The sequence below is a fragment of the Emydura macquarii genome, unplaced genomic scaffold, assembly GCF_026122565.2.
Source record: "Emydura macquarii macquarii isolate MOO-44397 ecotype Brisbane River unplaced genomic scaffold, CSIRO-AGI_Emac_v2 contig_2734, whole genome shotgun sequence".
NCBI lineage: Eukaryota > Metazoa > Chordata > Testudines > Chelidae > Emydura > Emydura macquarii.
Window position 1 is genome coordinate 3,649,406 of NW_027132871.1, and position 59,739 is coordinate 3,709,144.

General features: G+C 42.0%; 2 protein-coding genes across 5 annotated transcripts; both read right to left on the reverse strand.

Annotated features, from left to right (window-relative positions):
- Window positions 1–1,619: 1,619 nt before the first annotated feature.
- Window positions 1,620–17,163, reverse strand: RAB9A (RAB9A, member RAS oncogene family). Of its 2 annotated transcripts, none has more exons than XM_067566131.1 (3): window positions 17,037–17,163; window positions 8,086–8,118; window positions 1,620–2,856 (listed from the first exon to the last, which is right to left on the reverse strand). In XM_067566131.1, the coding sequence occupies exon 3, from the start codon at window positions 2,820–2,822 to the stop codon at window positions 2,217–2,219; it is 606 nt and encodes a 201-aa protein (XP_067422232.1). In that variant the 5' UTR covers window positions 2,823–2,856; window positions 8,086–8,118; window positions 17,037–17,163; the 3' UTR covers window positions 1,620–2,216. The 2 variants fall into 2 exon arrangements, with proteins under 2 accessions (XP_067422232.1, XP_067422233.1); XM_067566132.1 differs by lacking the exon at window positions 17,037–17,163 and adding an exon at window positions 16,441–16,634.
- Window positions 17,164–25,549: 8,386 nt separating this feature from the next.
- Window positions 25,550–56,934, reverse strand: TCEANC (transcription elongation factor A N-terminal and central domain containing). Of its 3 annotated transcripts, none has more exons than XM_067566164.1 (3): window positions 56,804–56,934; window positions 38,559–38,675; window positions 25,550–28,076 (listed from the first exon to the last, which is right to left on the reverse strand). In XM_067566164.1, the coding sequence occupies exon 3, from the start codon at window positions 28,066–28,068 to the stop codon at window positions 26,980–26,982; it is 1,089 nt and encodes a 362-aa protein (XP_067422265.1). In that variant the 5' UTR covers window positions 28,069–28,076; window positions 38,559–38,675; window positions 56,804–56,934; the 3' UTR covers window positions 25,550–26,979. The 3 variants fall into 3 exon arrangements, with proteins under 3 accessions (XP_067422265.1, XP_067422266.1, XP_067422267.1); XM_067566165.1 differs by lacking the exon at window positions 56,804–56,934 and adding an exon at window positions 55,522–55,538; XM_067566166.1 differs by lacking the exon at window positions 56,804–56,934 and adding an exon at window positions 55,091–55,109.
- Window positions 56,935–59,739: the final 2,805 nt, after the last annotated feature.

Here is a 59,739-nt window from a genome sequence, read left to right on the forward strand (position 1 = left end):
TGGTTCCTAATGCTGCTGCTGCTGAGTTCTCCACATCATCTGATGGTTCGTGTTATGAAGCTCCTGGGCTTACTACTGTGGGTGTTACAAACAGTCAGACTGTTTTTAAATCAGCCTATCATATAGCTGTGTTACCATTGGCCCCTGACAGGAGTAAATCAGGGGTCTGAATTTTTAGTGTAGATGCAGCTTGAGTATTAGGACTGGATCAGAGGATGGGTCGAAGTAGAAGACCTTTGCTAGCAGCATTCCCCTACAAATATCCAGAATTAAGTAGTAAATACTAGAATTTTTGTAAGGAATATAAAGTCTCATGTTTCAGGATTTAAAACAATTTCTAACTATATGGGATTAGAAAGGTTTCCCTGTGGTGCAGATTACCGGTCTCTAACCACAATGGGATTTCTTGCTTCTTCCTGAAGCAGCTGATGCTGGGCACAGACATTACTGAACTAGACCACAGGTTTGCAATATGACAATTTCTATGCACAACTGAAGTCTCACCCCCTTTAACATAAACACCACTTTTAGTGTCCAATTAGATACTTTGTACTGCAGTAGTTTTTAGTAATACCTAGCGACCCAATTGTGCTAGATCCTATATCAGTGAACAGTAAGCATCTCCTACCTTCAAGGGTTCACAGTATGGATTCTCATAATATAGAGCATCAAACAGGGTGTTTCACAAACATGGGACGGGGACACAACACGACGACAATGCCTTAACATCATAGATAAACATGGGCACAAATCACTGCAAACAGCATATAGTCTCAGACAAACTAAAAATTGTTTAGATTTTCCTCTGGGAAAAAACCTCATGTTTAAGTTACGTATATCTTATTACCTCACCATTTGGGTGGTGCTCAATCTTGTCCCTTTGGGATTTGCTATGATGATACCACCTCATGGTTAGAAAACAGGCTTTAGCAAAACTATAGCAGCAGTAAAGATGGGAAGTCACCCCATCTATCTCACTGAGATGAACTTCCCAGCCTAAGTCAGACCACTTACATGCCAACATATTTCTTCTACATCACTGCCCCAGAAAATTAACAAGGCATATATTTAATAGTAAGAAAAGGTACAATTCTTTTTAGAAAGTCACTTACTGACAGCATGAGGTTCTATTTTACTGTATTGAACTAACATCTATAACAAGTGGACTCAGGATTTAAGTAAAGAAGATTGTGTAACTGCCACTGCAAGAAATTTACCCTGGGACTTAGCAGTTAAGCAGGGTCACCAGTAATAAAAGGTTCCATACTGCAAGTATGCCCTTATGAACAGCTGTACCTGTGTTTGGGGATGTAACTGACTGAAATTTAAATAAGTTCTGTTATTGCCCATATCAATCTAAAAGAACTGTATAAGGATATCAGGAGTAAACGTATCTACTGCTTATTTAAGCAGATGAAGCCCTACTTCTGCACAAGGAACCATTCTGTGAACTTAGGAGATGCTTCAGTTGCATACAAGTCACAGTTTTCAGCCATACATCAAGTCCCTAGCATGAGATGTCTCCCATTAGCTCTATGGAGCAAATGCAGCTTTGAGTAACTTGTTGGCAAAATTCAGCAAGGCTTTAGAAGAGGAGATGAAGGGAAAACACACAGACATTAAATGTGCAGGAGATTTATTTCCTACCTTAAAATCTACAGTAGTTCTAGTGACATTAAGTACTTAGTAGCAGAAAATTTAAAGATTTATATTAACTTAGAATTTTAAAAAGACACATTAGAGATGAAGTATCACTCAGATCAAAAGGAATGAGACTAAAGTCTTTAATATTTAGCATTATGTTATGAAACAGGTTTTAGTGAACCAAAAATGGAATGCTAATTTCATAAAAATATACACCTAAAATCTGTTCCTTGCATTTGAATTACAGAGAAAACCCAAAAGTAGTGCTTCTAGAACTTTCAAGTTTCTTTGAATTACATTTAAAGTATTTATAATTTGATTTGTTAACTTTAATATAAATGTGTAATTTGCAAATGAACATTTTTAGCTGACCCTTTCTAAACAGAAGATGCCACTAATTTAGTAACAGGTCACTCACTGAATGGAAGCTTTCCCCTACCCCCCAGTAAAGCAGCAGGATATTACATTTTTTAATATTATTAGAGTGGAACCCACTTAGATTTGATCTATTACACCTTTTCTTATTTTTAGAGTAAGTTTGTCAGAACTTTATTGGCAAAAAAATCTAACAGTCAACAGCAAGATGAATTGGGTTTGGGCTTCCGGTGAAGATTTACTGTATCTGTCTGAATTAAGTGATCTGATCTATCTTCAGTAGCAAGAACTCTTCGAACAGCTTCCTCAAAAGCTGCTGCAACATTAGTGGCATCTTTTGCACTGGTCTCGAAATAGGGATGGTTGCCGTTGTTCCTGCACCAGGCCTGGGCTTCTTCTGTAGACACTTGCCTTTCATTTATGTCAACTTTGTTACCCAATATCACAAAAGGAAAACTTTCAGGCTCTTTGACATCTGCATAGTAAATGAATTCTTTTTTCCAGTTACTCAAATTTTGGAAGCTTTGAGAGTCATCTACACTGAAAGTTAGAAGGCAACAGTCAGAACCTCTATAGAAAGGAGTCCGTAAGCTCCTGAACCGTTCTTGACCTGCCGTGTCCCATATCTGCATTGTAACAAAGTGTCCATCCACTTCCAAATCTTTATTTAAGAACTCCACGCCTATTGTGTGGAATAATTGCGTATCAAACTTGTTAGTGACATATCTGTTCATAAGTGAACTCTTCCCGACTCCTCCATCACCTAGAAGTATTACTTTAAGGAGTGATGATTTTGTTGCCATTGTTACGAAAATGGATCCTCGTGGTTTCCGAGCCCTGTAACATAAGAAAGACTGTTCAGAACTAACAATTTTTCCTTGTGATATATACAACTTATAATTTTGATAAATATTGAATTGTTTACATACTCATGCACTACCCATAAAGTGTTTGGGCCCAAGTCACTGAGGATTTCAGTTGCTCACTAAACTTTACAAGCAAAAAAGAAAAGGAATTTACTAAATGTCTGTAATTTTTTAAAAGCGTCTACTAACAGTACACTTCCCAGTGGATCTCAAATGGAGTTTGTGACAGGGAGGGCAATTTCCTGTAATATCCTGGATAAACTTAATTCAATGAAGTTATACCTTACTGAATTAAGTTTAAATATTTTAGGAGCTCATTATATTAGAAATGCAAATATTGTGTGTTACATACAATACCATAACAACTTGTCTAGGAAGCATGACTAATGTGAACCTTAGGAAGTGTTATGAGCTTCAAAGGACTCTTTTAAACAATGGGGTGAGAATAAACTGTTGAGTAGGTTTCCTAGGAAATATTTGGGAGGAGGAAGAGGCAAACTCCCACCCACCTCTGGACCTGATCTTTTGAAGGTCTGCCCTAAGGAGGGGACTTTTGTCTGCAAATTACCTATTCCCAGGATCAAAAAGCCCAAACAGCATAAAGAAGTAACTCACAAATTCATCGGTGTTCTTATTCTGAGCAAAAGGAGTTATGAACTGGAAACCACAGGAAATACATGTGGGGTTTGAAGGGCAGTTCACCTGCCTGAGTCCTTGCTGGAGTTGGGGTAATCTCCTGTAAGCTTATTAGCACATGCAGGTTCTTTTATTGTTTTAATATGTTTTCTCTGTAATGCTTTTACCTTAAGAATAAATGGGCATGGGCTTGCCACAGGTAACTTCTTTGTGGCAGTTACAGTTTACCATCGCTGAGGAGAAAAAAAGGCAGGCCTACTTACACATTCTGACTTTGCTGAGGAATTTAGAGTGTAGACAGGGAGCTGTGAGGCTGGAAATACCTCCGTTAGGAGACAGAGAGCTGCATGTCTCCAACCAAGAGAGGTGATGGCTAGGGAGCCAGAGGCCTAAGAGTGGGCACCCTCACTGGACTGTAGAGAGGGAATATAGGTGCCGTTGCTCTTGAACTTTGACAAGGTTATAAAAAGTGTTTCTTCTTCAAACTATAGTCTGCATGGTTGTATGAATTGGCACACTGACCAGTCACTTCTATAGACAGGAGTACAAACCCATCTTGTTTCACTTGATATTTTTGAAGGTCTTTTCCCAGGAACTAGTAGAAGCCTGTCCACAATCCAAAACCACCAGTTACTTAGGGCAACTTGATACCTGTCTTTGCAGACTAAGTTCAATAAGTTATAATTGACACGCATTGAAAAGCCTAAGGGGATAGGTAGGGATAAAGGGGCCTTTGGAGAATGCCGGCCTTCATCATCATCTTGCCACTTTTAATCCCTCATTCCAATTAGCACCAAAATTCATTTATCTTACATTTATTTGCCAAGAACAATGAAGCTTCCTTGTAGAAGCAACATAATATACATACCAAACGTCTGTTCTGCTCCTTTTTATTATTTTAAACTGCAGCAAAATGTGAACCACCAGAAGAGCAGATTTCTTAGATCATTCTCATTCCATACTTTACCCTCTGTTTTCACATTTTGTGTATAGACTGAAGTTACATTAAGAAAGTAATTGTTCTATCTCTCTCTGTTGTAGACAGCACTCTCTGTGTAAGCCAATTCACCCGGCTTGCAGAAACACCTTCAGCTACAATAGCTGCAAATGCGTTTGTAGATGTGGCCTCAGTACTTTGAGTCCCATTATATATATTGAATATGAGAATTGTAAGAAAAACATTTGAAATGGTCCCATCAAGGTTTTATGATGTGTGGAATAAGGTCTAAGGCCACATCTACATTTAGGATTTTAGCAAGCTCCCATGCTGTTGGTTCAGAACTGGTGTTAGCAAGAATGGAAGTGCTAGTATAGTTGGGCTGCCAGCATGTTTCCCTCAGTGTCATCTGGACTTGTAAAAAATTTCCAGAACTGTTATAATTGTCAGTTTAAACACAAAAGAAGTCTTAGAAAGATTTCTATCAGCAACCTAAACTACCTAACCCTAAGGCCTGGTCTACACTTAAAATTTAAGTTGACATAGCTATGGAACTTTGGTCTGAAAAATTCCCACCTCTGAGCACCACAGGTGTGCCGATTTAAGCCCCAGCATAGATTCAGCTAAGTTGTTGGAAGAATGCACCCATCAACAGAGATACCAGCAGAGATAATGCTTGGGAAGGTGATAATCCTACACCAACAGAAAAGCCATTTCCATTGCTGTATGCTATATCTACACTACGAGGTTATGCCGGCATACCTACTGCACCATAGTTATGCCGCTTTAGTCCCCATAGCGTATATGTGGCCTACGGTTCCTATAACAATTTATCCACTATCTCCTAAATCAGGGGTTCTCAAACTGGGGATCATGACTCCTCAAGATCGTAAGGTTATTATTGGGGGAGGGGGGTGTTGTGAGCTGTCAGCCCTTGAGCATGCTAGTAAGGGTGGCATGGCCTGGGGGGAGTCATCACTTTTTGGGAAGGATTGTCACAGCCTAGAATAGTTTCAAAGGGAATCATAGCCAAAAAAAAAAAAAAAAAAATTATGAGAACCCCTGCCATAAATTTTTAACAATCAGGAAAGGTCAAACTAGTTCAGCAAAATAACCACCTGTCTAGAAGGTCAGAGTTGGAAAGGCATTAGGATATTCTCAATCGTTGGAGGTTTTTCCCTTTATATTTATGGCCCACTTGGTGTTTCTTCCTTCCTCCCCAAAAATTACAAACATGATGCAGTATGCAGTGCAGTCGTAGCAATGTCAGTCTCAGGATATGAGAGAGACAAGGGGGGTGAAGTAATTGACCTGAAGAGCAGCTCTGAGTGGCTTGAAAGCTTGTGTCTCTCTCACCAACAGAAGCTGGTCCAATAAAAGATATTACACCTCACCCACCTTGTCTCTCTCATGAAGAACAGTGTCCCACTTGTTTTAATTACTATTAATTGACATACCTATCACCTGAAAACAGAGCTGCTACAGAATTGAGAGCTGGTACAAGCTGGCATATACATCACATGACAATATGCTGATGTAGAATCAAGGCCTGCCCCAGACTCCTGGAATTTCAGGAGTGCTGTTGTTCCTTCCATCTACAGTCCCCACTTCTTTATAAAGCTCAGTCTTAGGCCCTATCTGCAGTAAGGAAAATTTTTTAAAATCCCCCAAATTTGGTAACTACTGGGAACCTTAATGCAGAAAGGATTTCACACAGGAGAAAAGGTAGCCACTGTCTGTCAAGTTTTGTCCACTTGAAGGTGCATAAGTTGATTCATTCTTGGACTACACTATTAGAAGGTAAGCAACACTGAAGCAGTATCCTCCTGGATATACAAGGTTAGAGTATATTAATGTTTTTCAAATGTCATTAAACAAAAAATTAGTAGTAGACTGAACAATTTTCTTTCACAAAGTTTTACAGCCCTGGTAAATACGTAACCACAGCTATGATCTTGCAAAGATGTTAAGCAATGCATAACTACACAAGAAACCCTATTGAAATTTATGAAATTACTTACACATGACTTCATGCATGTCTTTGCAGGATCATGCCTATGTTTGTAGTTATAAATCAACTTAGCTACAGCTTGTGCCATAGTTAAAGTTCTCCCTTCCACCTCCTTTCCCCCCCATTAATTACAAGTTACTTTATTAGTTAACTAGGCTTTTCTATTATACAATAACAGCACATTAGACTAACAAATGCAGTGAAAAACCTAATTTTCAGGTCACTTCACAACAGTTTGCTAGTGCCCATATTTATTGTATCTGTATGAAAGAGGGAATCAAACACTCTCCAATAATTGTTTTTAAGCACAGCAGCTAAAAATCATGATTTTTTTTCAAGTCATGTCTTTCTTCCCATTTTATAGCCTTGAATTGCTTTGTATTTTTTCTTTAGTTTCCCAGATTTAACAGAGATTTCTCTCTATTAAGAGGTTTCATATCTTAAAACATCTAAGATTCTTACTGTGAGAACACACTCAAAACCATAAAACTGATAAGCCAATAGCCCTTGCCATACTGACAACCAATGCCACTTTCTGATATACTGAGCTTCCACAAGTCAACTGAAACATTTCAGCTTTAACCAGGCAATACTCCTCCATCAGTGTTTGTAGTTGGAGGTAAATGGTACTTCTATTCCTAAATCACTCAGGCATCTGAGGATTTGTCTACCTTTAATCTGAATTAATTTTCAAAGTAGGGTGTGAACTTGAAGAGCAACACTTTTGGATAAAGCTAAACCAGAAGGCACTCAATTCCATAATAAGAGTGTCTACATGTGGAATTATTCCAGAATAATCTCATGTGCAGACAATCCCTAGATATGGTTCCAGAAGCTTTAGTTTAGGGGCTCCTATTTTTGAAATGTATAAAACCCATTCACAATAATTTTGTTAAATGTATTGAAAGCGTAAATTAACTTTTCTTTGTTAACACTGACAAGTTTGTTTTGAAATGACTAAGATTTTATGACACTAAAAAGTTTCATAAAGACACAATTTTAGGACCTGATACTCCAGACACTTCTCCCATTGACTATTATGTGATTAAAGTTACATAGTTGCATAAGTGGTTTTGCAGGATCAAGACTATAATTTTCAATATTGTGGGTTGGTTTCCCACCCCCCACAGAAGTTCTATAAAATTCAAATAAGATCCTTCTAATAGAGGCATTTTTAAAAACCCAGATTCTTAGTTTGTTATATATTTTAATCTAAAATCACAACAGCACAAATTTTCAAATTTCAATTTTAAAAACCCAAGTGATTAAAGTAATGGGTCTAAATTACTCTCACTCTCTAACAGTTTAGTATTTTGATTAGCCAGATTTAGATTACTTTTTGGAAGCCTACACAATTAATATTTTGTTTTCAAACAGTTAACATCTATGATATATAACTGCATACCAAAGAAATCAACATATTACCTCACCCCCTACTCTCTTTTGATGTAATATCTTTTATTGGACAACCTTCTCTTGGTGAAAGGCAAGCTTTTGAGCTAAACAGAGATCTTCAGGTCTGTGTATCTTGAAAGCTTGTCTCTTTAACCCACATTGTCTCTGTAATATCCTGGGACCAATACAGCAACAACAACATTACATCAAAAAGCGTTTACCTTGATTGTTCAGTTTAAATCATCATTCAGCATCTGTAAATAGAGACATATGCAACAAGTATAACCAATTTGTTTTAGCCAACGTTATTTTAAGAGTAGCTAAGCTACTAATAGTAACTCGTAATATATCAAGAGATTGTAGGTACACATCTACTGTGATAGTTCATATACCATCACCAACATACTGTGTATCAATTGGTTTAATACACATATACACATGCACACATCAGTGTGAGAGACTTCATTTACAATAATTTTGTAAATATATAAGATTCCTTGTTATTCCCCTCCCAAAAAGGCAACCCACCATCAAAAACCACACATGCAAGAACAGCAACCTCACTAACTATGTTTTCATATTCTCCCTCAAGTCTCTTTTCCCAAGTCTCCTCTCTACCTTTAAAATTAATCTAGGGTAAATAACAGACATGAAGTTGGAAAAGATTAGATCACTGAATTCTACACCCCTGTAAGTGCAGGACAGTTCCCAGAAAAAGGTCAGATCAAATACTAAATTTATACCACATTTGATTTTGACTACAAGACCAAAAAAAGTAATTTAAAATACCTCCCCCCCTCCCCCCCATTTTGCAACTCAGAAACCATTTCTCTAGGTTTGTCCTCAACAATCACTCTAATCCTGGGGGAAATCTTGTCTGTATTTTTAATAAAATGCAATATCTATTAACACTGCACCTTTAGATTGCAATACATTTGCATCTTTATGCTGTTAAGTGGATGCGTTATAATATATACAATATGTATAGTACCTTAGGAACTTTTCATTTAGTTTGACATGAACATTTAAATTCACAGTCTTGACACTGAATTAAGGATTTTGTATTTAATGTGATTTATTTACAAATTAGTCAAACATTGTCATTTGATGGCAAACTGGAGAAAGCAACATCACAGCAAAGACACTCTAGAAAATACACAGTATGTGCTAAATCCTGTAGTTCCCAGCCCCTTCTCTAGTCTGGCTATAGCACCACTGAAGATAGCTGGGCTTCTCTAAAGTTTATTAAAAAGAGAAAGAGAGAAAGAAAGAAATAGGGATCCAGGAAAAAAAGTAAAGCTAATTGGTGGTTAAGTGCACATGAACTTGAGAAGCAGCCCAGGTGCTTCATGGATACTGAGGTCAGGCTGACAGATACCTAATAAGATTCACTGCTTGAGAAATTCTAGTAGTTGAATATATAAAGCCTAATCCACGCTACAAGTAAAGGTGTTTTTGTGACCAGTTTATGACCTTCCTCTACTCTTGGTACAAAAATCAGTTGGTACCCACTTTTCATCAGAAATGATGGCTGACCAGTATGTATTTTTGTACAGCATCTAACACAGTGGTTCCCAACCTGTGGTCCACGGGGCCTTCAAAGTGGCCTGCGGCTTCTCTCCTGCTGGCTGCAGAAGGGAGCCGCAGGCTAAGAACCCAGGGAGAGTGCGTGTCCGCAGGGCTAAAAGACCAGTGCAGGCTCCTTGCTGCAGCCAAGGGGATGGGAGAGCAGCGCTCCGCTCCCTCCCCACCCCCCCGCCACACATTCTGTAGCAGGGAGCATGGCAAAGTGCTCCACCTAAATCCATAGGTGCTGGGTTCCCTGCTGGAGGCAGAGGGAGTGGAGCACTAATCTCTCATCCCCCTGGCTGCAAAAGGGAGTCACTGCCTAGAGTCCAGGTGGAGTGCATGGGGCTACAGGATGTGTGCGGTTTCCCTGCTGCAGCCAGGGAGATGGAAGATCAGAGAGCAGGCAGCCTCCTCACTCAACTCCTTCCATCTAGTTGCAGTGGTGGTGGTGTGAGGGGCTGGCAGAGACTAGTGGCCCTGCAGGGTTGTAAAAATGACATCTGTGGCCCTCAAGCCAAAAAGGTTGGTTAGAATAACAGTTCACCAAATCTTGTTTGGGGACTATAGACATGGCTACAAAACAGATAATATTTGCATCCACATCTACCATGCTGCTTAATCATGTTTATATCAGTGCATTCCAGGAAAATGAGAGCAGCTATCCCATATTGCCCCTGCAGAGGATAGAATGCCAGGAGGATGTGCATGCAAGTACCATCAACACATGAAACAAAGCACTATGGGATGTCCAACCACACAGAAGTGGGGATGGGAGAAGAGAGAAGCTTCCAAACAGATTACACAGGCCCTCCTAACCACATGGGCAGAAAATAAGGCTGCAGAAAGACAGGGTGGATCAATTTAAATAACTGATTTTAATCATGCTTTAAAAATAGGCAAGCAGAAAAGATTATTTAAATGGATTTTAATCTTGTTTTCAGTTGTACTTTTTAGGGTTTTCCTTAAGGAAAGGTTGATAACCATTAAAACATGTTGATTTGCAACTAAATATAGCCTTTTCACTGAAATGGGTACTTTTTGATAACCAGAACAATACCGTATGTACACACAGTTAAGTAATTATATAGCTTAACGTACAATTATTTAGATTTTTAATTTTTATATTTCTACGTTAGAAAATGGTGAACGATTGATTTCTTATTTACTAGATTAATTTTTTTGCCAATGACTTGTGTCAAGCTCTATGTGGATGGAAATGGGAGTACAATTAAAAATGTGCAAAAACAGGATTTTAATTTTTGTATTAAATAAAAACTACCTTACATGTGCTGAATACTCAAGAAAAACATTTATCAAAATATGCTTTGCATTTAAAGCTAACTGATTTATTAAACAAAGGAAGCGTTATCTGTAGGTAGTGAACTGAACGGATTGTTTCTGGTCATCATGTAGTTCTTATCCTCACACCTAATTTTTATTCATAGACTGGAAGAAAGACTTTCCAGCTTTTTCAACTCACTCAATTTCTTAATTTTGAATTAACTGATCAGTTTATTCAACTAGTTCAGTTCAATGAAGCGGAGAAAAAAATTCTCTCTGCACCTGCAGAAGATGTTACTGCTGTCAAAAGCTGGTTTAGCACATCAACAAACCTTGGTTCCAGGTGCTTAGTCAGTGACTTCCACTAGTTCAGTGGTTTAAGGTCTTTAAAATTTAGCAGTTTGTGGCCTCAGTTTTTCATTTAATTTAATTCTTTTAATAGCTTGTAGTAAGTTTAGCCTTTACCCAGCTTGTCATAGTTTTAAATAGATTTAAAAAATATTTAAATAAAAAATTCATGTAATTGTATTTGTTTAAATTATCAATTTTTATCCTGCAGGAAGACAACTGTGTGCCTGCCTGAGCCTTTGGCTGGACCAAAACACTATTAGCTGACACATTTACTAACAGTAATAACCATGTGGTATGTAAATACAACTGTGTTTATAGTCAACTATGTCAATAATTGATTAAATTAAATTAAAAGTTTATAATGTGAGTAGAGCCAAAGAAACCACCACTTGCAACCACCAAACTCTACAAGTGGCTGGATTAATTTAAACTTGCACTTTCAGAGTAAAAGGGGTAGCAGGAGATGGGGCTCCAGGGAAAACAACATGGCAGCTTGTGGCCCCCAATTTATTTATTTATTTTTTGCAACAGACTAGTTTATGGCCCTGAACTAGAGTAAGAGTTATAATTGGACCTCACTATCACTGACCAGAGGGAAACTGGCCCACAATCTGACTCTAGTATATAACTCAGCTGTGGCTCCTGGGGCTTCCAGGCTCCCTCCTGTCAGACCTGGGAGCCTGGCTCAAGCCATGGCTCTCAGGATCTAAGCTCCCAGCACTGCAGAAGCCCTGAGAGCCCAAACTTATGCTGCCGCTCTCAGGGCTTCATAACTCCCTGCCATTGAGCTGGACTCCCATGCCCAAGGGCTCCTCAAGCTGCAGGATCAGACTGTCCTGGGAGCCAGTTAGCCTGGGAGTTTGGAAGCTCTGAGGTCCCAGGACCTGAGGCAACATAGTATCTTCTAAATGAAAATTTTTCAGAATCTCCAGGTCTCAAGAAATTTAAGAATTTTGAAGTTTCCCAAGAAACAGAAATTCCAAATTCTGGCCAGTTCTAATTACTATAACCCATTCCCCTACTATACTCTCTAACCCTTCCACTATGAACTTTTTCAAATTGGAAATATTAGCCTTTCCAGCCCCCTTTATTTTGATCAAAACAATTATACTTATAACCATAAGCCATGATGCTTATGGCCATAGCCTAACAGCAATAAGTTATGCCAGGAATGCATTCTTGTACAGTATACTATATTGTACACTAAGAGTATCATCAGCTTCATGTCTCTCAACCAAGACTTGAAAATTTCTTCCTGTATATTAGTGATGAGTGAAGTTGGAAAACTTGGACACAGCTTCCCCAAACTCCACCTTTCATATCATGATCTGGATATGTACGTTTTTCAAGCCTTCCTGCAGAATATATTAGAGACTGCAATGACTCAATGCTATATGAAGAATAGAATTTTCTTATAAACAGAAAAACAGTATGATTTAATATGTCTGCGTGCAACTCCATGATGCTAATATACTGGGCCCAATGCAATTCAAAATTTCAGTAAGACAGATTTTAATGTCGTCAGTGAAAGAGCATCAATCCATTTCCAAATGTGCTCAGTCCCCAAGTCCCTCTATTTCCCAAGCCACTATGGCAGGTAAAGTAGAATGCTTTTTTAAAGTGCTTTAAAAGTGAAGCAGTACTACAGTAATATTTTTTTAAGCAGTCATGATCTTCCTGTAGAAATAGGTAATGAAAAACAGTATTATCGAAAGAATCTGTATACAGAGCAACAAGAACATATTTAAATTACTGATTAAATGAAACCTTTGCCTGCTCCTTTTTGGAAGTCAGCTATATGAAAACATGAACAGGAAAAATTAAAGCCACAAGCTCCCCTTAAGATATGCATGGAAGTTACGCTACAGAAAAATAAAGATGGTATGCAAGTGTTGAAGAGTTAAAGGCTTGGGTGGCTAAAGCAGCTTTTGTGAGAAGTGTTTGTTTTGGCTTTTCATTTATAACAAGTTGGACACCAAATGTGTTCCAACCATGGATACTGGTTTTGTATCCAGGTTAAGTCAAAGTTATTTAGAGCCTTCAATTTCAAGTCTTCAGACTGCATCAGATAATTGTCTTTACCAAGCCCCATTAAACATTTAAGAAAGATATAGTTTATTTTCAAAGTTATAAAACCTTTTCCAATTCCTGAAGTGTTCATGTTTTTTCTGCCACATGGAATTTAAATGGAACCTCTGAATTCATACATACATAAATTTTGAATATATCCATACATGTTATTACAATATTAGTTTTGAAACATGTTACTCATGGTCTTCAGTTGTTGACAATCAACACCAGTCAAGCTACTGTGTAAAGCTTCACACATGGTATGATAGTCAATAGTTTAAAGAAACACTGACAACTTAAAATAATTTTTCCTGAAAAACATTACCTACTATTGTTACACCACATAAATTATACCTTAGATTTAAAGGGGGGGGGGAAGGGAGTGCCTTTGACAAAATTTTGTCTAGTCTCTTTCTACATTAAATCAAAGTCTGTTTCCTGTGTTTGTGGGAGGAGGTGCCATTCGGACAGCAACAGAAGAGAGAAGACATTTTAAAAAGATACAAAAGTAACTCAAAAACACAAAAATTGCCTGAGACCTGCCCCACTCCACTCCTCAGTAGCCATAGGTATCTAGAACTCCTTTCAGGTTTTTGTTTTGGTGTAAGCTCAAAAGCTTGTTTCTCTCACCAACAGAAGTTGGTCTAATAAAAGATATTACCTCACCCACCTTGTCTCTCTCTCTCTCTCTCTCTCTCTCTCTGTGTTAAATTAGCAATGATCCTTTAACACTGAACACTTAGCATTTAATTTTATTGGCATAGCTCTTGAAGTACTACTGCACTTATATGTCATTAATGTGGCAGATCTGCATGTTCCCATCAGATGGGAGGGAGGTGAAGGAATCATTTGCCCCACCAAGCTCAATCTAAGTTTTATGCTTTTAGGCCTTATCTAGACTCATGCTTATGCTGGCAAAACATTTGCTCAGCGGGGTGCTTTCATACCCAAGTGACAAAAGTTTTGCCGTCATAAGCACAAGTGTAGACAAGTCCTTAGAAGTAACTGGCTTACCCTTCAGCCAATTACCTGCTTATATTTTAAGCAAAGTAAGTACTTCACTATTTAAGTGGCTGCACTAAAAGTCAGTTTACATTTCAAAGCAAAAGATTGTAAGGAGCCCATTAGAGGTAAAGGGGCACACCTAGAAAAATCTGCAAGGGAAAGATAAAATGTTACATTTTACATAGAAACTTTTTACATGCATTTATAAAAATGACTCAGCTAAAAGCCATTTCCTGTTATTTTCAAGTATGTTTTGATGAAACTGAAGCACAGAAAGGTTCAGCAACTTGTTTGATGTTCAATATGAAGGCCACATCACAAATGCCAGAAGAAACTACCTCTCTTCACTCTTAATGTTGTGTTTTAACCTCAAGACTGTCCTTTCCCTCAATAACTGATCCTCATTGAAGAACTGTAGTGTGGCATAATATAATGGATTCTACTGCAGTTTATCTCAGAGTTGTGGTACATCAAATCCTTTTTGGTATTTTGCAGTGTTCTCTGCATACCACAAGCCTGAAGGTTCTCCAACCACTAGGTTCTATGGATTCTAGGTACTGGTAGGTTCCAAACACACACACACACACACAATTCTGATAAGTAAAGGAGGATTCCTTACAGGCAGGCAGTAAGAAAGTCCTGCAAATAGGCTCAACCCGTAGGCTACACTTAAAATTTATGTCAACATAAGTACGTGGGGCAGAAGTGCGAAAAATCCACACCCCAACCAACATAGCTATGTCATCCTAACACCTAATGTAGAATGCTTCCATCAACCTAGTTACTGTCAGTCAGGGAGGTGGTGTTCCAAGAGCAATGGAAAAATCACTAGTCGATTTGAGCTGTGTCTACACCATGGGGTTGTGTCAGCATAACTACAGAGCTATAGTTATACCTGTAAAGTCCCCACTGTGTAGGCATACCCTGAAAGGTTAGTTTCAAAAGAAAATGTCCAAACAATGCTTCTTATCACAATGGTGACAGCCACTCTACCTGATCCTCCTCCAGCACAACTCTATTCAGGTTTAAAACAATGAGGGTCCTGTTTCTTTTTCATCTTGTTCCCTGCTCTCAGCTGATTATGACTCAGCTACCCAGCCCCCTCTTTCCTGTTAGTTACCTGGACATCTCCCATTCCACGTGGATGCACAGCTACCTCCCTACTGGGCTGTTTTACCTTCCTCAGCCCTAGTCTAAAACAATCTTTCTTCTAGGACTGCTCCACCTAGCCCCAGACCTCTCAGGCTTTACATACAACCATCCATGAAAGCCTGCTACCTGGCATTCCCTTTGCAGTCCACTTCTCAGCAGCTGCCTCCCCCTGCTGCTGCCATCCACACATCACCTGTTTCTCTCTATGCCTGACAGGGCTGTTACTTCCTTTTGCTAGTAACTCTGGCTAACACAGTGCTCTCTATCAGCTAAATGCTGCTCTGGATCTTCACTCCTTCCACTGTGACCTGTGGAGCAGTCCTCATCCTATCTGAGTGAATGGTTTATTACACTGCTTAGTTAATGAAACACTTGAGCAGACTGAGCTAGTAGAAACTGAAGCATCATATAGCAACTTTTGTTGCTAAACATCCTGTCTCTCTAATGGCAACAAATAGCATTTATGGGATCATCCTGATAGATCTGTATTACAGTAAGTGCAGAGTTTGCACTGATCATGACTACATTCTGCACACCAGTTGTGAAGACCAGGGCTCACAATTAAAGGTGAACAAGACATAACTTTCACCTGTGGTATCTGCTCAACCATACATGTATCAACCACTTTTAGAACATATGAGACTTATTAGCTAAAGCTTTTCCATTATAAAAGTGTATTTTAAAAAGCAAACAGAGCTGAGAAAAGTGAAGACCAAATTCTCCATGAAGCCAACTTAATTAAATGTTGATTAATTTAGTTACTCTATTATTAGATAGTACAATGACAGGTGCTATATATGAATCCTGTGAGCTACTCCCTCTCCACTGCTTGCCTCTACAGCTACTCACATGTTTATGTTTTGAAGCCACATAGTATGAAAATGACAATTTTAGCATGAAACCAAGGTGGATGAGGCAGTGTTAGTACTCCACAGAGCATTCTGCGCAGCAGTTACATTGTTATTGAGGCTTTAACTGTATGCAGAGTCAGGAAGATGACACTGCATTGTCTTACATTTGGAAAATGGATTTTTTTTTTAAATGAAACCTTAAAATTCAGCAAAAATTGATGCTGGCCAGCCAGGCAGCTTTCCAATTGTCTGTGGCATGTAAACCACTGGAGTTTTCCAATCTCTGTAATTACTTACTTCCGCATAGTCTTATTAGAACTGCCCTACAGGTCCTCGAGAAAGAGTTGTTTTCCAAAGCACATTGTTTAGGGACCAAAGGCTGCCTTTTCTTCTTTAGTCAGACGACAGGAATAGCCCTTTGAAAGGCGCCCAGAGCCAAGGAACACAGGCCACAGAAACCGAGTTAGCCTCTGCCAGGCTGGTGATTTCAATCAGGGCCGGGAAAGCGCCCCGAGTCCCAGAGTCACGGGATCTCTAATCACGCCACATTTCATTACAGCGCAAGAGAAGTTTGAAGATCAGCAGCGTGACTCTCGCTCCCCACCTTGAATGTCGGGTTCGCCCGGCTGGGCGCTCACCCCGCGCCTCTCACCCCGGCCGGGACACGGCGAAACGAGGCGCGGGCGGCCCCGGGGGCCACTACCTCGGCCGCAAGCCAGACCCGGACACAGCCATGGACTGGAGATGGGAAACCCCAGCCCAGCCCAGCCCAGCCGCCCAAGCGGGCTACCCCGCAGCGCAGGAGCGACCTCCGCGAGGGGGGAGGCGCCGGCGCCTGCCAGGCCGCCCCCAGGTCCCGCCCGACCCGAGACGCGGCCCCCCCCCGTTGTTACCTGCCGCTGGTGTCGGAGCCGGGGCTGCGGCAGCCGCCACCTGCCCCAGGTTAGGGAGCTACTGTTCGGAGTAGGGGAGGGGGAGAAACAACATGGCGGCGGGGGCGGAGTCACTGGGTCACGAGAGCCGGACCGACCGCAGAGCCCCGCCTATTTGCTGCTGGCGCCTCTCGCCTCGGTTTCGCCAGGGCGCCGCTGTGGGAGGGGCCTGCGCGCCCGCCGCAAGAGGCTCCGCCCCCAACCTGGGCTAATTAGTCCGTTCCTCCTCCTGTCCGGACAGCGCCCAGGCGCCAGCCGGGTCCTAGAGTCACTCCCTAGGGCTGCCCGTGCTCAGCTCCCCCTCCCCCCAGTATTTAGGTTCACCTCCGTGCCCAGGAGGTTGCCAGCCCTGTCCCCTGTGACACGCCAGAGAAACAAAGCCTCATGTTCTCCCCCACCCACCCCAACTCCACACCTCGCCCCCTCCTTCCACCCCAACCCGTTCCTCCAATACACCCTACAGTCCCCATTCCCCCCTCACACCCACCCCTCCCATAACCCATTCCCTCCCTGCACATCTCCCACTAGCCCGTTCTCCCCATACGCACGGCACTACTAGCTTGTTGTCCCCATGCACACCCACCAGCCCATTCACCCCTGCCCCCCCCTCCCCCCATACACACTCCCTCCCTAGCAAGTGTGAAAAATCAACACAGGGGCGAGAGGAGAGAGAATAGGCACCTCTATAAGAAAAATCTATGACTAGCAGGACTGTCCCTATAAAATCAGGACATCTCATCACCCCAGTCCTTTTTAACCAATCCCCCCTCCCCCCACAAAACACACACACCACTTCTACTCCACCTGCTTTACTGGCACAACTTCCCCCCATCCACTCACTCAAATTCAGTCTTTCATGGGAGGGTGCCAGAACTGCTCCATTTTATGGCAATCTCCCACTATGTTCCCTGCTCTTGGAGTCTGCAACAGCTGGGGCGTGACGCTGTCTGGATTAGGGGGACCATTTATGACATTTAACATCAATATTTCAAAATTACAATATTCATATGACATAGGCCATGTCAGATACCCTTAGAAAGGTTATAATTTACTAACTATGCTCATACTGTTTGTGTATGTCATATTTGTACTGAAAGTTATGGATATATTTAATGTATTTGTATTTCAACTTGTGCTGTTTCTGGGCGACACCCCAGGCAGGATGGCAACAGCAATAAACTGCTTAATGACCCATTAAGGGAACTCAAAGGTACAATAAACCCAGGGAAAGAATCCAGGGGCTACACCTTATCTATCATCAGGACTTGCCCAGGTGACCTGGACTCAACCATGTTTCTGTAAATTTCCACAAGCCCCATGGCAATGGAACATAAAAGGCAGCTGCACCACATCCAAGATCCATATTGTCTTCAGATCTGCTTCCTATCTCTGGACCAACTCATCTATAACTGAAGCTGTGAAACAAAGGAATAGCTGAGACCGATCCCTGTACTGAATGTAAACCAAAGGGACTACACAAGCCTACAAATTCCACAATTCTACTGAAAACCTTTATATATGGACTTTCAAATATTTTGTATGTATATAATTGCTTTAATTATATAACACCTCTCATCTTGTTTGTTTCTTTCCTTTTATAATAAACCGTTAATTTTAGTTACTAAAGGATTGGCTAGCAGCGTGGTATTTTGGATAAGATCCAAACTCATACTGATCTGGTAATGTGGCTGACCTTTTGGGGTCAGGAGAACTTTTTGGTAAAAAGCAGAGTTGTAATAACTTACCTCTTTACTGGACCTAGTGGCTGAGAAGCAGTTGTCCAGGGCATGAAAGGAGGGAAAGATCCTATCCTGGCCACCAGACCACAAATAATGGGAGGCATCAGGCACCGCAATTTAGTGATACAGTCCAGATTGCTTTACTTTTATAACTTTGCTTCTGTGCAGGCTGTCGTTCTCCACTAGCCCTGATCTTGTTGTGAGGATGACAGCACTTTTATGCTAAATCTCTTGCTCTGTCTGTGGTGTCAGCTCACTTATTATACTTCTTGAATCCCTTCAATAAATTTTTCTTTAAAAAGTTTGCAAACTTTTAACCTTGTTGAAAAAAATATGGAGACATCAGCAATTTAGATGCAGCAGCCTTGCACTCAGATTAAAATCCTTATTCCCACTGTGCTCCATTGCTAATTCAGGGTGAAAAGGGCTCACCTCCACTCTAGTCTTCAGGGCTGGCTGCGTGGGCACCTCAGAGTTGTATCATCAGGGTTTCAGTGCACAGGTCTTTCCCCAGCTTCTTATTTTTGTTATCCTGTCTTTCTCATACCCCACTGTCGTCTACTCATTTGTTTCATCCACCCATTATGTTTTATGTTTCAGACTGTAATCTCTTCAGGACAGGGATTGTTATTTACTATATATTTGTACCACTCAAAAGGCCTTGACCTGTTTGGGCTCTAACACTCTCTATAGTATGACACCCAATGACGGTAATGAGAGATCACTCAGGCTTTGAATATGTTAGACATCTACCTTCAAAAACATTAGACAATTTTTTTTGTTTCGGTTCTAGCTTTAGCATGGAGATGCAAACTTAACAAATAAAAACACTGATAATACTTTATATCTTATTGTTGCCTCTTCTTCCAATACCAATGTTCCATTCTGACACCAGTGCTGTCCCTCTGAACAGTAACAGATGTCTGGGACAGTAGAGGTTGGCTTCCCAGTGGAGGAAAATTCAATGTTTGTTTATTTATACACGTCCTGAAACAGAGATGGTAAAATAACATGCAGGCAATTCGTTCTCTCAGGAATCTCACTAATGCCTCCTTCCCAGAGAGCTACTCTACCTCAAGCATTTACTCTAATTAGAGACCAAGGCAGAAAAAGTGAACTCTCCTGCTGCTCAGACAGCCTCCTCTCCAAAGTTAACTACCTGTATCCAGAATCTTTCAAAATAAAAAAAAAAAACTACCATGAAATAGTATGTCTTCTCTAGACTGAACAATGTAATATCTTTAATCCCAAAGGCTTCAAAAATACTTTGCAAACTGAGTACCACAAATATCACTGCAATGCAGCCACCTTCAGGGTGGCAAGCAGACCCCTGGCACATACTATGAGGGAGAAATTATTTTGTCCAAGGACATAAATCCCTGCACTTACTAAAATTACCATGGAATCTGGTGGAACTGAGGGCAGCATGGAGACATACAACCCCAGCAAGGGCTCTTAAGAGAAACTGTGGCTTAAGCTGCCATAGTGGCTCCAGGAGCTTAGCTGCTGTACCACTCTTTGAAAGGGTATATTTCCTGTGAATGGATCAAACACCACTCACTAGTGCAGATGATTGTCTCCACTCACTTTGAGAGTCTAGCAGCACTGGCAGGGATAGACTTACTATCAGTATTTATTTCTATTCAGTAGAGTCCAGATGCCCATAACACAATGAGGGCTACATTGTGCTTTAAAAAAAAAAAGTCACCGTCCCAAAGAGCCTCTAGTCTAATTTTAGGCAAGATACAAAAGACGGTTACTAACCTTCTGTAACTGTTGTTCTTTAAGATGTGTTGCTCATGTCCATTCCAATTAGGCAACATGAGCAAGCACTCGAAGGGTTTACCATTCAAAAGGAGAGAATGGAGACAGGAACACAAAAGAGTAACAGCATTAGGAAGACAGTTACATAGACTATTATGTGCACATCCTAATGGTTAAGAATAGATTAAAGATATATATTTAAATTATAAGATATAAATATAGTAAAATCAAATCCCAAAGGATACTTGAATAATCCTTGTGCTGTGGCTATTGCAACCAGCCCTGGTGCAGGTGTAAAAGGGTGACGATGACTCCTTGTGTAGCTTGAGATCATTGCTGGCTTTCCTCTACATCAGGGGTGGGGAACCTTTTTTGTGCCAAGGGCCTGATGGTGGCTGAGTGTCCTGATGATGATGGCTGAGTATCCGCCGCCGAATTCCCCCCCGCCGCCGAAAAGGGGCAAACGGCGGCAGGGTTTCGGAGGCAGGCCCTGCCCCCCCGGAACCGCGCCGCCGCCGTGAAACCATGCCGCCGCCAAATTCCCCCCCGCCGCTGAATTCCCGCCGAATTCCCCCCCACCGCCGAATGATTTCGCGTTCCCCACCCCTGCTCTACATGGAATCCTACACTAACTGTAGCACCTGCTAGTATTAAACAATGCACTGGGGCTGGAACCAGAACAGTTAAAACCTGTATGAGAAAAAAGTAGAGGTAGGAGTCTTGAACAGTTGGGGAAATTAGTATTGACAGATTCAATCATTCCTGAGCTGCGTCATACACTTTAGGTGTAGAGAAAACTAGAAAAAGCTCTTGGCTATCCAGTACTGAGAGCTATGCTGATGACAATGTGGCCGGTACTTCAGGGATCAGCCTCAATAGGCCCTCCTTGGCTCCACAGTCAATGAACCCTTTGGCTTGAGGACTGTCACTGAGAGTCTCTGTGTCCTTGCCTCCACTTGGCGCCCACACTGAAGATCTTGAAGACTCCAATACTGAGTCTTTAGGAGACTTATGTTGCCTCTTCTTCAGTACCAGCAACAAGATCTGCCTCTCAACTCAGATCAGGAGGCGCACTCCAAATAGATGCGGATGTGCTCAGTACCTATTCTGAACAGGAAGGCTCCGCTGGTGGGTGTAGTGTAGATTCCATCAGTAGATATTGAGTATGGCTGCCCTGTCTTTCTTTGACAGGGGTTTAACCCTCTACAAATGTGACATTAGTCACTCACATGCGCATCCCCCAGATATTTAAGTTTGCTGGGGTGTGGGTCACTCTCTGGCATAGACTTGTTATACGAGTGACAGAACATGAAGCCAGGAAAAGGAGACTTGAGTCCAGTACCGGCAAATCCAAGCTACTGAGTACTAACCTAAATATAATCTTATATTTAAAACTATGTACAAAAGCTCTAAACTAGCCTAAAACTAACAGAACATGTACCATTTACACTAAAAGGGCAGGACCTGTAAGTGCAATAACTGTCACTGGTTGTGGGAAGGAACTGAGGGGGGTTGGAGGCAGCTCTGACATTTATACCTGCATACAGTGGTGTGAGGCAGCAGAAGGCGTTCCCGCTGCCCCAGTGGGTACTGCTGAGAGAACAATCTCCAACAACTGTGCATGAGGTGCACACACACACCTTCAGTGAAATGAACATACGCAATCACTCGAAGAAGTCTAATTTTTTACATGTAATTACTGGCATTTATCATAACGACCCACTACTATAGTTGTCAATAACCAGATAGTTTGTTAACGGTTTTAGGAAATTACTCCATCTTATTCTGTCTCACAGTATTTCACAACCTGCTCAGCATTATAGCTACAATTCTACTACTGAAACGTGCCCTTAAAGGATGTTCAAATTTGTTTGTTTCCCTTTCCCATTAGATGCACTGCAGAACATGGCTGAGCAGTGCATCACTGGAGCTGCTTCAAAATCTTTATGCAGACAGAATACATGATTTATAAATATCCATTGTTCATAGTTCAAAATAAACACCTCCTGCTACACAATTCTCTAATATGTCCTATATTTGTGTGCAGCTGTCTTCAATAGCAGGATGTCCTCCAAAATTATAGCATGCAGAATTCTGTGTCTAGTAGGCACTATTTACAATTTTTTAAAATTTTTTTCCTGGAATCTCAAAGATTACTAACTCTTCCACACTTAGCACGAGTAGTTCTGTTGAAATCAATGGGACCACTCATACACAAAGTTAGGCATATGCTTAAGTGTTTGCACGATCAGGGTTTAACTGATTAATTATACAGATGAAACAATGGGCATTGAGTGGATGAAAAGCACTATTCATTGCACAAAATAAGCAGAAAAAAGGAAGTATCTTCTCATTGTGTTCAGTTACCATACTATAAGATATTGCTTGTAACAACAGTAGACACAATTTTCAGACAGACATATGATTTTTTAGTTTACAGTTTCCCCTTAGTTAGCTTGTAATTCACTAATGACCAGTTCCTTGACTCATCTCTTTAATGGCTCTCTGTGAAAGCTTTTATTTGGCTGGAGCGTTCTCAGAACACTGCATTAGCACAGAGAGGCTGCCATGCCTCATTTGTGTCAGACATATTGGTGCAGCAACCATTTCCAACTCCTTTGGAGCTGGCTGAGGAAGGCAGGTGCTCTGCCTTGGTCTACAAAATACCCACTATAAGTCCCAAGTACAGCCTGGCAGTTATGCCAAGCATGTAGGTGTTTTACTGTGTTTGCAAAATGGGAAACACATAATTCCCCTGGTGTGTAAAGTGTTGATTCTGGACACTTTGTGATCAGTGTGGATACCAGTGATACACAGTACGCCCGATTTGCAGATCAATAAGGTTTAATGTGCAAGGTTTTCTATAAATATACTAGTTAGATACAAAGCCTAAAATTAACTACAATATATCATACTCACTAAGCCTGGAGAGCTAAGCAGTTACTCAGAAGGCTGTATACAGGAACGGCTTTCTTCAAGGGCCTCGCCAGGGAGTCAGTGGATCCTCTGGTCCAACCAGCAGCACCTCCCTCAGAGTCAGGTGTTGATGGAGCACCCCCCTTTATCTAAGTGGTGACTACTTATACCCTTCCATAAACAACCTTCACCTAATTATCTCTCTCTCATTATCATATATGTTAACTACCTACAATGGGTTTCCACCCTTAACTACATTCCATTCTCACCATAATAATTGGGGTCATCAAAACAACACACGGTGATAGGAGGGGCGGAGTAAAAGTATGCCCCTTGACAATGAAACAGTGTACCCCCAGACGTTCAAGGATAACTTGTTGTTCCCATCACCGTTGTCTATGTGCAGCTGCAAGCATACAGTATCTGTATTTTGTCTTATGTGCTGTGGTATGCAGAAACTGAGACATCTATAAGGTTATTCAGTCTCTGCCAACTGGAAGATGTCATGCTACGGGGGTCAGAATAGCCAAGCAAGCAATTGAAGCTATGCTGGGCCTGTAGGACAGTGGCCAAGCAACTCAAATTGTACTGGGCCTCCAACATAAAGCATGCTTTGAAAAAAAAACAAAAGACAATTGCATTAACACCACACCATCTAGCCAAGTCATTAATCCAGTTTTGTTGTTGCATACCCCCATATCTCTCAACCAAGACAGCATTATTTTCCCTTATATTCTCTCTGCATCACAGAGTTCAAAGAATAGTAGGCTGAGAAAATTAGGACTTAATTAAAGGGCTATTTCCTCTAAGATGTAAGTACTGATCATGAGTTATAAATAACAGAGGAAATATACAGGAATGTAAGGCAAGAAATTATTAATTTGGAGAGCAAGTGAGTTTGTCTCATCTCCTTCCTACTATGTTGTACTGGGTGCTCCTTCCACTGATAACACCCAGAAAAGGAATGCCTCCTTGATCTGCTATGTGCATCATTCAAGTTATTTGAAATGCTGACTACCAAAGAATTCTAAACCCAAATCAATTTCATTTCCAGATAACACCTATCTTCACAGCTAACCCAGAGCTAGTGGAATCATTTTAGATGTTAAACAAAAAATGGGAACATTGATGCTTATCATGGTTGGAAGCTCATAGCTCATAGTGGTTGAAAGAGAATTGATACAGCATCACAAATGCACAGAAAGAGAAAATTAAATAAAAAGTAAATTAAGACACAGAAGAAAAATAAATGGATCATAGCAGGATATGTGTATTAATCCTAGCTTGTGCTAGTACCATGCATGATTTAAACCTGGAATATGAATTAGAAATAGGACAGATGCTTCACTATTGGATAAAGCAACAACCATAGAGCACAATATTTCACCAATTCTTGGAGTAAAAACAGAAAGGCTTTTCCCCTCATGTACTACTTGAATGAGGAAAAAATGTAACATGCTGTTAACTAATAGAGCATGATTGTTGCAAATATCTTTTCTAAAGGTAATGCTGATGTATAAATTGTTTTAGTAGGAATGTTCAAAAGGAAACATTTTGGATTCCTGGACAACCTAGAACCTAGAATTTCTAGAAACCTAGCCTTTAGACTCGTTTATGTTTATTATTTTGGGATGACAGCACAACTTGCAGGAAGTGTGAATGTTATAGTGATAATTTACAGGACTCACTTCGAGATTTTTATTTTAAGAGGAGATTTTTTTCTGTTTTTTTTCTTAAGTGAATATCTGATAAAATAGTTGTAATTAGTGACTAAGGCCCCAATTCAGGAAAACATGCCTATTCAGAAAGGCACTTAAGTATATGCTTACATCTCATTAACTTTGTCCGTTAATTTCTTGAATAAAGTTGATTTAATAATGTGCATAAGTGCCTGAATCAGATCCTCATGGTCTAATCCTGCAAACACTTACTACCAGGTGTAATGCATACCACCTTAAAATGCAAGTTTGGACCTCAAATTGATATAGAACTATATCATACTCATGTCTGATCTGGGATCTCTTTTAAAGAAGCATTTTTTGTTTAGCTATAAAATAGTTTACATCCAAGTCCATTTTTGTTTTAATTTGCTAGAATTCTCCCCTGTATCTTTTACATTCAGCAGCTTATCATTACACTTAAACATGATTAAATTGGTTAGAGAAGTAATTGGTTAGAAAAGTGACTCTTATTTGCAAGTAAATTTCTCATTTAATTACAGAACAGGACTGTGTTGGACATTCTTCAGTGATCATCCTGAAAAAAAAGTGTGTTAATTACAGTATTGTAATTAATTTGCTTAAACTGTACTAAGTGCTGAGCATCCACAAATCTCACTAAAGACAATAAGAATTACAGTATTCAATACTTTTGAAAATAAGACCTTAACTGTTTTTAAATACTAAGAAATCTTTGTAACAAGCATAGAAATGTATGTTTCCCACTAAATTATGGTATTATTACACAATGCACATGTAACAGGGCTTCTACTCACTGCCTGACTGGTACCTCCTGCTGGCTGTCTGGGGATTAGCTCCAAGCCGACACCCACATCCGCAGTCTGCGCATCATCAGTCTCTTACCGCAGTTCCTGTAGCACTTCCCACAGCCGTCCAGAACTGCAGTATCTTCTTCATGGCTCAGCCCTCTAGCTGAGTCACAATCAGTGTTCCCCTCTTCCGCGGGAGGTTTGGCTCCTCGGTAGTCCGGCCACTTTCCCCATGGCAACTGCAGTCTCTTGTCCCGCCACTTCTTCAGTGGCGCCTGCAATCACTTATCCTGCCACTTACAGTGACAAGTGGGGGTGGGGGGCGGGTAGGGACCCTGGCCCATCCACTACTCCAGGTACCGCCCCCAATTTCTCTTCCTGTTGCTGTCTCTGTGGGCCACTCCCCCCACAGCCCTAGCAACTTTTTCACCCATTCTCAGGGCCTGCCACTACCCCTTTTCAGCAGCCCACCAAGAGTTCCTCTGGCTCCAAAGGTCCCTGCCAACAATATCTCTGCCTCAGGTGCTATAGACCTCTCAGACTGCAGGAGAGACAGCCTTCCCTCCTCAGGCTTCAGGCCCCCTTTTGTCTGCTCTGCTCTGAAGGTCTTCTTATATGGGCCTGCTGAGTCCTGATTGGCTGTCACTCACAGCCTCTCTCCTATTGGCTGCTTCTTGTGCAGCCTCCACAGGGCTCTGTTAACCCCTTTTCTGCCGGTATGGGGCAGTCACCCCATCACAGTATATTTTACACAATTACAGAAAATAAAATTTGAAAATTTCAAACCCAAATAATGATTTTAAATCCATCACCAAAATGATTTTTATGTTCATTGTCTTTTAGCCATTATCATACAAATTATTATTTGCAGTGTCTGCATGATAGCATTGATTTATAAACATTTTAAATATGTACAAAAATAATCCCAACACACTTTTCTTCTGATAACTATTTTACATTTTTCACTTTTAAGTGAGATTCACTGAAGGATTAATGATCACAAACAAACCCATCTGCTGTGGTACCACTGCTCTCCACATTCATTACAAATAACGTAAGTTAACATTTGTTCATCTGGATTTGAATTCCTCACCCAACTAGGAAGGAAGAGAGTTCCCCTGGAAATCATAGTAACTGTGCAATCAAATTTTTCACAGCGTCTACATTTTATTTTGTTTGTCTGTGTGCCATCAATAACTTGGGGAAGCTGATGTTCCTGAACAGATGATTCTGTGTACGAAGCCCTGAGTTGTTTCAGTTCATCATTGGCCATTTCCATCACTGTCATTTCAGCAAAAGCCTTTGGACTCATAGTGCTTGAAAAAAGATTACATTTTAAGTGGGAATTTTTAGGATTCTTCAAGTTAGAGACTTTGCTTCTGATGCAATTTTTGTATTTTTTGTCATTTCTAGCATGAAGAGCAAAAACATTCCCTTCAATTTCTTTGGCTAATTCTTGCCACTTATCAGTTTCCTCTTTGCTTGTGGCAGAATCAGTCAAGGCTTTATAAATAAGTTCTCTGCATTTAGACCTCATGGCCTTCACGTGTTCTTGCTGTGAGCTTGTTTCACTGCCAGCAGATTTTGTGTCTTTATTATTAGTGCACTTTTCTTCTAAAAGCCCCAGCTGATTCACACTGCTTTTTGGCTTATTATACACTGCATCTTTTGGAAGGTTTAGTGACAGAAGCAAACTATTAGAATCAGCAGCATCTAACATTTCATGCTGATTCAATTCTTCAGAAAATTCCTTTTGTTCTTCTGGAATCACACTGAAATGTTCACTGTCCTCTTTCACACTCTCAGAAACTGATTTTTTACTTTGTACTGATGAAAGACAGTTAATCTTGTAAAGCGTCTTCCATTTTGATAATAAATGCTTTGCTTTCTTTTTCAATGTAACTATAGGACAGTTCTTGATGACTCTGTACACAGCTTTGGCAACATCAGTCTCTTGAAGATATTCTATACTCATATCAACAGCTTCAAGTTCTGTAAGGTGATTTCCAATATCTTGGAAATTGTTTTCAGAAAGTAGCTTCTCAATATAATGGGCTCTGTTCATAATTATTTTCTTATCAGACATTTTTAAACCTGAAAGAAAAGTAATAGTAATTAATAGTGTTCTCTATGATCACTATGGTTATATCATATATTTTTATTAATTTTCTGTAAACTTTCATAAGCTCTTTGATTGTACAATTTATTTTATTCTTAAATATGAAAAACACATTTACACAACAGATGTCCATATTTGCCTGTACAACATTTTAGAATTAGACATTAAAATATGCTGAATACAGAGCTACACAGTTACATGTTCAGTTAAAATTTGGAGAAAACAGATGGGCTTTGTATTGTGTTCTAAATGTTAATAGACTCTGGTTCTATTAGTCAATTGGGGAAAACAAGATCCAAAGCTTAGTATCCACTACTGAGAATATCCAGACACGAGTTCTCTGATGTTTAAAATCTAGAGACTGTCAGAAAGAAGGCTCCTGCTGAACAAAACTGTTATGACACAAAAAGAAAACTTTTTTTCTAATGTAGCCAGGACACAAACTGTATAGGGCTTTATTTATCTATGTCAACAACTTCAATTTCACCAAGAAGCAAACAAAAAGCCAATGCAGTCTTCAGAGAATTGTGTACTAGTATTAAGTTTCTATGTTTGTATGGTGCCTAGCACAATGGGTCTGGGGCCTCTTAGTGCTACAGCAATACAAATAATATGAGTAGGCTGTCAGATACATTCTGTATTAACATCCAGATATTCTTCAAGGGCAGACCCATGTACAGAACATTGCAATAATTCAATCTGGCAGTCAATCTAACAGTCAGAATGGTAGGAATATTGGTGAAAAGGCCCACATCTGGAAGAAATTGTTGTAGTTATCTTTCCAGATGCACATGAAAAGAGTTTCTCCTCTGCCCCCCACCAAAAAAAATTGGTCACTGATTTTGCATGCCTCAACTTTTGGGTTCCTCATTTGAGACTCTTGGGCTTGTTTTTCATAACTGCTGAGTACTCAGTTCCAAATGAACTTCAGTGAGAGCTGCAGTAGTCAATATATCTAGACAAACAAGTGGAAGGTGGGTACTCAAAAATCAATGACCATTATAGAATATTTTGATTTATGGGGTTTTTTCCAAATCTGTCTATTACCCCACTCAACCCTTTTTTAGCATGCGTCTTCCATGAATGTTTACAAATTTGACTTAAGAAATGACCTACTATTTAGGTGTCTTAATATGCATATAAAATCTTTTAACTGGCTTTAATAATTTTATTGTAAAATAAAAGATATGATCTTTCATATAATTTATCATAACAAATCACTTAAATAGAATAGTGCGCCAAAATGTTTCCTTTTTATTTATTGCTTTTTTTTAGCATGACAAAAGCCATGATTTCCCTATTTCTATTTGCCATTAAAGGCTGCCTTAACCATAATGAATCAAGTTCCACACCCAACCCACTAGAACAAAAAAAAAACCCACCCAGGAGCCAATTTTTCTGTCAGTGGATGTCCAACTGTTACTGACATAAACAGGGATTATATATGCACTTCCAGAAGAAACCACAAAATGTACAAAGGCTTTAGGAAATCTGCACATTCACATTCTTCCCTGTATTGAACTAGCTTTCAGTGCTTACAATAAAAGTATTTTGCAGCAGAAAAACAAGGTTTCTTACCAGTTAACTGATGTTCTTCAAGATGTGTTGCTCATGTCCATTCCACTATAGGTGTGTGCACACCTCTGTGCACGGTTACCCGGAACTTTTTTCCCCTTACCAGATCCCGTAGGGCTGGCTCCGGCGCCTCCTGGAGCCCGCGCACCTGCCACAGTATATGAAGCACTGCCGGCCCTACGCCCCCTCAGTCCCTTCTTTCTGCCAACTCGGGCAGTGGGGACGGGGGGTGGGTTGTGGAATGAACATGAGCAACACATCTCGAAGAACATCAGTTACTGGTAAGTAACCCTGTTTTCTTCTTCAAGTGCTTGCTCATGTCCATTCCACTATAGGTGACTAGCAAGCAATACCTTTGGAGGTGGGTAGGAGTTACCGGTGAGCTGCCCTCAGCACCACTCTTCTGAATCCCACGTCCTCTCTCGCCGGCTGGACGTTACCATACTGGGACGTGAAGGTATGTACCGACGACCAGGTGGCAGCTTTGCAGATGTCCTGCAGGGGCACTCTCTCCAGGAAGGCTGTAGATGAGGCTTGAGCTCTGGTTGAGTGCACTCTGATTGTTCCTGGAAGTGGCACCTTTGCCTGCTCGTAGCAGGACTTGATACATGATGTAATCCACGAGGAGATGTGCTGGGTGGAGACAGTTGAGCCTTTCATCCGGTCGGCCACTGCGATGAAGAGCTGCGTCAATTTCCGGAATGGCTTTGTGTGCTTGATGTAGAAGGCCAAGGATTGTCTCATGTCCAGTGAATGTCATCTCTTCTCCTCCTCCGAACAGTGTGGTTTGGGAAAAAACACAGGGAGAAAGATGTCTTGATTACAATGAAATTGGGAAGCCACCTTGGGTAGGAAGGCTGGATGCAGCCTCAGCTGAACCTTGTCCTTATAGAATACTGTATAAGGGGGCTCTGTGGTCAAGGCCCTAATCTTGGAGACCCTCCTGGCAGAGGTAATGGCCGCCAGGAAGGCTACCTTCCATTAAAGGATGGCCAGAGGACATGAAGCCATGGGTTCAAAGGGGGGACCCGTGAGTCTTGAGAAGACCAGGCTGAGATCCCAGGGAGGCACCGGGTCATGGACCTGCATATAAAGCCTCTCCACCCTCTTGAAGAACCAACATGAAATGGGAGAACAGCGATCTCCCCTCTAGTGGCTGATGGAAGGCCAAAATGGCTGCCAGGTGAACCTTAATGAGGCCAGTGCCAGACCCTGGAGCTTTAGCTGGAGCAGGTACTCCAGGATCGCCTGTATAGGTGAGAGGCTGGGCGGAATACCCCGGGACTCTGCCCAACAGGTAAACCGCCTCCACTTAGCCCGATACACGACCTGTGTAGAAGTCCAGGTCCAGGTGCAACAGGCGACCGTGATCCTGGGACAGAAAGTCGTGCTGCAACAGGAGCTCCAGGGGTGGGGCGATCGAAAGGTCCAGCAGCATGCTGAACCAGTGCTGTCTCAGCCAGGCCGGAGCGATGAGTATAATGTTCACCCTGTCCCTCTTTATTTTCAGCAGGACCTTGGGTAGGAGCGGAATGGGTGGAACACATACATGAGAGTCCCCGCCCAGTCCATGAAGAATGCGTCAGAAATCGACCCAGTCTCGTGGTACCAGAGCGAGCAGAACCTCAGACACTTCGTGTTCCAGGCCAATAGGTCCAGTTGGGGAACGTCCCACTTCTGGAAGATCATAGCCACCACCTCTGGGTGCAACGACCAGTCATGGCGGGGTAGAAACAAACCTGCTGAGGCAATCCGCCCATCATTCCTTACTCCTGGGAGGTGAGAGGCAGTCAAGTGTAAATCGTACCTCATGGCAAAGTCACACAGACGGAGAGCTTCCTTGCAGAGGGCCGAGGAGCGCGCTCCCCCCTGCCTGTTTATGTAAAACATGGCTGCGGTGTTGTCCGTCACCACCTGCACCACTCTGCCTGTCAGGAATCGGAGGAACACCTTGCACGCTAGGCGAATGGCCCTCAGCTCCTTCACGTTGATGTGTAGGAGCCTCTTCTCCCCCGACCAGAGCCTAGGTTGGCGCTGATGTGGGCTCCCCATCCTATGTCCGACACGTCAGAAATTAGGTTGACTGATGGGACCAGTTCCCTGAACGGAATGCTCTTCATCACTGCCCTGAGAGTCTGCCACAGTTTAGGGAGGCTAATACAGGCAGGGGAACTGTGACCACCTGGTCCAATGGGTGTCTGCTCAGCACATATACCGAGGCCAACCATGCCTGAAGTGGTCTGAACCTCAGGCGAGCTAGTCTCACAATGTACATGCAGGCCGCCATGTGGCCTAACAGCTGGAGGCAGTGCCTGGCTGTTGTCGTGGGGCACTGGTGCAGCTGGAAGATTAAGATAGAGACCATCGCCTTGAAACGTGGCTGAGGCAGGAAGGTTCTGGCCTGGGAAGTGTCCAGGGTGGCCCCAATGAATTCTATGCATTGCACCAGGGTTACTGTGGACTTCTGCTAGTTTATGAGCAGTCCCAGACTGCTGCACGTGGAGCAAGTGAGGGTCACACTCTCCTGTACTTTGGACCTGGACCTGCCCCTGATCAGCCTATCATCTAGGTAAGGAAAAATTTGTACACCCTTTCGTCTCAAATGGGCAGCCACTACCACCATGCATTTGGTGAACACCCTGGGAGCTGAAGATAGGCCAAAGGGTAGGGCTGTAAACTGGTAGTGGGAGCCAGCCACCATGAAACGGAGAAAACGCCTGTGGATGGGGAGGATAGATACATGAAAGTATGCGTCCTTGAGGTCGAGGGCAGCATACCAGTCTCCTGGATCCAGGGAAGGGATTATGGAGGCTAGGGAGACCATGCGAAACCTGAGTCGTTTGACATATTTGTTGAAATGATGCAGATCTAATATGGGTCTCAGACCCCCCTTCACCTTGGGGATGAGGAAGTACCTCGAACAGAACCCCTTTCCCCTTCTGCCTTGAGGGACCATTTCCACCGCTCCCAGGCTGAAGAGGGATGGGGGGGGGAGGGCTGTTGGGGGGGTAGATGTAAACTGTAGGGCATAGCCCCCCGAGAGTACCCCAAAGACCCAATGGTCCAAAGTGATTTTTGCCCATTCAGGACAGAAAGGCCTTAACCTGTTTAGGAAGGGACGGGGCGGATCCAGGAGAGTAGTCGGGGTGCCACCCTCATGCGCACCATCAAAATTGCCTCCTCTGGTTGCCCAACTTCCGGGGGGGTCCCTGCTGGGGAGCTGAGGATGAGCTGGGGGGCTGATTTCTCCTAAACCACCTATTCCTATCCCTATTCTTATAGGGTTGAAAAGGCCTGGGCAGAGGCCTTGGCTGCTGCTGCGCCTTGGGCTGTGATTGATACCTGGAAAACTGGGGCATGTAAAGGCCCAGGGAGCAAAGCATGGCCCTGGAGTCCTTCAGACCATGCAACTTCACATCAGTCTGGTCGGAGAATAGGGCCGACCCATCAAAAGGGAGGTCCTGAATAGACTGCTGCACCTCCTGGGATAGGCCTGAGGACTGCAGCCATGAGCACCTTCTCATACAGATAGCGGAGGCTATGGCCCTGTCCGCCAAGTCAGCAGCATCACAGGATATCTGAAGCACTGCCCTAGCTACCGTGGTTCCTTCCTCCACGATAGTGCTAAAATATGCCACCTAGTCCTAGGGCAGGGCCTCAGCGAACCGCCTTAGGGAGTCCCACAGGTTGAAATTATATCTGTCCAGGAGGACCTGATGGTTGGCAATCCTGAACTGCAGGCTTGCCGTGGAATAAACCTTTCTCCCAAACAAGTCCAGCTTCTTATTGTCTTTGTTCTTGGGACTGGACCCTGGCTGACCTTGCCTGTCTCGCTGGTTAGCTGCATCTACTACCAGCGTTCCTGGGGCAGGGTGAGTGAACAAATACTCAAACTCCTCAGCCGGGACGTAATATTTTTTCTCGGCCACTTTTGATGTAGAGGCGGCCGAGGAAGGGGTTTGCCACAGGGCCCTTAAAATCTTAAGGACCCTTTTGTGGACTGGGAGGGCCACTCTTGCTGGGGCAGCCGTCGCCAGCACATTAAAGATGCTATCTTCGGCCTCTTTTAACTCCTTTACCTCCAGCCCCAAGTTGGAGGCCACTCTCTTGAGCAGCTCCTGGTGCACCCTGAAACCCTCCAGTGGCGTCGAGTGGTCCCAGGAGACTGCCTTGTCAGGTGAAGAGGAAGAAGACTGCCAAGGTGCATCCCGCAGGTGCGTCTCCTCCTGGCAAAGGGTTGCACCCGCTGAGGGTCCCTCCATGGGGTCCAACTCCTCTTCCAAGGAGTGGTGTCTATGGGCCTTCTCCTGTGCTGGAGGCATGGACTGAACCCCTGATGACATAATGGATTGGGGCCCCGGCCCCAACTGGATATCCCATGGGGCCCAATAAGGCCATTGTTGCGGCCATTGTCCTTGGGGCCAACCCGGGGCTGACTGCGCCATTGGCTGTGATGTTTTGTGGGGGCATCGGCTCGCCCGACGACTGTCCCCTCTGGGAGATCCTGAGTCATCCTCATAGTCAGAGGCCCTGGACCGGCGGTGTCATGTACGTCCTCGGTCCCGGGCACCCTTCCATGCCGGGGACCGCCCTCTCGATGCTTCCAACCTGGAGGACAATGAGGACTGCCTCCATCGCCGCAAGCAGTGCTGATGAACAGAAGTGTGCTCCGAAGAGCTAGAGATACCGGAGCGTCGTCTCGGTACCAATGATTTTCGCTGCCGCTTGCCTTGCGGTCCTGCAGACCCTTTGGTGACCGAGGGGAGAGGGGGGGGCCGAGGTGACGTAGGCAAAGCCAACAAAGCTCTTGCCGCCTGAAAAGCCTCCAGTGTTGACGGCATTGACAGGGGCACTCCCCCGCTCCCAGGAGTCGGTGGAGGCTCCCTGATTGGAGATGCAGGCACCGGAGAAGACTCGATGGGCCGGGTCTGGGGAATCTCTGTACTTGACTCTGCCCATACCGATGGTGCAAGGGAGTGTGCATGCTCCACACGCTGCTTCTTCCTCTTTGGTGCCAGCGATGTTGCACAGTGCCGAGTCGAGGGCGGTGCCAGCGGTGCACTCTGTACTGAGGTCACGCTCAGTACCGAGGTGGAGCGGGTTGGTTCAGACGCTGGGCAGAGCGCTGCCTCAATCAACAAGGCTTTCAACTGGATTTCTCAGTCCTTTTGAGCCCTTGGTTTGAAAGCCCTGCAGATCTTACACTTCTCTTTTCTGTAGGCTTCCCCGAAGCATTTAAGGCAGCGGTCGTGGGGGTCACTGAGCAGGAAGGCATTCCCGCAGGAGGCACACAGCTTGAATCCCAGTGATCGGGGCATAGCCTGGCCACTCGAAGTCCCCACAGGGACTTGCTTTATCTCTGACTACTCTTAACAACACTTAACTACTTAACTAACTAAAACTAACTTATAATATCAAACAAGTCCAAACAAGGGGAATAATACTTGCTGAGAGCAAGGCTAGTTCCAGCAACCGTCATGGGCGGAAGGAAGGAACTGAGGGGACGTAGAGCCAGCAGCGCCTCACATACTGTGGCATGTACACAGGGCTCCAGGGGGCGCCAGAGCCGGCCCTATGGGATCTGCTAAGGGGAAAAAAGTTCCGGGTAACCGTGGACAGAGACGCCCACATGCCTATAGTGGAACAGATATGACCAAGCACTCGAAGAAGAAAGTGAAATATGCATTGATTGCTTCTTCATATTAAGCTTCTCTTAAGCCCTGACTATCAGAAAGATAAAATCATGTGGCTAACGTGTGCGCTGTGTGACCAAATCAATTTTGCTCTGGGAAAATTAATTAATACAATACATAAATTCAGAATGGATTTTTCAGGCAGCTGTTGTGGATCCAACAATTTTCATTTTTTTTAAAAAATTATATATATCCATTATTTTTCACATGGGAGAGGGAGAGGGTTGGGGAGCTGTTATAGTAAAAAGATTAACAAATGTCATAGGGCACTGATGAGTTAAACCTATGGAGGCTAACAGAGAAATGGGACCAGACCAGTAAACTCCCAATGAGGTCATCTCCTCTGCCCTTTCTCCTACTAGTTCCAACATCTATATCCTTTAGCAAGTAAATATTGTATTTGTTTTATGAAGGTAAAGTAGGTTTCAGGATAACAACTCTCATATTAGAAACCACTAATTGTTCTTTTTGTAAACTCTCGAGGGCAAAGCTATTTTTGTGTATTTTTCATAAAGTACCTGGCACACTGATGATGTTATACAAATGTTTTCACAGAAAATGCACTGTTATATGGCCTAATGAAAAAAGAAAGGGCATTCAGGATGCAAATTCTTGTGATTTGACTGTTTTTAGTTTTCCCTTATGCCTTTTTCATTATGCCCATGACAAAAATCAAAGCCCTTGAGATATGAACAATGTACAAATGTGTACAAAACCAGCAGTCCTAATACTTTTCTCCATTATCTCACTTTGATGAGCATAAATTAAGATTGGATGAAGTGAATATCTGGCCTTGTAAACAAGTGTGTTTGTGTCACTGTTTTCAGGGCTCATCCCTGTCGTGGGTTTTTTTTAAATAAAAAATAGTGTCTTGTCACTGTTTTTGTATATCCCTTCTGACTCTGGCTAGCAAATGAACCCATCAGCCAGCTGAGAAGGTGAGACTGATGACACATTGGCTAAGTGCTCATGTATTAAGGAATACATCATCACCAGGCCTATCACATGTACCATCCTGCTTTGCCTTAGTCATGAAGGCTCCAAGCAGAAGCCTGCTGCTATGAATGATGCAATGACAGGCAGCTCACATAATCTGCAGCCATATGCAGGCAATTACCAACCTTGGTAATACCTTGCAGATTCATGCATCTAATCAGTTTCCCTGCACCACAGGTGAGGGCTGGGGTAGAATAAAGAACTAAGGACTAAGAATAACAGGGAGATTAGGCCACTGGTGTGCTGAAACACCTGCCTACATGCTGACCAAAACTATCTCATTGCTTCCTTGCCCTCCCGTTTATCTGTATCTATGTGTTGTCTCTTGTCTTATGCTTAGAACAAAAAGATGGTCGCAGCTCCAAAGAGCTTACAATCTGTCTTTGCACAGCGCCTAACACAACACGGTTCTGGTCCATGACTAAGGATCCTAAGTGCTACAGGAATACAAATAATAATAAATAATAATAATAAAAAAATAAATAGTTATGGTAGAGAGAGTGAGGGGAAGGTCAAAGGGGAGAAAACTGAAGGATGTTGAAAGAGAGGCAAAATGACCACAGGAAAAGTGAGGAAAGAGAAAAAATATAAAACAAGAGCATACAAAATATGAGGAAAAGGTGGAATGGGCAGTCTTTTTTCTCCTCTATCCCCCAGCTGCCAAAACCCTTGCTTCACTCCCCCCTTACTGTCTCCAAAAACAACTCAAGCATTCCCAGACTGCTTGTCCGAGGTTTTCACTTTGAAAATCTGCTCAGCATGACAGACTGAATCCACTTTGAAGGCTCTTGTGATCTTAACTCATGACAATTTTCAAAGTCAGGAAAAACTGTTGGTACACATCCAGAATATACATCCACAAAGGAGTAATTACAGACAGAAGTTAGAGAGCAGACAGCACCAGGAGAATGTTTACTGTATTGTATCTACATAGTTTTAAAAATCCACACAAACATCCCCCATGGAACTCTAATAAGTAAGAAAGGGGGCTATGTAAGTGATCTATTTTTGAAGAATTTAAGGTTTCATTAAACGAAATGTTTCAGTACTTTATGCATGCAAAGATAAACTTTTTGCATGTGAACTTAAAATAAATCTTTCAAATGTGAACTGAATGTAAACCAATGCAACGTTATCTTCTGGAGTTTGCACACAACATCAATGCCTACAGTGAAATTAACAACATATTATTACAGGTCTGCCATGTTTCCCCTAAGTGTAAACCACAGCACAGCATGACCCTCTTCCACGCTGATTGATACCCTTTACTGGCACTCTAACCTGCCTCAAACTATCAAGCATGAATGGGTTTAGAGAGATTTGTGAACCCTGGATGATATGTATTTAAAAAAATGGAAAATGTTACTTAAGTATAGTTTTAAAATATTCAGAAAGAAGAGAAAAACTGACAGGATATATTTTTCAATCGCATCAGTTGAATTGTTGCATAATCAAATCCTCAGTCTCATTTTTTAGTTTAGAAATACCACACAGACTAATACAGTAGGGAGGTTTGTTTAATTCTGAAAAACTAAGGGGATGGCAAAAAATAATAGTTTTCATTTCCAAAAGTACCCTACACTCGTCAGGACAAATACAGATTCAATCCAGCAAATTCTGGATTTCATAATTAAAAGTTACACAATGAGAGAACAGATGTATAAACCCAGCACTGCACTTGATAAGTTTCCTGTCTTCCAAAGATTACACAGTTGGTGTTGAAAGAGGAAGAAAATCTGCGGGTCTTTACGGTTGGTCATGAGACACTGGGTTGAATTAGCTAGTGTCATGTGCTCATCCAATATGCATTGTCCTGCACTTCAGGATCAGACACTGGTTCTGCTAACACCCTCACCTCCAAATGTGACCTTTTCACAATGGTTACAAATGTGTGTGCACTGTTCCACGCCACATATAAATTCTATAATCATACTTCTTACATGCATACACACATGCAGTGGTTAAGATTCTTATGAGTTGTCTGAATCTCCCAGGTATGCATTAACTTTTTCAGGACTTGGCTCTAAATGACTAAAAACACACAAGATTTAAACAAGCCTGTGTAAGAATCAATATGATATAGCAAAAAATTAAACAGAATATGGACAACAAATAAAATAAGTGTGTTGAACAACTAAATGAGGATTTCTTATAATCTTAGAAAATGTACAGCTCAAGAGATAGGCTACTTACATTTACAGCAAAATAGACCTGTTTACAGAAAGTCTTTCTTCCGAGGTTGATGTATGCATTCAATGAACAGTAAAGACTCTGAACTGAGTTGTTCACACAGAATCTTATGCAGCAAAGCTAGATAAAAAAAAACACAACAGTTTAAAGCAGTTATCAAAATATGTGCACAAAGCTGTTAACAGACCTTGTCATAGCCCCAGAAAAATTAACACTTTTATTGAAGTGGGTTATTAATTACGAAGTAGCTGAAATTAAAGAAATTCTGAGAAAAGGAAACAACTCAACAGTTAAAAATTTATCTTCTTGATGAAGTTAGACAGAAAGATGTTCCCACCGAGAAAATGGTTATGTCTGTGCTGAAATGCAAGCTCAGGGTTAGTGGGACTCAAGTCAGCTGACCCCCAGGAAGCCCAGGAACTACGGGCTTGAGCATCTACATTGTATTTTAACTATAGAAGAAGAATTTACTGACCCAAGCTCCAACCTAGGGCTTTGGCATCCACACAGCAGTGCACAGACCCAAGTCAAAGTAACCATGTCCTCGAGTTCCTAGCACCCCCTCCCCAAATGTGGCCGCTCTATCCTTAGGAATATGGTGTACTGTGGGAAAACTTTACTACCCGCCCTGCATATTACCAGGAAGCAGCTCACTTTGCAAAAGTTTGCTCTTCATTGCAAACCCAGGAGGCTCTCAGATAGTGTGCTTGCAAATCAGTGATCAGAACAGAATGGATTAACACTGACCTAAGCTGCTGCTGTTTGCCAAGAGGGGATTTTCATTTTCAGTAGAAAGGATTGCAGATTGTTGGGATAGAGAGGACTAAAAAGTTGTCCCATAGAATTGTGGGATACTTCCAGATGACTCCCTAGACCTGAGTCAAGCAGGGCTGCGACTACACTGCAAAGCAATAGGGCTCGGATCCTGGGTCCTGGCTTAACTCGAGTTCAGACACTTCAGCCCTGCAGTGTCCGGGGACCCTCAGTTAGCACAATTGCAGTGTGGACCCAAAGAGGGTTAGCCTTGAGCCGGGCCTCAAGCATAGCCTTACTTTACAGTGTAGACATACAGTGAGGCCAGGGGAAGATCTGAAGTTACTCTGTCACCATCAGCAAACAATTTATTTTGGCACTTAATCAAGTTATATTCCAGGAGAGTCCCTCAAATGAAAATAGCCACTTTGTATAAATGACAAAGGGCAATCAGCATGTATCACTCACACAACAGAGGAAAGTCACCTTTAGTAATTCTAATTGTTAATTTCTTATATCAATACGTCTGGTTTGTCAAGTAAACTAATGCAAGCATATATTATTAAGGGCCAACTGTTTCTAGTTTAACATGATGTACACCATGTTTTGGTAAATTTTAAAATCTTCCATAACTCAGAATTAAATAATGTATTTATTTAGATTACATTGGCAAGTAAACAATACTTGCCTACTACTATAGGTATTTATGACAAAATATTTTTAAAAGACCAGAAACTCTCCCTAAAATCAGAAAATCAAAGAGAGGTATCAAAAAAATAACCCGCACACGCTGCACCATGCCCAGAATACAGCCTTTCTGTGTTCCTTCCACTCAAAGCAGAGGGGGCGCCCTACAGCATGTCCTGAAGGGCAACAAAATGGAGAGTTTCAGACCATGAATTCCAAAGTGTTCTCTCATTATGGTTGTCACAGGTCATCTGTAATCCATGGTGACCTGTGAGAACAAAGATTGAGAAGAGAAAGCCTAGGGACTAGTTCATCAATAACGGAGGACAGAAGACAGTATAAAAACCTATCCTCACATCAACAGAGTTAGCTGCTGAAGAAACAATATGCTCCTTAAGAAGCATCTGTGAACAGTGGTTATGCTGGCCTCCAGGAGCGAATGTCTAAACCAGTCCCCCACTCAAAAAAAGTGCATCTTAGATCATAGAAGGTAATGACTGATCTACGATGTGGGTACATTTCTAAATGGCCTATCTTCAATCCCAGCAGAAACAAAAAATAAAGGGTGATGGAGATCATGAAAAAAATACATAATTCTTCTGTGACAGCTCAAGATTTCATGTAAAAACTTTAAAATGTGTATGTTGTCATTCAAAGTAATTAAGTGTCCACAGTACTTTTAAAAACAGGAAGGGTTTACCCCAGTATTTTGACCAAATTCTCTTCCCAGCCATTAGCACGCAGAGCTGTACATACTGTATTTGCTGCCCTTTGTCCCATAGTTAGAAGTATTTCAGCGGTGCTGTATGTATATAGTTTGTGAAGGGCTTTAGGATCCTTCAGGATTAAAAGTAATACATACATATAAAATATGTAGATTTTACCCTAAGTTTTGATTCAGCGTTTTAGTAAAATAAAAAGCAATGTGAAAAAAACTTAAGTGGCATTAGCACAATTACAGCTCTATAAACCAAGCCAGGACTCTGGAGTTCAAATTCTGGGGCTGTTGGAGGAGAGTTATAATGTTAAACCCTTTGTCCCAGCTCTCACACTAGCAAACAGTATGCTAACCAATGTAAGAAACACTCATAGGAGCTATAAAACTCTACAAGTTTATACTGGAGGTTTCTTCCAAAAAGGTTATTTTTTGGGTATTTTGGAGGGTCTGGAGGTAGAGTTCTTCTTCACAAGAATAGGCAGGGAATTCTGTTCCTGAACTTTCCAAACTTGGGACACCCAGAGTCTATGGTCATCAGTACAAATGTCCAAGACCCTGCACGGCTCCCAGAGCAGCCATGTTGCAATGTAGTCCCACCCACAATGTGAAAACCCACCTCTTTAGAGTATGTGTATAAATGAGGAGGGAATTATTGCGGATTCAAGCTGGCAGTAATTTTGGGGTATATTTTCTATCTGAAATCCATTCAAGATTCAAGACGTGCATGTCACAAAGTTCCTTCCCACTCAAAGCTCCATTCCCCAGAGTGATGGCGCCTCAACTGTACAACAGGGTTTCTGTGTTGTGTGGAGAGAGGGAAAATATGGCGCAGAGCAGTAGCTTTGACCCTACTCGCCTCTGCCAAGTGGACCCTAGTTTTCTTCACTCTGTTACCATGGATACTGAACAGATTAGTATGTGGCCCAGTTAGCAGCAAATTATCCTATACTCACTCTCTCCAGACCAAAGGCTAAGTCATACAGAATTTTGTAGCTATCTTCCACTAATAGGATGACCAGATGTCCCGATTTATAGGGACAGTCCCAGTTTTCGGGGCTTTTTCTTATATAGGCACCTATTACCCTCCACCTCGTCCCAATTTTTCATACATGCTATCTGGTCATCCTATCCACTAAAAATAAATAACTCTTAATTCTAACATAGTACATTTTCATCCACAGAATACACATATCCCTGGTTGAGAACTACTGCTCTTCAGAATGCTATCTGCAGTTTTAAAATGCAGGATTTATTTTTTTAACACCAGAGGGAGCTGTAGTACAATAAACCCATAAAATCTTGGTTTTATTTTTAAGCATACACTGCATGTACTACTAGTGCATTCCATGACATAGACTGTACTCATTCTGGATTATTATAACTGTACCAGCACACAACATTACTGCTTTTTTTTTCCTTTTGTGGGTCTGTACTTTAAAGGATTAATTTTTCAAAAGCCCAAGCAACAGATGAGCCACGCAAAATGATAGTCCCTAAAGTGTACAGAGGATGCATATCTTGATTCAGCATAATTTTGCAATAGTGACATTATTCTGCAGCATGAGAAAGAGGAAAAGTAGCAGAATCTACTGTTTACTGTTGATTGTCTGTTTTGAAACTTTAAGTATAGTTAAAAACATCAACAAAAAACTGTCTTTCAGGAAAACATGTAACTGATTACAGAAGCTATAGCCATTTATTCAAGTACTTAAAATTCTATTTTCAGGTCAGGGAAAACAGTAGTAAATTTGGAACAAAGAAAGTCAGTCTGTATGCACAACATGTCAACTTTTGTTAGACAAGAGGCAGCATGATCTAGTGGACCGAGAACATTTAGGTCTGGACGAGCACTCTACCCTGAATAAGCCACACCTTAAGTGGTGAGATGTAGCTTCTAGCACTTATGATTATGAAGATTACCTTCCAATCCTGAACAGAGTGTACAATGATGCAGTACTGCCTTCTTAAGTCTGCAGGCAAACAGCTCCAATGCCTCTGCTACAGCAGTGTGTGCAGTGGTCAGTGTCATGTCCCTCTTCAGTGCTACTATTCAGAACTGTCTGGGAAGCTCAAAACTTACAAAAATCAGGTCAAGTTCACTCTATTATTTAGAAAAAACTATGAACTGCATTGGGGAAAGCACTGAAACCATTCACTGGGTAGGACCACCAATCAAAACAGAGGCTGGGTGGGAGGAAGAACAGCAAAAACAACCCCTTCACAATATCTAGAAAGATGTGAGGGTGAGTAGTGGAGATGAGATGAACGTGTGCGCAATAGTCAAAAGGCTCGATAAAGGGGACCTAAAGAAAAATTCTCCAGGCAGTCCAAAGTCTGAGAAAGAGAGAGAAAATGCTCCTCCTTTCCAACAGCCCTAAAGGAGCTAAGGTACTTAAAATTTGATCAGATACCTACCTGCCCAAAGCTGATAAGAAAGATGAGCTGCTGACAGGAATTCTAGCAGTTCAGAAATGCCATGGTACGAATAGGTGTCAAGTTAGTTTCTCAAGTTTCAAGACTGCAATGCTGGCTGACCAGGTGCCAGCTCATACTAACGCCCCTAGGCTTCACTGAACACTGACAAATCATAGAACCATAGAGTTGGAAGGGACCTCAGGAGGTCATCTAGTCCAACCCCCTGCTCAAAGCAGGGCTAACCAGGACTAACCTCAGCTAAATAATCCCAGCCGGGCTTTGTCAAGCCGCAGCTTAAAAACCTCCCAAAATGAAGATTTCACCACCTCCCTAGGGAACCCATTCCAGAGCTTCACCACTCTACTAGTGAAAAACTTTTTCTTAATGTCCAATCTAAACCTCCCCCACTGCAACTTGAGACTGTTACTCCTTGTTCTGTTATCTGCCACCACTGAGAACAGCCTAGCTCCATCCTCCCTGGAACCCTCTTTCAGGTAGTTAAAGACTGCTATCAAATCCCCCCTCATTCTTCTCTTCTGCAGATTAAACAAGCCTAGTTCCCTCAGCCTCTCCTCATAAGTCTTGTGCTCCAGTCCCCTAATCATTTTTGTTGTCCTCCGCTGGACTCTCTCCAACTTCTCCACATCCTTTTTGTAGTGGGGGGCCCAAAACTGGACATAATACTCCAAATGCAGCCTCACTAGCTACAAACTACATAGCTGGAAATCAGTCTGGTTCATCTGTGTGCTTCACACTGTTAAAATAGATGTTAAGTTGATAAGAATATGTGTAGCATTTCGACTTGATGAAATGCTTGCAGGATGCTGTATATATTGATCTCACTTATAACATCTGTAACCAATGATATAAAGTTATACTGAGTGTTTGCATTGTAAACACAATTGCGTAACTCACCAAACAGGACAGAAGTAGTAATTAGTGTGAAGTGCTGATTATGCACACAAAAAGGCCCACTGAAACCAAATGAGCCATTATGAAACAAATGACAAAGACTTTGTTCATTGCTTCCCTCCCACATCTATGAAGCGGGGACTTGTGAATGAACTCATCTTATCAGCTTGAGCTCTAAGGGAAAGGAATAAAAATGCCAGACAAGAAGGGACTGTATCACCATGCTGCTTGGAATTCAGAAAGGGCAATATTTCTAAGCATAAGCAAGGGATCCCCAAGCTGCTTAGTTTGAGTTAGCCCTAAAGGACATACAAAGCTTGCATATACAGCAGCTACTATCAGTTTTTGGAACCCTACGATTGTAACTTATTTGTGTGTGTGTGTTTACCTGCTTTAATCTTGTAACTAACTCTCTCATTTCTTTTTCTTAGTAAATAAATCTTTAGTTAGCCTTATAGGATTGGCTACAAGTATTATCTTTGATTTGAGGTACAATTGACCTAGGATAGGTGATTGGTTCTATGGAACTAGGAGTAACTTGCATATTCTTGTGATTATTGGTGTACACGGGATCATCTATCACAGAGGCAAACTTGCCTGGTGGCAAGATAAACTGGAGTATCCAAGAGGACAGTCTGTGAGTGCTTGAGGAGTTCACACTCAGTGCTTGGTTGTTGAAATCTAAATCTAAACTCACAATCAGTTTGGGGTTTGTGCCCCACTTCTTAACAGTCTGCCCTGAGGTCAGCACTCACGATTGTGAGCTACTCCAGAAAGCTTGACATTGACCACATCCACATTTATTTATTTTAATTTATATAGTGGCTATAACATCTAAGTACATTTGCCAATTATGTTAAACACAGCGCTTGATTCTCATTTACATTAAGATCCCTTTACACTGCTCTGATGAGAAACATTTATGCTCACTCTAAGGCCATTTTACATTGACAGAACAATGTAAAGAGGCACTGGAATAAATGACAATCAGACCTACAATAACTGAAATTAACAAAAGAAAACAACCCTATAAATCAATTCACCGCTAAAAATATAAATATAAAATGACGACTATCACTGTGTAACAATATAAACTGAGCCAATCGCTTGATCAGTAAAATCAAATAATCACAAAATTATAGAAATACAGGGATGTAAAGGATCTCAAGAAGTCATCTAATCTAGTCCCTTAGGCTGAGCCAGAATCAGGTATACCTAGAACATCCCTGAGAGGTGTTTATCTAACCTGTTCTTTAAAACCCTCCAGTGATGGGATTCCACATCCTCCATTGGAAGCCTATTCCAGTGCTTAATATCCTTCGAGTTAGAAAGTTTTTCTTAATATCTAACCTAAATCTCCCTTCCTGCAGATTAAGCCAATTACTTCCTGTCCTACCTTCAGAGGACATGGAGATCAATTGATTATGTCCTCTTTATAATAACCCTTAAGCATACTCTCCATTATTCAAATTATTAATGAAACATTGAATAGTATCAGACTGAGGAGAGACCCCATGGGACCCCACCGATATGTCCTTCCAATTCACAGTGAACTACTGATAACTACTCTGAGTACAGTCTTTCAACCAGTTGTGCACCCTCTTATAATAATTTAATTTAGATCACATTTCCCTGGTTTGTTTATGAGAATGTCATGTGGAACTATGTTAAATCCCTTACTAAAATCAACATATAACATGTTCTCAGCTTCCCCCTTTCCAAGAGGACAGTAATCCTGTCAGTGAAGGAAATTAAATTGGTTTGGTGTGGTTTGTTCTGGACAAATTCATGTTGATTCTTACTTATAACCCTATAATCTTCTAGGTGCTTATAAAGCAGTCAGTTTGTAATTTGTTGCAGTATCTTTTTAGGTATCAAAGTTAGACTGACTGATCTATAATTCCCTGGGTACTCTTTGATCGCCTTTTTAAAGATAGACAGTATGTTTGCCCTTCTCCAGTCATCTTGGGCCTCACCGATCCTCCAAGAGTTCTCAAAGATAATCGTTAATTGTTCTTAGATTGCATCTCCTAATTCCTTTAGCACACCCTAATTCCTTTCGTACACCCTAGGATGAATTTCATTCTGCCAACCTGAACACATCTGATTTATCTAAATATTTTTTAATTCGTTCTTTCCCTATTCTGGCTTGTGTTCCTTGTCTCTTGTTAATATTAACTGTGTTAAGTATCTGGTCACAATTAGCCTTTTTAGTGAAGACTGAAGCAAAAGAGCCGTTAACCAATTCAACCTTCTTGATGTCATCTATTATTAGCTCTCCTTCTCTGATTCTCATTAGACAGAGAAAAAGAAAATAATCTGAAGCTCCCACTGCCTAAAGCAAAGTGAGCCATCAAGACAACGAGTACCAGAAGCACACAGCCTTGCTTGCATCACCGAGATATGGTTCACTGTCACCTCCAGGTCTACTCCAGCACAGCTAGTCCCCATAGGATACTCTATGCATCACAATCCAAGATAGACCCCAGAATGCACAAGAAAAAAAGAAGAGAAGAGGCAGAGTTACAGTTCTGTTCCCCTCCTAATTCTGATACAGAAGATGTTCCACCCCAGAAACTAAAACATCTGAATGCATCTATATGATCTGTGAGACAAAGGACAAGAGAAACCTAGGACTCCTAGTGGTGTACAGACTTTCTGATGAAAACCCAGTTGACCTCCTTTATGAATTTACAGAAATGCTACAAAGTATAGTACTGGAATCCCCCTACTGTGATCCCAACCACCACACAGACAATGCAAATAATACAAAAGTACTCGACCTCATGGCTTACATGGAAACCATGGAATTCTTGCAGGCAGTCTCTGGACCAACACAGACAGCCTGACGTATGCTTAATTTTATCTTCAGCCTAAGAGTGGATATTGGATATATCACTAACATGCCAGTCTTCTAGTCTCACCATTATCTCATGTAGGCAAAGAGTAGAGCCTTTCCTTCTTCTCATCAAAGCTGATCTACCCCTGAAAACTCCTGTCCTTTGTAGGTTTCATCTCACACAAATACCAGGCCAAGGCACTAATAAATTAGTACAACAGTACAATCAGTCACCTGATGCTCACTACCGCAAACACTTGACCACAAGCTGCCCATTCCTCCCCACGCCAACCGAGATGATCACCCAGGATTCACAGACAAACTACAGGAGAAAAATCGTGAAGTCAGAATGCCAGTGACACAAAAAACATGATGAATCCCTCCACCAGCATCAAACAACTCTTATAGAACAATGCCTCTACAGTAAAGGAGGGAAAATGACCCTTATACTTCTTCACAATCAATGCGAAGAATCGTGACCAACAGAGCTATTTTGCCTAATGAATTGCCTTATCAATCCTAATTGCATAGCACAGGCATCAGACTCAAGGATCAACCAGTGTAAAGAATTGAATGCACCCTTTTCTGGTAAGAACAGCCAAATATATATGGAACTAATTGGAAAAGAAAATTCCACCCCATCTGAGTTTGGCCCCATCACACATGCTGAAGCTCAAGAAAACCTGAAAAATATTACAGCCACAACCCGTGAATCAGATCCATGCGCCTCCTAGTTGGTAAAAGCCAGCAGAGAGCAACTATGGCTACTACTAATGGAAATAGTCAATGCCAAACTCCTTGAAAAACGTAACAGTTCATCCAATCCTCAAAAAAGCCATCACTCAACTCGGAAGACATCTCCAACTACCATTCTGTCTCCAACCTCCCTTCCTGGGCAAAATAACTGAAGAAGTAGTAATAATAAGCTCCAGCAATGTGACATTGGCCAACACCCTTAGGCCTCACAATCAGAATTCAGACCAGGGCATAGCAGAGAAGCTGTAGTAACACTATCATATCCTATTTACAGCCATGGACAAAGGTAAAATATCCATGCTCATACTGCAGGTCCTCTCTGCAGCCTTTGAACAATGGACCACAAGATTCTGCTAAACCACATATAGGATACAGGAGGAGTAGATGGCTCAGCACTACAGTGGCTCCAGTTGTTCCTCTCAAGCAACAACTCAGTGATAGACAGCTGTTCCTCTTCTTCAAGGTTCTTATCTGCTGACTCCTTCATGCATACATAATATTCCCTCTTCAATATCTACATGAGACCACTGGGAGAGAGAGTGAGATTCATCTGCCAACCACTTCGGCTGATGACACTCAACTATGCGTCTTATTCTCAACAGATACAACCACCACCACCACTTCTAACATTTCGGAATTCCTAGAAGAAATCAGTTCTTGGCTGAAAAGCAGCTGGATCAAACTGAGCCCACACAAGACTGATATGATGTTGGTCAGAAAGGGGAAACACTTTGAAGAATTAGCTCAGACACTGTCTCCACCTTCCACTGAAGGCATACAGCCTCCTTTCATCTAAGTGATAAGAAGCATAAGGGTCTTGTTGAACTCCTTACTTGGATAACCAGGTAAAATCAGTACCTAAAAATGCCTTCTTTCACTTCCATTTTGCTAGGAAACTTTGTCTATCCTTCTTGGACCAAGACCTTACCACAATGATCCATGTATTTGTCACGCCCAGGTTAAATTACTATAATTCACTGTATCTGAAGATGACTGTGAAGACAATACACAGGCTCCAGAGGACAAAATGTGTTTGCTTACCTTCTCCCGAGTTTAGTCTGCTATGAGCACATCAGAATTGCGCTAAAGTCCCACCACTGGTTCCTATTCAGCTTCCAATTCTAGATTAGGATTTTGGTCTTAATTTTCAAAGCGATTAATGGATTATGACTCAGCTACATTAAATGTCAAATTCTAATCTATGAACCAACATGACAGCTAAGACAATGCAGATCACAAAGCCCAGGACAAACCAGGTGAGAACTTGGGATAAAGCATTCTTAGCAGAGGAAATCCAGCTTTGAAGCAAACTACCAGAGGAGATCAAATGAATCCAAAGTCATTAGGAAATGCTGCAGAACCTCTGTACAGTCTTGTCCACCATAAGAATGACACTAACAACAGTCTACCAACAAAATCTAAAAGAAATCAAAACCAACAATTGTACCCTAAGCAGAGTTTTCACTCTGAAAAGGGGAAAGTGACAGAAACTCCATGAAGTTCATTAGGGACTATCCCTACTGATTTTACATGGAAGATGTTAAGATATTATGGTACTAGGCAGTAGTAGTCTAAAACCTTAAGATACATTGTGATCCTTTCTACTTTGGAAACAAAATGTGATGGGAGGTACTAAATACCATTCAAATAGCTGTTCAAGTAGCGATACTGCCTCCTTTTTATTAGCTGATATCAGTTTTTTATATTTTGCACACATGTAAAGATGCTAGGTTTTATATGATTATACAGAAATTTGTTCATATGGTATTACTGACAATCACACATGAAATTATTTTTCTACAGAAATCCCACAGATCACCCAAAATTAATCATTAGACAACTGAAATGTCACATTTATTTGTTTGAAAAAAATATTATGTGGCAAGGGATAAGAATATTTCTTTCTTTGACAGTTTTTTTTTTTGATTTAAACTGATTCTCTCTCTGTTACACAATTTTAAATGATCATACTGGAGGATTATTATGTCTAGGGTGTTTTTCCTTATTTTTAAAGATATAATAATAGCATTGGCTATTGAAATATTTAAGAGTATATGCAAATGATAGTATTAATAGACATTTTCAAACTTTCTTACCATTTAATTGATCACAGGTAAGGAAAAGTTATTTAGCTTGCAATTTTGCTATTTCAAAGATATCGTTTCACAAGGTTCTCATTCTTGGGCATCAAGCCTCCAGCAATAGATTGATGAGAACTCCCAAAATCAGAGAATTTGTGAGCTGAACCAAACACACTGCAGGAATTTTATCATTAGCTTTAGGAATTCCACCTGGTCTGATGATGGAGGCATGAGCCCCAACACTGAGAATAGTATGATGATGGCTTCTTGAAGAATAGTTATTAGTTTACATACTGTATCCCAAATCTGACTTATCTTACTCATATGAGTTGTCCTGTTGAATTTAATTGAATTATTCACTTAAATGAGGCAAAAAACCCTTGGCTTTTTATTAAGGACTAAAAATGTTATAGCTAGATATTTTCCTGGGCTGTAAATATTACAATCTCTGTAACAACATTTTCCCCTTTTTTAACTGAATGTCAGTTTGTGATAACTCTATATTGTATTTTTAATTTCTTAAAAACTAAGTTTTAACAAATACAAAATGAGACAGACACTTTATTTTTTATTTGCAAGAGGATGGTATGCAATTCTGCTCATATTTTATTGCACTATAACTGCATGAATTTTATTACTGTCCTATACATTGTTCAGATAGAATTTCATTAATGAGTTTAAGAATTTATATTTACACATTAATAAAAGACTTAATTATAGCTTCTTGAAATCTGCAGCTGTTTCAGCTAGAGAAATGCTTCCATGATATCTCTGATCTATGGCCAAATCATATTTCTGTCAGTCTAAAGAAATATTTAGCCTGGTGTTTTCAAGTTTTGATGCAAAGCTTGAGATTAAGAAGGTATTTTCCTTCATACACATTCCTTCTCCTCTACCCCTTCACCTTCTACATATCTTTATGGCAAAACTGAATAAGAACTGACAGGAAAATATCCCTTCTCTCTTTCAGCTATTTTTCAATACTTGTAAGTATCAGGTGATAGCTGTGACCACTGGATAAAAATGTTGATTCTCTTTCCTTCTTGGAGCTCAAAACAGGTCTTTGTCACAAGGGATTTGTTTTGAAAACAAATGCATTATTATTTTTGGACACAAATGCTAATGAATGTGGGGTGGTTGGGGAAGGGGCAGTTTAATAAAATTCAAGATCTTAGCAGAAACAGTAAAGTACTGTAAATTAATAACGGGGGTGAGTTATGTTTTCAGTTTACAATATTTAAAAAACAGACTAGTCAGAGCAAAAATAATATAGTCCTATTATGCATTAAGCAACTTTTGACAAAACATAACCACAAATTACCATAATTTTAATTTACATTGGGAATGTCTCTTGAGAACTATGGAGAAGGCATACCCTACTGCTTGCACAGAAGTAGGGTGATGCAAGTGTCTTCCAGAACCTTTCCCCCACACGTTGGATAGCAGAGGGCAGGTCCTACCCTAGAGTACTAAACTCTATAACAGCTACACAGTAGGTGCTGATGCCATTGACACTGTACCATTTAAGTTCTCACAATACATTCACTCAATCAAAACTATTTACCCAAACAAAAATTTTAGGGTGTGTCAGAAAATCATTTTATTAGTACCATATGCATGGTGTGAAAAATACACCCACATCTAATAGTTTGCAGTGGCAGTGAATTTTAAAAGACCTACAATTTATTATTGTAAAATTTGAAAAAGACAACTGTCATGCTGGCTGGATAAGGGGGGACCTTGAGGTATATTTAGGCGCTCTGATTATTCCCTTTTACACCAGTCTCGCATTGGGGGGGTCACGATGGCTGGATTGGGAGGGGAGCATTTATGATCTTGTTTGACATCAGTATGTCAAAATCATAATAATTCATGTAAGATATACCATGTCATGTACTGTTAGAAAGGCTATAATGTGATAAGTAAGATGAGAATGTTTATGTTCATGTGTTATATGTGTAATGGCAGTTATAAATATGTTCAGTATATCAGTATTTCAAATTGTGCTGTCTGAGTGGCACCTCAGACAGGATGGCTGCAGAACAATAGGCTGCTTAATGGCCCTTTAAGACATTCCTAGGTGCAAGGGGCCCAGGGGGAGAAGCCAGGGATATACCTGATGAGTCACCAATACTTGCCCATGTGACTTTGGACTACATTTAGGTTCCTGTGAAATTCCACAAGCAGCATGGCAAGGACAGAGGGTATATAAAGCAGAAGCCTCGGAATCCATTTTGTCTTCAATCCTGTTCAGCTTTCAGCAACCTATCTACCTCTGGACCAAGTCATCTGCAACTGAAGCTGTGAAACAAAGGCCTGAGACCCATTCAGGTACTGGATGTATACCAGAGGGACTATACAAGCCTGCAACCCCACAATTCTTCTAGAAACCTGATGTATATGGACTTTCAAATCATTTGTATGTATCTGACTGCTTTAATCCTTTAACATTTCTCTTATTGTTTGTTCTTTCTTTGTATAATAAACCTTTAGTTTTAGTTACTAAAGATTGGCTGGCAGCGTGGTATTTTGGGTAAGATCCAAACCTATATTGATCTGGTACTGTGGCTGATTGGGAAACCTGACTTCAATGTCACCCACCAGGGCTGGGAGAATCTGCTCTCCTTTTACAGCCTGCCCTGACCTTGGCATTTTCAGGTGGCTACCCCAGGCAAGGGAGGGTCACAACAACATTGAATTAGCAATGCTAATCACTGTTCCCTTATAGCCAGAGGATGCAATAGCCACTTCTCTTATGCTAAGAGACTCTAATATAATAACAGGAACTTCTGCAGTTTATAAATAAACTAATTTAATTCAATCCAATTTAGTTTTCTAAATTGCCCTCAGTTAGATGGATTCGTGCTAGATGGAGAAAAACCATCACATTCATACTGCCAGTCACTTAGGATAGATAGCCAATATGGTAACTCCTGTAGTGTTAAACAGTATCTTCCAAGAGGAAGATTCTTCACAATATATAACTGTGTTACTCAACAGTAGGGACTGCGCACAATTTCAATTCAAAATGATATTTCCCAAACCCATTTAGAATTGATAGCAGGTTTTTGGACTAGTACCTCCCTGGATTCAATTTCTATGTGCAATAGAATCCACCGCAACAGCATTGCCAAGCCTGACCTTTCAAAAAACATGAGTCAGGCTCCAAAAAAAACTATAAGAAAAAAAAAAAAATTTTTTTAATGAATTTTTTTTATTTGGACTTCTGGGTTTTAAGCCTTCAATGCTCACATCTTCAAGCTTTTCTCCACAACCATATGGGCTAAAAACTCACTTTAAAAAAAAGTACATGCTAATCTCTGCTTTCAATCACTTGACTCCAGGAGCTGGAGCGTTAAGAAAATGCATAAATTTTTGTCAGACTCACAATAAAATTGCAAGAGTTGGCAACAATATGTGACCTGTCCATCACAACAGTGTTTTCTCCCCAGCCACAAAGCATTCCTCCAACTTCCTCTACTTCTCTTCCATCCATCTCACTACCTACTATCAGATTCCTGCCTATAGTGAACTTTGTCACCCTGGTGTAAGCTGCAGATTTAAAATTGGCCTATAGACTCTAGAGTCTTTTCCCACATTCTTAGATTTTGCAGTTATTTTGCAACTTCCCACAAATTTTGTTTATACTATACTGTAGGTCTACTTAATCCTGAATGAAGCTTTATTCACGCAGACCCCATCCACATGGAGTCTTATTGAAATCAGTGGGCTTCCACATGGGAACAGGAGTCTCCCATCATGGATCAGCTTGCAGGAATTGGGCCTAAATCTAGGAGCAAAAGTGCATACAAAATAAGTTGTAACCTTTCTGAAGTTCACTAAATATTAGTTCACCGAATGTTTCAGAAACAAAACATCAATCACTTTATAAGAGAACAAGTCATTCTTACTTCAGAACAGATTTCCTTGCCAAAATATCTTTACAGAATTTGGGAATAACCTTTCAATATGATTAAGCATGGACCTGAATTCCAATACACCAGTTTAATCAAAAGTAGATGTTCTGTCTGCAGTGTATTTTTCACAGTAAATTGTGGTGACAACTGCAATTAATAAGATATAGCGAAAAAGAAATATGTAAGTATTATAGTCTGTTTTGTGATTTTATGACAATGACTTTTTTTTGCTACTAAAATCCAGCTGCAATAAACAAATAAATACATGAGACATATTTATTGCTCTTATATTGCTCTAGTTGGGCTTCAGCAGAATACCATTTCCAGTCATTGGGTTGTTTGTCAAATACTAAGATTAGATATTTGCTATACACCTACTTATTGTGAATTTTCATTGAAAATTTGTGTATTCTGCCTCTTAAAAGAGACCCAGTTATAATTCACAGAAGATCATTCTCATTTTCCTCATACTTTTACAGTCAAGCTATATTAATGACCTATAAAATACTGTAGTATAGTAAGAATTATTAATCACATTAAAATATAGCTATGTAAAATACTAAAAGTAAACATTTAAAATACATAAAAATTACAAACATATTCCATTTGGGAGTTAGGAATGTCACTTGGCCAATATTTAGTTGACTAATTTAAAATAAAAAAAGACTTGACACCTTGGTGAAATAAAACAAAAGTTTTTTAAATAAATAAAAGTAACAATACAGGGCAGATAGAAGAGTGACACATTCTTTGAATGCTTCCATAAATCAGGTTTGAATCAATGCGAGAAGCAGCTGAATCTCTCAGGAAATCATCACTACAAGAAAACTAACACAATGCAAAAAAAAAAATTAATTTTGTAAATCATGTAAGTTCTTACAATGCTATCACCAGACTGTGTGTCCTGTAACTGTTCTCATACCCAGGTAGTCAAGCCTTTCTACAGTGGGAATTTCAGCCACTGGTGTAACTGCAGCGATACAAACTCTTACTGTAGACTAGAAAAACTGCCATAAGCACTTATTTGTGTCAGTGCAGCTTTGACTCTACACCAGGGCTTCGTCTACACTTAACTACATTGATCTGGGGTGTGAAAAAAACATATCTTGACCACCATAGATAGCTATGCTAACAAAATCCTCAGTGGAGTGCTTCTGTTGACACAGCTAACATAGTTCAGGGAGGTGGAGCTCTTACACTGTCTGGCCCCATGGATCTCAAACCTGGGTGTCTAGGTGTCCTCTTACTCCAATCCTTCACCTAGCAGCTTACAGACAGCACCTGGGACCAGGGTCTATGAAGCCCAAGTATGGCACAAGCCCTGCCCCATGCTCTGATTAAGAGACCTCCAAAGCGCCTGACTGGGCCACAGCCGCTATTTAAGCCAGAGGAGGAAAGAGGAAGTTGTCTGTACAAATAGGCTTTACCTGAGCAAGGACTGCTAGTCTAGTGTTTACCTGTTCCAGCCTTCTGATCCTGGCTGCCTGGTACCCTATCTTAGCCAGATTCTTGGTAACTGCCTCTTAGTTTCTCTTTATTCTGATCTCTAGGTGTTCCAGCCCAGCCTAATCCTTGGTAATTGGCTTCTGGACCCTTGGCCTATGCCTGATACTAGGCCAGGCTGCCCATGCCCTGGCCCCAACGTACACCAACAACAAAATTTCTTCTGTAGTGTAGACATAGCTTAGGGGGTTGCAGTAGTGTAGCTACACCAATGACTGACCATCAATGGCTATAATAAAAGCAAACTCCAGGGCAGTTAAGGAGTCAGATACTAAGATCTAGATAGAAAACTCACTAAGAAAATTACTCAGGCAATCGATCCCATAGATTGTTATTGTAGAATAGCGACATTTTCACTGTGGTCCAAAATTCCCATCTCACTTACTTATGCTGAACATTACATATTGTCCTTGTGTCTTTCAAATCCTTCCTTAAAACTCATTTCTCCCACAAGGTTCTTGTCCTTGTATCTTATAGTTTTATACTGCTTCTCATCACTGTATTAGCTGAGCACATCTTGTTCTCCCTCCCCAAACTCCATGTCATCCCTTTAACATGATGGAAAGAGAGAAGACAAAGTTTAATATGGTGCTACAAGACATGCTGACCACAATTATTTGCTCAGCCACTTGTTTTTGCTGAATGCCATTTTTATCCTTTTTCTACGGATCTATTTATTGCATAAGCTCCTAGAAACAAGGACCTTGACTTGTAAAGCACCTATATTATTGTAGGCACCACAGCCAAATTCACCTCGGTGCTGCTGCATAGCCTGGCCCAGGGAGAAGGAATAGGAAAACTCAATTCTCAGGCAGATGGAAGGGGGGGTAGTTCAGACCCTTAATTTGCACATAGCTTCCCAATGTCCCCACAGGCCTAGCAGCAGCCAGGATATAACTGGGAAGCAAGAGCAGCCCCGAAGGTCCACTTTGTGGGTGGAACCATACTATGGCTTAGATTGAAAGCTCTTTGGAGCAGAGATTGTCCTTCTGTTCTGTGTTTGCAGAGTGCCTCGCACAAGAGGGTCCTGGTCCATGACTTAGGCACCTAAGTGACATGGTAATACAAATAATACTAATCTGCATACCATTGTTTAAGCTGGTGCAAAAGGACTGCAAACTGTCTGCCAACGCGACCCATCATCAATAAAAGGCTGCGCTGGGTGGCTGTTACCGTAGAAGGAGGAGGAGTGAATAGTGCAAACAGCGGACTGCAGCAGGCAGAAGCCAAGAGACCCTCTGCACTTCATCCTCCTGGCTCACTGCAGCACTAGGGCTGCGCCAAAAGGGAGGTGAACCAGGCCGGGTTCTCGGTTGAGACACCCAACGGCTTGTCTGCACAAACCTCCGTACGGCGCCGGGCCCAGTCCGCCCCGCCCCGCCCCGCCCGGGGCTAGAGGCTGCCCAGGGGAGGGGTTGAGGCTCCCGAGTTTCCTGCCCACGGCGGAGGCGGTTAACACCAAGCGAACCGTGCAGGGCTCCCCTTCCCCCGCCCCCTGGGAAATGCCTGGAGCCGGGCGCCCCGGCGCGGACACAGGGTTTGCGGAGACGGCGTCTCGCGGCTCCCGCCCCTGGCTGCAGGGGGCCCCCGCCAGCTACCGCCCGTTATCAACGGTCTCCCCGCAACCCTATTAGCCGCGGGGGGCGGGGCGGGGCAGCGGCTGTTACCTCCGAGCTGGGGCAGGGCGGGGGGCTCCTCCTCCGCCACGCCAGGCTGAACCCGCTGCCGCCGCCATCTTACCGCTAACGCGCACGCGCGCCTGGTGGCGGCCCGGAGCTCAGAGCCTGAGGAGCCGCCGCCGCCGCCTCGCGCGCGTGTCGTTGTGTTCGGCTGCGGGCGGGGGGCGGCGCGCGCTCGCTCGCTCTGTGTCTCAGCCGGCCGGGGGGGACTTGCCACGCCCCCTCCCCCAACGCCCCCCAGGAGGGGCGAGCGAGGTGGTAACCCACCGTCCAGCCCCGTCCCCAGAGGGGAGACCCCACCCACTCACCCACGCACTGTCCCCCGCAGGGGTTTCCCCACCCGTTCTCCGTCCCCGCTCGAGAGGGGAGACGCTGTTGCCAGAGATCCGCGTGCATTACTTCAACACTGTTCTCTGGTGGCCGGACAGGTGTGCTAAGCAGTGTCAATAGCTGAATGCTCAGGCCCTGCAGTGCAGGAGAAAAGACTCATGGACTCTAAGGTCGGATGGGACCAATATGAGCATCTAGTCCAGTGGTTCCCAACCTGTGGGCCACTTTCAAAGTGGCCGGCTGTGACCCTCCTTGCTGCAGCCAAGGGATGGGAGATCAGTGCTCCCCTTCCCCGGCTGGTGTCCCTGCTGGAGTCAGGGAGGGGAGCACTGATCTCCCATCCCCCTGGCTGCAGAAGGGAGCCACTGCCTAGGACCCAGGTGGAGCTCAGGGGGCTACAGGATGCATGTGGTTTCACTGCTGCAGCCAGGGGGACAGGAGAGCCTCCTCCTTGAACTCCTTCCCTCTGGCTGAGGGGGAGAGAGGGGGCTGTTGCTACCAGAGAAAGGTGGCCCTTTCCAGTAGTAAAAATTGTATCTGGACCTTGAGCCTAAAAGGTTGGGAACCACTGATCTAGTCTGACCTGCACAACACAGGCCACAGAACCTCACCCACCCACTCCTGTTACAGACCCCTAACCTACGACTGAGTTATTGAAGTAGTCAAATCATGATTTAAAGACTTCACTAGCAAGTGACTGTGCCCCATGCTACTGAGGAAGGTGAACTCCCCCACTCCAGGTTTTAGCCAGCTGCAGGACTAATATGGTCCCCAATGATTTCTATGCTGCCATCTCTCAATACCAGCTCTAAAGGTAACTAGATCACAACTTGTTACTGATGAACCAATGTCCCTCCCTTCAAATCTCCAGAGAAAGGGAAACACTGTCACACAAGCAAGAAAATCACCCCACTACAAACGCGCCATTCGCCACTGACTGTCTCCAACATGTGCAAAGAAAATTCCAGTTTTTCTGACTATTTTACATAGGGTATCCAAGCTGATTGTGTAAAAAATAATTACTGATTTCTAAAGCACATACAATAGTGTGTGGAGGAGTTTCTTCCCCACCTCAGCCTCCAGAGGGAAACTATCAAATATAAGCAAAATCACCCTTCCAAGTCTCCTGGAAGGGGAGAGTCTGAGAGGCAGTGTGCAGCCACATTAATAAATCTGTGGTGAGAGGCAGAAAGGTTTCAGTCCTACAGGCATGCTGTTGAGCTTATAAAAGGAATAAACTATGGGGCGAACAGTGTGTGTGTGTGGGGGGGATTTGTCAATATCACCTTCGCCCCATGACTGGACCTGTGTTTTTAAGGTCACATCTACACAATACGAACAAAACTATTTACAACACCCTTGTCTCCTGATTCAAGCACAATATTCATTCCATTTTGGCTTCTGGTGTGCTTCATTAACCCAACTAAAGTCTTGATATGATGGTGTTCCTGGGTCAGGACTGACTGTTGTAAGTAGGTCTCTTAGGCCTAGTCTATGCTGACAATGTAGGGCAATGGAATGCAGCTTACGTCAACCACATAAAATACGCGTCTCCACTGACATGTCAGTTCCACCAACCTAAATGGTGGTAAAATTCGACTTAATAAAACCACCTCCACAAGCAGTGTAGCACTGAAGTTGAATTGCATGGGTTGAATGAGCGTCAATGTAGGCAGAGCACAAGTAAATCAACGTCATTGGCCTCCAGGAGGTATCCCATAATGCTCTGTTGTGACCACTCTGGACATTCGCACTCTGCTGTACCGTGTCTACATGGACAGGAAACAGCCCCTCCCCTGAAGCCTTGGAAAATTTTGAATTCCCATTTCCTGTTTGGTCAGGGCAGAGACAGCTTTGTAGCTGAACTGCTCATGGCAATTGCACGCCCCAAACGTGCTCCAGCATGGAGTTGACCTGAGGTCTTGGCTCTCATCAGCCTGTGGGATGAAGAGTCTGTTCTGGCTCAGCTCGGAGCCAGCAAAAGCAATTTGGATATCTACAAAAAGATATCACGTGGTATGGTGGAGAAGGGCCACAACAGGGATGCGCAGCAGTGCCATGTTAGAACCAAAGAGGTGAGGCAGGCATATCAGAAAACTAGGAAGGCAAACAGTCATTTCCACCTCTGTTACCCTCAGGAGACTGATATCAAACATCGTCACCTCGGGAAGATGGTGCAAGTTTACAGCACCTGAACAATATAGTCACTAGGTACTATTTCCCTGCCATGGATGGTGTCTGGGGCCCCAACACAATTCCTACCCATGACATTGTTGTCATGGGTGTTAGGCATCCAGGAACTGGTGTGCCTATATTTTCTCCAGGGACACTTCACCCACACCCTCCTCCAATCCCTTTGGACCACCTCCTCCCAAACCGGTCTTTGGGATGGTAAAGGGGATTCCAATGATCCTGTTCCTTGGTTAAATGTGGACTGGGCAGTTTAATGCTACGGAGACTTCCCTATAATGGATGCAAGGGCCCCTTACCATGGACTGAAAGGCCACTCCGACCTGTGCAATAGGTATAGAGTGGTATGTGGGTCTGGCTTTGCCTTGTGAATATGAAGGGGAGTTCTTTTTACACTGTAACAT

Bases quoted from the DNA above. Each gene is read 5' to 3' on its own strand.
- TCEANC (XM_067566164.1), bottom strand. From the start codon at position 28,068: ATGTCTGATAAGAAAATAATTATGAACAGAGCCCATTATATTGAGAAG.
- RAB9A (XM_067566131.1), bottom strand. From the start codon at position 2,822: ATGGCAACAAAATCATCACTCCTTAAAGTAATACTTCTAGGTGATGGA.